Raw genomic sequence first — 72089 nt, 5'->3', positions numbered from 1 at the left:
GCTTAGAAGCAGAAACTACCACATATTATTTACCTAGCTGAGCCTTGTCCCAAAAAGCTTCTACTACTAAAATTACAATCCAGTAGCTTTTTACAGTTATATTGTCACTTGAATTAAATCGAACAGTGAGGAAAATACACTCAAATGTGGAAAACTTTTGTATTTTAATCAGCAGTGGAGTTATAAACATCGGTGCACACGTGAAGCTATTACGTGTGACATGCATTGTGTGAGCAGCTGTGCTCCTAATGCCGCAAATACCTGCAATACGACGCGACGGGCACGACGCATTCCTATTGAATGGTGCGCCATTTTGAAAATAGTATTACTGTAAATTATATATTTAAAACGATATTATAGGTACATACCTAAGAACATTATTAAAGTGAATTTATATGATTTAATGACAAGTTAACCCTTGACTGCGATCTCACCAGATGTTAAGTGACGATACAGTCTAAGATGGAAGTCTAAGGTATAAGTTTAAACTACCTATAAGTTGGCATTTTCTACGCAGCATCGTACCGGAACGCTAAATCGTTTGGCGGTACGTCTTTGCCGGTTGGGTGGTAACTAGCTACGGCCGATGCCTATCACCAGAACAGACCTGTGCCTATTGAGTAATGTAAAGTCCTAATCTGACCCGAGCTGGGAATCAAACCCAGGATCAAGACCGCTTAACAAGTTCTGCCCTAAATGTAAGTATGTAGACTATTCCTAAAATGTCCTAACACTGGCCAACTCTGCCGCACTCGATGTAATCTATGGGAATAAATAAAGTCAAATGAACGTCTGTACACTGACTAGGAACTTTAGATTACAACGAGCGGAAAACAATGCAAGGGTTCCGTATACAGAAATTATTACAAAATTACAAATCGTTTTAATAATAAAATTACTAGTTTACCCGAAAATCATGAGTTTAACTTAAATATAATATAATCTAATAAATAAACTTAAATATAAAATAAAAATAATTAAATATAATCTTATGTCAGAATTTTTTTTCATCATAATAGAAACCAATATGATGATGATGGATGGGCTTCTCGGATATCTATACTAATCATATAAAGCTGAAGAGTTTGTTTGTTTGTTTGGTTGAACGCGCTAATCTCAGGAACCATTGGTCCGATTTGAAAAATATGGGGGGGACCTGTGTCCACCCCAGGATTCTGGGCTACTGATATGGAATTCTATTATGATACTTATTATAATAGACTTGATGTCGGGCCCAGGCCCACCCTAGGAAATAATTCTAGATACGTCAGTGAGTTACATAGATCTTGGCATTCGTGGAACTTTGTTTTGTTCTAACAATGTTTTGTATAACTGGCAAGTACGAGTTTCGAATTCACCGCTATCTTTCTCATTCTATAACATCGATTCCTAAAGTGGTCCAGGTGGACCCCCAGGGGTCTACAGAAATCTCGACGGGGGTCTACGTTGACGTGACATAAAAACGGGGTTCACGATTCGTAAGCGGTGGTCCACGAAAATGTATCTGGGTTCATACCGAATGGGGAGTTTTCTAAATAGAATAATTTTTGAATTGGTTGCTTCCTTGTGCTGTGATTTTTTGCCTGAACAATTTTACTTTTTGTCATCCACAGAATAACCAATTAATTCATTAACTACGTAGTATTTTTTTTTGAAAACTCTTATTTCGTGGTGGCTGTTGATTCAGCTGCAACGAGAATTACCATAGGCGAAACTAATCACACTTTTTGTCTAGTTTTGGCTAGAAATTTAGCAAGGGGTCCACCGGAACCAGTTAAATTAGAAAGTGGTTTACAAGAAAAAACAGTTTGGGAACCTCTGTTCTATAGTATCGTGTTAAATAAAGAGAAATAGAGGTGAATTCGAAACTCGCACTTGCGAGTTATAAAGATATCGCTACAGAATAGTCTAGCAGTATCATATCGGGGTCCTACGTAACCCCAAGACGACGGCGGACGTAAAAGCTCCACGTTGCAATAACAGTTACATGTAGAACTCCAATTAGCAGTTAACAGTTAACCGTTAACGGCTGGCGGCCGCTACACCACCATTAGCTGTTTATGGTGTGAGAAACATCCTCCCACGGACATCTCCTGATAGTTATGGTAACTAGCTTTTTAGGAATCCGTATCCAAAAGTAAAACGGGACCGTATTACTAAGACTCAATTGTACGTACGTCCGTCCGTCTGTCATCAAGTTGTATCTAGTAAAACGTGACAGTTAAATCATTGAAATTGTTACAGATGACGTATTTTTTGCAAGAAATACAAAAAAAACGGTCTATACTGATATTATAAAGCTAAAGTTTCTTTGTTTGCTTGAACGCGCCAATCTCAGGAACTATTGGTCCGATTTGAAAAATTCTTTCAGTGTTAGATAGCCCATTTATCGAGGAAGGCTATAGTTTGCATATTATCCCCGTATTCCTACAGGAACGGGAACCACGCGGGTCAAACCGCGTGGCGTCAGCTTGTAAAATATATATTTAAGCGGGCTTCTATGTTGTGATTTTTTTGTTGTTCTAGATCAAGGTTTCTCAAAGTCGGGTACGCGAACCCCTAGGCGTTCGCCATTCAACGGTAGGGGATTCGTGACAAGATTTTCGTAATGGTGGCTTTATAACTGGAACCAAGTCAGAATTAAGGTTAAAATTGTCCAAAATTAATCCTAACATTGAATCCTTTTGCGACAAGAAACAAAAACTCTCAACACATTAATATTACAAAGACATTACTTTTGGTACTCAATGTGTTAACTTTTATTTAAAAACCTTATTTTCTTCAACAGTCAAATTATTTTTTTCTTTAGGGTGTTTCATTAGTTACTGCTGTCACTTGGAAATTTTAACAGGGGTTCGTGGCGAAGAAAGTTTGAGAAACCCTGTTCTAGATGATGGTACAAAACTTTCGTACGCGAGTCCAGCTCGCACTTGGCCGGCTAATCTTGATTTACTTTGATTACTTGGGTATTTCCTTACTTGGGTATTTCCTTGGTTTATTTGAATTAACCGAAGTACTTCTTGTTTTTAGATTGCGGTCCGGACAATGCATTGCGATTGCAACCACATTGCGAGAAAGCGGGTTGGTGGGTTTCTTTTGGGGTTCCTTTTTGTTGATTATCCTGCATACTACTACTACTATACAGTACAGTACTATTATTATTAACGCGAAAGTTCGTATGGATGTTTAGATGTTTGTTACTCTTTAACGCCGCTACTTCTGAAGCGATTTGGCTGAAATTTGGAATGAAAATACATTTTACTCTGGATTAACACATTGGCTACGTTTTATCCCGAAAAAAATCCATTGTTTCCCGAGATTTGCGAAAACTGATGATTTTGATGATATGAATGTTTGTTACTCTTTCACGCCTCGACTACTTAAACGAATTAGCTGAAATTTGGTAATGAGATATATTATATTGGATTATTATATTAGATATATTATATTATATTGGATATATGGCATGGATTATCACATAGGCTACTTTTTATCCCGGAAAAATCCATGGTTCCCGCGGGATTTGTGAAAAACTAAATACCACGCGGGCGAAGTTCGCTAGTTATCATATAAACAGCATTTAGAGACTTACAAGTATCATAAATTGTACGCAAGTCACAAATATGATAGGACAACCCCCAAATTCTGTATGACAGAGAATCTGGGGCCAGGAAATAATCGGTCCATTTAGGTTCATATTTTAGTTAGCGACGACTCGAGTCGGATATATTAGGGGCGGTTTCAACGAGATGGGTCTTCCTGATAGGACTCTGCAGTGTTCCGCAGACCATTAGACATAAGGGGAGGTTGATGACCTATCTATAAGTACTAATATTATAAAGAGGTAAAGTATTGTATGGCGTCATCGATATAAATCGTTAGATGGGCCGCTCGTGAACTATCGTGAGTGTTATTCATATTAATCGATTATGAAACACGGCTAAAACTCACGTGATATTAGGTCGGAGTATGCCCGACTAGTTTCGAACCTATACGGGGCCCTTAGACATGAGCTGGTTCTTGCATCGCGGCACGATCCAAACTGCGAAGCGGATGTGCGACGCGCCGCTGCTCGCATTGCGCGCTGGGAGAGTTGATGGGGAGTGAAGGTTCCGTTACACTCGAAATTAGTCGGGCATACTCCGACCTAATATCACGTGAGTTTTAGCCGTGTTTCATAATCGATTAATAAGAACGCACAATGTTATGTCATTACTCAAGGAGGTGCAGGCGCACATCTTGTCTTAGTAATCAACAAGCGCATGCTGTGAGTGGACGTGGACTTAAAAAATCATTTTACTGTATTCTTGTTTAATCCCTTATTCATCCGTCGTGTTCTATTTGGAATGTACACGAATAAAGCGAAAGGCGTCACTTTCCATGCGTAAGTATTTGTAAACAATTTAATTTGATTTTTTTTTTATTCTTTACAAGTTAGCCCTTGACTACAATCTCACCTGATGGTAAGTGATGATGCAATCTAAGATAGAAGCGGGCAAACTTGTTAGGAGGAGGATGAAAATTCACACCCCTTTTGGTTTCTACACGACATCGTACCGAAACGCTAAATCGCTTGGCGGTAAGTCTTTGTCGGTAGGGTGATAACTAGCCACGGCCAAAGCCTCCCGCCAGCCAGACCTGGACCAATTAAGAAAACCTCAATCGGCCCAGCTGGGGATCGAACCCAAGATTTATTTTAAACACTGTCAATGTCTAGGCTATAAACAGTGTTAAGGATTATAAGGCTTGAACTGGGTGTTGAACTGCACTACTCTCGGACCGACGCGTTTGGAACCCTCGTAAATTTAATTTTAACTTTTCGAGTTTAATCAGGTACCACCATTAAATCATGACATAACTTGACTTTTCAAAAGTGCTTGTAAAGTAAATACCTACATTTGAATTTGAATTTCAGTTTATATTTCATCCCCTTCTCTCACGGGAATGAGAACTACGCGGGTTTTTTTTTTTATTTTTTTTATTGATAAGATATAACAATTATTTTACATATCGATACTCTCCCCAAACTGTACAGGCAGTTTGTTGGCTAGTTGACGCTCATTATTACATTATATTATATATTACATTATATTATATTAGTTATTAGGGTGAAACCACATAGCCTCTTATATAATTACATAATAAATCACTATACTAGGAAGTCTTTACCGAAGATAATCTCAGTTTGTAGTGTTAATATTTCAAGTAAACGCTACCTGAAAATTGAGAAAATCCAGATTTATTCTCGTTCAAGTTTAAACATGTAATTAACCATCTGCTAACAGGCGAGCGTCGTAAATCTCGCGCGCTTCGCGACTGCAGATTAGCTAATCTTTAGTCTGCGACGTGACCTAGTACACTGGCGAAATTATAAATGATAGCATGCCTTACCTTACCTGGTGTTTAGGTTACTTGACTGGGTGAGATAAACTGAGAACCATAAAGGAAAAATGTTTTTTTTTTATTCATTATATACCCTTGACTACAATCTCACCTGATGGTAAGTGATGATGCAATCTAAGATGGAAGCGGGCTAACTTGTTAGGAGGAGGATGAATCCACACCCCATTCGGTTTCTACAAGACATCGTACCGGAAAATCGCTAAATCGCTTGGCGGTGCGTCTTTGTCGGTACGGTGGTAACTAGCCTCCCACCAGCCAGACCTGGACCAATTAAAGAAAACCTCAATTGGCTCAACTGGGGATCGAACCCAGGACCTCCGTCTTGTAAATCCACCACGCATACCACTGCGCCACGGAGGACGTCAAAAATACTGAAAATAAATTAGCTTTTTCACAAATAGTTTTTTGTCACTGTTATTTTGACGGCATCCGTGGTGTATTGTTTTTTATGCTTTGACAATTTTAGTCCAGTAATTTTAGGCATTTTAAACCCCAATCTGGGGGAAAAGGTTAAAAGGTTACGAAAATCAGTTTTTCGCAAATGTTTTACTCGTAGATCAATAGAGGTCATTATAAAAATTATTCCTTATAATATTGTCTACAAAAAATTTCTCTTGCAGTTTTCTGAAAAAATTAATTAATTTTTGTAAAAAATTAATTACACCGTAATAAAGGTCAGCCGTGATAGTCCAGTGTATATGACCTCTGCCTTCGATTCCGGAGGGTGTATTCGAATCCGGTCCGGGGCATGCACCTCCAATTTCCAGTAGTGTGCATTTTAAGAAATTAAATATCAAGTGTCTCAAACGATGAAGGGAAACATCGTGAGGAAACCTGCATACCAGAGAATTATGAAAATTCTCTGCGTGTGTGAAATCTGCTAATCCGCATTGGGCCAGCGTGGTGGACGATTGGTATGATGAAACCCCAATCTGAAGAAGAGAATCAAATGCGATGGAAGCGGGCTAACTTGTTAGGAGGAGGATGAAAATCTACACCCCTTTCGGTTTCTACACGACATTATACCGGAACGCTAAATCAATCGCTAAACTGGTCTTTGTCGACAGGGTGGTAACTAGCCACGGGCGAAGCCAAATGTATTTCAAATTAAATACATGTTGGTGCCAATAATAATAATCGATACACTTCATTCACATTAATATGTATATCTGGACACTTAATGGTTACAACGCTTTCAGTAAAGCATATGAAGTCAGGAAATAATTTGCTCGTTTCGTCCCATATTTCAGTTTGGGACGCCATCTGTCGGACATATTAGGCGCTGCCGAGATGGGTCCGCCGATAGGCTCTGCGGCGATTTGTGCCGATTTGTGGCCATTTATAGGCGTCAGCGGACCGAGGGACGAATGATGGGCCCTTTTTGGTTTACGTTGACTTATATCTAACGAAATATTCTCGGATGGATGGATGGATGACCGGGTTTAACGCCAGTCTAAAGAGACTTTTGATTTGAAACATATCTATTTGTATGTACAAGTTGGGAGGAGGTTCATCAGAATTGTTACTAACCAGCGGTTTTGTAGTTTACTCTTTAAGAATCGATTTTACGAAAAAAAATCATCATCATCATGTCAGCCGATGGACGTCCACTGCAGGACATAGGCCTTTTGTAGGGACTTCCAAACATCACGATCCTGCCTCTCTAGCCAAGTGGCACGTCGATTCTCTTTCTACGAACGCTAACGCTTCGAAAACTAGAATAATGTATGGGAATGACAAATCTTGATCACGTGACCTGTCGATAGCAAATTTCATTCCCATACATCTTTCTAGTTTTCGAAGCGTTAGCGATTGTAGAAAGAGAATCGACGTGCAACTTGGCTAGAGGGGCTGAGCCGCATGCAATCAGCGAATCCCTGGGACTCGCTTGATGTCGCCAGTCCAAGGAAAATATTTTTAAAAAGCATTCTCTTTACTCTGTTGACCTTATGGGGACCCTTCCAAAACCACCATAGTCCAAACACCATAATAGGCTAACGTACTTACCATAAGCTGACAAAGTAACAGCTAACATAAAATGGGGTTAGTCTAACTATCGCAGACTCAGTTTATTCAGTAAGCAGCATTCGGTTAGATCACAATTAGCACGTTATTCAGTATTAAATATCATAATAATGATTAATCGCTAAATAAAAATTAATTGAGCGTAAAATTGTGTGAACAATAGCAAGTTAACGATTGACAACAATCAATGATCCATTGTTACAAGGTGGGGTAATTGCGAAACAACCCCAGTCACAATCGCCATATAACTATAGCTTTTTTCTTCATTCTGTTTCTGGTTTCATCACGAATAATGGTTCCTGTGGACTGGACGTACGAAGAAGAATTGGGATGGCCAAGAGTGCCATGTCTCAGCTACATAAAACTTGGAAAGACCGTAACACCTCGTTGAAAACAAAGATATAACTCGTTCGTACACTCGTCTTTTCCATCTTTCTCTATGGGGCTGAGACGTGGACCCTAACATTGACGCTTTCGAGATGTGGTGTTGGAGGAAAATGCTCCGGATTCCATGGACAGCATTTCAGACTAACGCTTCTATACTTTCCTAACTCAAAGTTAAAATAAGACTCTCTACCATATGCCTCAAGCGTATTTTAGAGTACTTCAGACACATTGCCAAGAATGACGGAGATAATCTGGAAACATTATTTATTACTGGCAATGTGGAAAGAACCGACCGACCAGGTCCGCACTACACTCGAGTCCATAGTTTATGATGCTCTTCGCGTAGCCAGAGATAAAAAAAATGGCATAACATCCTAAGGACAAGGATCAGAGATGGAGGTGGTCGCGACCCTCACACATAAGGATTACGACTCACGGAGGAGGTTCCTGATTTTTGTTTGCATGCTATTTAACCCTGTATTTGCAGCAGCGGGAGATCTAGGCGAGCGCAGAAAGTTGTGACAGAGTCGAATTCGAAAGCTAGAGTGATGTACAGTACCGGCAAAGATGTACTGCCCAAGGATTTAGCGTACCGGTACGCGTATGATGGCGCATAGAACCCGTATGAATCAACAGGTAGACACGACTTCTATGTTACTCTGCATCGACTCTTTACATCAGGATATTGCAGTCAAACACTAACTTGTCATTGCTCCTTACATTTATGTATTGAGAATTTTTGGAAAAGAAACAACAATAATTTTTAACAGGACTTGAAACCTCCTGATCAAAAGCTTTACAGGCTTATAGGCAGGATATGCCAACGAGACTGTTAACACTAAAATGCATTAAACTAATAGTGATATCTAGAATCTTTAATTTAAAGTGTATCTGCAAGAGTTTCAAACGTGCTTTGTTTTTGTGCTTTGTCTTGTGAAAAGCAAGGAAATAAAAAATAAAAAGCGGAAAACAAATGTACTGAAGGGAAGTTTCGGTAGAGTTGATCTAGAATAATCAAGTAGAATACATTTACTAAACGAAACTTAGTAGGAACGTAAACACAGTCGGGATTTGGTGCCGTATGTATAGACTGATCCTTGTGCTCTTGTTTCTGTTCTGACCCTAATGTCTCGCACACCACTCTGTTATTCAGTTATACGTAGCAGACGCTCTTCTTAGCAAATATAGTATTAGTACAAATTATTTATTATTTAAATAATAAATAAAATGTACGTCATGTTTCATAAATTATAAATTAATTAAATTTATCACTTCAATTAAATAAAATATATTATTGAAAATAATAAGGTAAAATATATTACATTTGAGTATTTGGGTTTATGGTTCTCGTATATTCCAAATTCAATTCACGACATGCAAAAATAAATATGCATCACTATCAAAGACCTCCGTTTGCATCTAACTAGTCCCAAAAATTTTTCAAGTCTGATTGACCTTCTGTAAATCATCATCGATTTGCTTTGCTAGGTAGAAAATTGGTGAGGAATCAAATTAAGTAACGGACCCGGCAAACATTGTTCTGCCTTATAAATCTTTCACACAAAAATACTAAAACCGCATTGAAAAATGAGCCGTTTCTTAGCAACGCCGAGACACGAAATTTTTATCTATACTGAATATAATAAAACTGAAAAGTTTGTTCCGTTCACCAATAGAAGCGAAGCATCAAAGAAAAATTCTTTGGTAATTTATTTTGCGTACGCTGCGTAAATGGTTAGTTACGCAAAAATCCTTACTTTTCAAAACCTTTTGAGGCTTAAAAAAAAATTCACGAACAAAACCGCAAGCGTAGTATTAGATAAAAGTTTAGATACCGGTCGGACGAAGTTTCAGAATATACAGACAAACTCCTCCACGATAAACAACGACGCCGACTATGAATAGTGCACGGTAAAAGTTAGCTGGCGTCCGACAGATGGCGCGCGCGGCGTGATTGATGGAGGAACTTGATTATAATGCTTATTCTTTAAATTGCTTTCCCCACTTAGTGCACGCCACTCCGCCTCCGCACTTCAGGTGAGAACTTTGCCGAAGTTGCCGGGACTTACATAAAAAATATAATGGCTTCCGTACTTAGAGCTAAGTAGCAAAGCCTCGACAAGACCGTGTTAGACTCTAACGAGATATGCCCTTGCAACTTTTTTATCTGTTTGGTTTTTTTTTTCTCAAGAAGGTAACCCTTCACTGCGATCTCGCCTAATAATGGAGAAAGGTCGGAATATATTCCTAACTCGAGTCAAACTATTGCTATCATGCCGAAATAACCTACCTCACTAGCATGGAAAGCCTGTGGATTTCAAATTTACTTACCTCTTGTCACTTGTCATTTTTGCTCTACCCAGTAGGTACACTTCAGTCAGAATACATTAATTAAAATTATCCCTAAAATTTAAAATAAGTAGCCATAATTGTTTCGTATTTATTGATAGGGGTTTAGTTACGAGGACCAATTGCCATTAAAGTTGAGTGTGCTAGACGGGTTGACATCAGAAGCGGATTTAAAGACCAAAACACGATTATTGTATGGGCACCTACCAGGTGTAACAATTCCCACTAAAAATGTTACCAATAAACCCCACAAGTGGCAGAGAATAACCTTGAGTGAAGTACCGGACTTGTGACCGTTGAACGTAGGGCTAAAGGCGTCTTATAAAACTAATCTCTAACCTCACTCAAGTTATTCTCCCCGCCTGCTTTAAAATAAAGAATTATCCAACAAGAAGTGGACAGATCGAACGCCACAACAAGAATAAGTTGAGTCAGCTGCGAGCTCAAAGTGCATAAAAAAAATTTTTGCTTGGCCTAAATACATTATACAATTTTTACAAAATTTCAAATAAATTATCCCATAAATTCAAAATTAGTATAAGCTGTTTCGTATTTATCGATAGGACTTTAGAGGTATGAAGTGCAATTTAACTAATGAAGTTGAGTGCAACTCAAATGAACCGTGGGGTTCTGTTAATTTGCGGGCGAACTCGAGCGTCCGCAGCCGAGTCGAACGACAATCGCTTTGCCGTAATAAATACGTACTTGAGAGGAACGCTTTAAAAGCACTCTTGGGCAGAATTATGGAGGGCCATCATTATAGCCATCTCGTGCCTAATTAGCCGTTCAATGTACGAGTATTGCGAGCCTTGCTATTGTCTTTTTATATAAAATACCAGCTGACCCGGCAAACGTTGTTTAGCCATAATTATACATAACTAGCGGACGCCCGCGACTTCGTCCGCGTGGAATTTAGTTTTCCCGGGATAAAAAGTAGTATATGTGTTAATCCAGGCTATAATATATCTTAATACCAAATTTCAGCTAATTCGGTTCAGTAGTTGAGGCGTGAAAGAGTAACGAAAATTCATATCATCAAAATCGTCAGTTTTTTCGGGATAAAAAGTAGCCTGTGTGTTAATCCAGAGTAAAATCTATTTCCATTGCAAATTTCAGCTAAATCACCTCAATAGTAGCGGTGTTATAGAGTAACAAACATTCAAAGATCCAAACATACATCCAAACATCCATACAAACTGTCGTGGTTATAATATTAGTAGGATTTTTATCATTTAGCGATATGGAAAATATAATCTATTGGCCGATTCTCAGACCTACAGATCCGAGACTTAATCGCTAACTATGGGCCTTATTAGAAGGCTCAAAGTCAGCGGGCGATGGAACGAGGTAAGGAGTTTCGCTGCGTGATCAAATCAGAGATGAGGAGATCCGCAGACGAACCAAAGTCACTGACATAGCTCAGCGAGCGCGAACTTAAAAGAGAATATTGATGACTAGATGGAGAGTTGTAACTAATAATTTCATGACGTTCAGGGGTTTTTCAAATTTTTCAGTTTTATGTTATTTACATAATACTAAACCACAACAACTACGACTCGACTACGACAGAGCGTAGTCTATGTACTCGACTACGCTCCGTCGTAGTCGAGTACCTAGACTATGCTCAACAAGACACAAATCATCGACTAGTGAAACTGAAGTTGGTCGACAATCTCTTTGGCTGTAACAAATACATACTTGAGTGGAATCGACAGAAAGCGCGGACTGAGGAGGTTGAGGGAAATAATTAACCGTTTTAAGCACATTTAACCATTAGGATTTGAGTGTGCTCGCGAGACTCTAAATGGGATATATTTTAGGTACAGCGGGCAACGTAATATGGTGACAGTAATTAATTGTATGCGCAAAAACTATGTGTGTAAGTTTTATTTTATTTTTTATTTTTTAGTTGTACACCACAAAAATAAAAGAAAACAAGCAAAACAGAAACACAAGAAAAAGTAGAATACAACAGGCGGCCTTATCGCTTAGTAGCGATATCTTCTACGTTTGCGAAGTGTTACTTTATACGATGGTTTTTCAGTACAATAAGATGGATTGAAAATAAAAGTTATCAATCCTCTAGAGACGAATATCTTAGCATTAGATGAATTCCATAAAGTACGGAGCAAGGTTCATGGTGTGGCAGAGAGAGTTTATCAAGCAGAGCCCGGGACTTTTGATTTGTGAGTAAAAGTTATTTCCATTCCAAATTTCAGCCAAACCGCTTTAGTTGTAGCGGCGTTAAAGAGTAACAAACATCCAAACATCCATACAAACTTTCGCGTTTATAATATTAGTAAGATTTTAAGGTCAGAAGTTTAAATAATTTCGTCCTGTCGCCTGTACTGTGCGATATAAAAAGTTACAACGTACGAGCCCAGTGAGCGGCCGACCCAACTTGCTTAATTAAGAAATTGTGCAGTTATAAAAAACAGACGACAATACTCCTCATTTTAACATTTTTTTTGTTAATAAAGTGAAAGCATGAAACTTTATGTTAGACCTTTTTTCAACAACCCGACGCAAGACAAATACAAATTTCTTAAATTAAATAAATATACACGACTAAATTCACGTCATTTTTTGGAAAACACCTGACTAAGTTACTTCATTTTCAAATCTCGACGCAATACAATAAAACAAGCTGAAAATTACTAAATTTCTTTTTTATAATGGAAATATCTTTGCCTTGACTCCAATTTTTCCAAGTCCCGCGGGATTTGTGAAACTGAATGTTAGGTTCTCGACGGCCCCCGTGGTGCAGTGGTACGCGATATCTACAAAACGGAGGTCCAGGATCCCCGGCTGGGCAGATTGGGATTTTCCCAATTGGTCCAGGTCTGGCTGATGGGAGGCTTCGGCCTCGGCTAGTTACCACCCTACCGGCAAAGATGTACCGCCAGGTGATTTAGCGTTCCGGTACGATGACGTGTAGTAACCGAAAAGGTTGTGGATTTTCATCCTCCTCCTAACAAGTTAGCCCGCTTCCATCTTAGACTGCATCATCACTTCCATTCAGGTGAGATTGTAGTCAAGGGCTAATTTGTAACGAATAAAAAAAAGCGTACGAAGTCGCGTCCGCTAGTTCAATAATTAAATTGATGAAAATCACATCAAAATCGAATATCTTTTGACTGTAGCACGCCTATAGGCCCATTAAGAATTAAGATGATAATTTGAATATCGTTGGATACAGAAAATAATTAATGAGTAAAAATAGTAGATTGTTATACAAGGGGCTAAAAAGACCCATCATATACGAGGTATTTTTAGGGCCCGAGACGAAGGCGAGGGCCGCCTAAATAGAAACCGGGTTTATAATGGGTTTAGCCCCACGTGTTACACTCTGCTTTTCACTGTGATTATGAGAAAATAAAATAGTTTAGTACGATATTCAATGATTTATTTTAATTGAAAATTAAATGTACAAAGTCTACAATTTTGGATAGTAAGGGAGATGACCCAGTAACATAATTTCCGACTACTGTGAAGATGAATAATGACTATGAACGTAAACGTGGGAGATAATAGTTTAAAAAACTCCTGTCATAAGTGAATCCATTCGTTGTTGTTTTCTCCACATAATAATTTTTTCGTAGGTAAGTATTTAAGTAAATGCGTCTCGACTTTGATGGTAACAGATTGAAAATTTCATCCATTTTTTTTATTTTTATTTATGTATACTTTATTGCACAAAATAAAACAAAAACAATAACAAAGGAAAACATAGAAAACAAGTATGTGCAAAGGCGGTCTTATTGCTTATAGCAATATCTACCAGACAACCTTTGGATAAAGGAATTAATGTAATTAAATGCGGGATAGTGCAACAAAAAAAATATATATATAATAATAAAAATAGTATATTTATATATAATACATGTATAAATATAAAATATACATAATATATAATAAAATAAATATATAAATATAATAATAATAATAATAATAATAAAGCTTTATTTAATTCCATATAAACCTAAAAACTAACACATTCTTATACTACCTGAGTAATAATTATAAACTTGGATGGATATTATATAAATATCCATCTCCAAACTAGGATCACCATTCTCACTAGATGAAGACAACAATTACAATTATTGTTGAAAAATATGTAAGTTACGGTCACAAATTTACAATGAATTTCTGAAAAAAATCAAGTGTGTATTATTCACGCCAATTGGTTTTTAAATTCTCGTTTTTTAATTTTATTTTTTTCACGTGAGAAAAAGGCAAAGGTATTACACCGTAAAGGATTTCCCATGCCTTCAAATCATTGCATGTTTGCAACTCAATAAAAATTAAATAAAAAAATGAACGCATTCCACAGACAACAACGCTGCATTTCATTCCAATTTAAAGTTTTTTATTTATTTTTCAAAACAATCGGGGCCTTAGCTATAATGATTCTATTTTCGAATAAAACCTCCTCCGTTTTATAGTAGGCTAGTACTTGGCTAGTACTCGTAACAGACAAGAATTAAAAAACAAAATTGCTTTAGCCCCTAGAGGCCAAAATGCTTGTTTAGCCCCGCTGTGGAGTGGTAATATGACAGTGTTTTTGAGCAAGAGTAGTGAAAAAGAAATTGTTTATTGATTCACATGTAAATACATAACAATATTTAACAAAGATCTGTGATCCCCACACTAGGATTCCCTGTATTGTGGTAATCATTTTCTTCCACAGTTGTGAAACAAAATTTAGTAAAACAGTCTAAAAAGTTTGTGACTTACAAAGTTGAACTAAGTAACGAAGCTATTCTATTACGAAAATTCTTCAAACCATTGTCTGAAACTGAAGATAATAGTTAATCAATAACTTCAATTAATTATTTTTTCTTTATATATTTGATTTTTATTTTGTCACCCAAGAACGTATTCCATAGAATCCCATATAAAATATCATTCCATATTCACGGTTTCTCTATTTACACACATTTAGAGAACGTATCCCCCGCGAATAATGAGCTTTTACTGTATTCGTAATTCCCTAGTCTTATACTAAAAGTGATCTTAAGAAAGCGGATATCCTACACTTCATAATAAATAGGCTCATCAAATACGAATACTGAAACGTAAAATGAAACGTTAAACGTAGTTTATGGACCTTAATGGTTAGGCCGTTAAATTGATGGAGATCCGCGCATAAAAGCGTTTTATGTAACATACCTCTAACTGCCCGAGCCCATCCACCTAAGTCGTTAAGTTTTTTCTCTATAGACAGGTGAGTTTTTTTGATGTCTGTAAAATAGTGGTTTATATTTCACTATCGACGGTCCCGCCAGCCGATGTGGACGAGCGGCATGGAGATTTTTTTATTGATTGTGTAAGTGCCGTAGGCTCCTTATGGAAAGAAAGAAAGAAAAATGCGTTTATTTCGAAACTGCCACACTTCATTATATCTCCAGTAAACGATGACATCCAGGACAATACCCTGCGATGTGTGGCATAACCCAGAAAATGGCCCCAGCTCAGAACAATGCTACGTGACCATTTGAATTTGGACATGTAGCGCTGATTTTCAGTTAGAACCACAGATTGGGAAACGCCACGACCACAACCAACACAACCTTATAATCTAAACTAATACCTACAATGACATTAAACTGAAAAATAAACTCAATAACGTTAGATATCGGAGACCTCGTCAAAAAATACAAATAGTCACAATTACCAAATTAAATGAAATGAGATTAAGAAAAAGATAAATACAGTCACAATTACTTAATTAAATTAAATGAAATTACAAACAAAACAGAAAAAATAACACCAATAGTCATAATTACTAAATTAAATTAAAAATAAAAATAAAATAAAGTTACAATTGCAATACACAACATTTTTACAATTATTATTTTAATAGTTCTTTGACATTATAGTAGGTTATACTTATCAACCAGTCGTATAATTTTCTTTTAAATTGTGCCATAGGTAACGCTTTAATATCTTTCGGAATGCGGTTAAATATTTTGATACACATCCCAGGACAATTCTTTAAGTATAATTTAGTTCTAGGAGAATAATTCAGCATCAAGTTATGAGGGTTTCTTGTATCACTAGAGTGCAAATCAGATTTTTTACAAAAGAGGTACTCATACTTTTTTATAAAAACGCAGATAGTGAAAATATACATACTTGGGCATGAAGTGCGGCAGGACGAGTAACGTGGTCACACGACTTACCTACTTCTCTCGCTACTTCCTACGCCACTCGGGCGATCGGGTTACAAACAGAAAATAAATTGCCTCCTTAGTTAATTGTTCGATTTTAAATTTTCTTTTGATACACCGTGGATGATTTAATTTAATCCCTCGACGTTCCGATTTAATCCCTTCGAAACTTCCGTCCAAAATAATATTTTGAGATAAAAGAAATCGCGGAATTATTTGAGAAAATGGCCGCCTATTACCTTGCCGTCTGAACCTTTTCTCGCAAACTTATCCTTCGGTTATTAACAACTTTATGTTTAACATTTTAGAGTTTATTTTCGTTAGTTTTCCGAGTTTTCCGTGGTGGTTTTGCTCATAATTGACTCGTGTAATTAAGTTGGACGAGTTCGGGGGTAGGCAGGGGCGGACAGATGCGTAAAATTATCCAATTAAAAGTATTAACGAACATTTGCATTTAGCTTCTTTATTCTATTGTGAGGCGTCAGGTCGGAAACGTTTTTTCTTTATAAATCTTACGACCTCTTTGGCTGTGTTCTGAATACGTAACTTGAACTTCCAAAGTCAAATTTTTCATTATATTAGTTGAAGATGCTCATTAGCTCGATCGCTTTTACAACTCGTGCGGATTTTTTATAAAATGAATGAATGTTTTTATAATATAAATTATAAATGAATTTATCAATTTCATGAAATAATGACATTATGAAATTAGCAATATAATCTATTCATTTTCATCATCGATTTGTTTTTCATTTTCATATATTATTTTAAAGTTTTGTTCTGTAATACAAATGTTAAATTTAGGTTGAAAATTTTATTGTAAATTTTCACGTGAAATATATTATGTTATTTATTTATTTTTATTTATTATTCAACAAACAACACATTGAAATTAAGCCTAACCATAGTGCAACACAAACCACAGTTGGTTTTACTGTGCACTGGTTATTATTGCATAATACAATATTTAGGAACAAACAAAACATTATTAACAAACAGAAGAGGATAAATACTAAGAATAATTTTTTTAGGGTAGTTAAATAAAAGTGTGAGTGAACCGGTGCTGCGACGCTACACAGGCTGTCCCAAAAAATAATTCTTTAGTTATAGTGAGATAGATAGATAGATAGATAGAGTATATTGGTATCTTTTAGAAGATTCTTTACCGCATCCGGAATAAATTATTGGGATAAATTATTGAAATTAATATTTTAATTGTAAAAAAAATTGCATACTGTAATCAATTGAAGGTATAGGTAACTCAATAATTATAAGATCAAAACATGTACCACATTCTAGCAAATAAATTATTTTATTGATTGATTGATTGATTAACTTGACACCTGGATCGAATGATGTTTGTACTTTGAAAGCCAGGTATCAAAATAATGCGCACGAGTTATAGAAATTATATAGCACTGTACTTGTCGCCACAGTCCATAGAAACTTAAGGTGTAAATAATTAATATAAATTATATGTAAACCGAGGTAATATTAATGTATAGAATAATTTTATGTTTATCATTTTATGTTCCGCGTTAGGTACATGTCCTAGAAGATATTTGGAAGCACATTCCAATGTGACGCAAATCAATATGTTAATTTATATAAAGTTAAGTAGTTTATAAGATCTTAAGTATCGTAAATATTTATGCCATTAAGTATAATTAAAACTAAACTAATAAAGTAAACTCCGTGTCGTTTCATTTATACCAAAACACGCAAGGTTGGTCTGCCCCAAGAACAATAGTGATAGTACTCATATCTATAACTCGTGCACATTAACTTGACACCTGTCTACTAAGCACAACCAAACATCATTCGAGTCAGGTGTCAAGTTAATCACTTGCTACGATCCTTGCATATCTCCCTGGCCCCTTCTTAAATGCCATCTTAATCTCTACTCTATGATATCCACGAAGGGTTGTCAGTAGGCACTGAATGACATTTATAATTTTTGATCAGTTAGCATTAATACAGTGAACACGAAATCACGTTACATAAGAATTACTAAAATAGGTAGTTGGTAAACTTCCTACATGTCCACTCACATACGTCAAATTCATTCATCATCATCATAGCCGATGGACGACCACTGCAGGACATAGGCCTTTTGTAAGGACTTCCAAACATCACGATCCTTGATGTCGTCAGTCCACCTGGTGGGGGGTCGACCAATACTGCGCTTTGTAGTGCGGGCCCTGTGTCAAAATTAGTCGGGGGCCCAGATTAAGGGTAAAGATTTCTCACAAAAGAAACAAAAATCAGTCAGTGAATTAACCTATGAAGTAATGTTTCCAACCTTTGGGCGCACGCTTTACCAGGGAAAAAAGAGATTGTGGTATTCCTACATTTTACTAATTTTTGCTTTCACACTTAAGGGACCCCCGTCCGGGGCCCCATAACATTGATACGGCTTCATTCCAGCACCTTGAGACCCCAACGTCCTTCGACTCTTCATACTATATGCCCCGCCCTGCTGAGATTACCTCACTACAATCTCACTTCCTTTCTTTGTAATATTAGTATAGATAATGTTCTTCATAAACATTTGAGAATTGCTTATCCAATGTTTTTTTTTGTGCAATTTTGATCGCAACTAGGCCAAACACCGCTAAAGTTCCACAAAAATGTGTAATACATTGTAAATTAAAAAGCTTGCCGCGCGTTGTGTTTTTTCCTTTTCCCTTTTATTGCTACAATAAATAACATTAGGGGTTTATGAGGCGTATAAAGCGTAACGCACGCTCTTGAATTTTTAATTTCCGATACTCCGATACGATACCGTGAAATTCGGAAGCTTTTTACAACATAATATTTGGGTATTTGATCTTTTTTACACAGATTATATTATTATACCTATCTGAAGATAACTGAAATAGAAATTGTGTCGGATTATTAATTGCGCCCACAGATTAATTAATAATATACAGATGGAGCGTCTGGAACACGACGGTGTCGTAGCCGCTCCAAATACGAAATTCAAAAAGTAATACATTCTCGAGTCAGTACGAAACGAACCGTCGCATTAGAAATTTTCAATATTATTCAAGAAAAATGGTGTCTTATGTTTTAAATATTTTAAAAACTGTTTACAAAAACTAAAGAAATAAGATGGAGTATTTTTATTCTCTCATTTATTTATTACTTCTTTTTTTTTAAATTTTTAACAATATAAGTATAAAATACAAATGATTTTTCCACATGGGCATGATTTGTATAGTTATTAGGATAAGTTAGCTTAAGTTCCTTATTGTATTCTTTCTCAATAAAAAAAATACAAAACATTATTAAAAATTTATAAAAAAAAATTCACCTTCCCGCTGCGGGATATTTGAGTGTCCAAGCAACCGGTGGTCAGGGCTCCAGAGTGAGGAACCTCCTCACAATACGCGCCGTCGCAAGAATCACTGCCTTTTGTATCCGACTCTTGATCCAACAGTTAAGCGAAAGCTTCTTAAGGTGTTGGTCGAAGCTTTTCGCTATAAGACCATTGACTGAAACAACTATCGGAACAATAATAGTTGATTCAACATTCCACATGGCGGTAATCTCGTGAGCAAGGTCCAAGTATTTTGATACTTTTTCCTTTTCGGCTTTAACCAGATTATCGTCATGTGGAACAGTAATATCAACAATTATTGCACGACGCACTGACCGATCGACTAGCACTATATCAGGTCTATTGGCTACAATATACCTGTCAGTGATAATCGTTCGGTCCCAGTAGAGCAATGCACTGCTATTTTTATTAATTATTATATTTTACGTAATTGTTCATAGAGTTTTCAAATTTTGAAATGCTAATTATGAAAAAAGTTTGTTTTTTTTAATGGGTTTCACCGGCTTCAGTACGTTGCTTATAAATACTCACTCTGTTTACTCTATGGATGGTTGGTATAAAATTACGAAGGTTTATAGCATTTTAGAGTCACCAGTACTTGTTCGTTAGAAATATTATGAAGTTATACAGCTAAGAACTTAATTTGAGGGTGTCAAAACAATTTCCTTTCAAATTAAACGTCATAGAAATCGAATTAACAAGTTAAAACGGCAAAAGAAGACAAATCCGTTAACGTTGGGCTTTTAAGATGCTTTCATCAATTAGGTGCTTGTCGTTTGTACTTAACCGCTTTTAAATTTGACAGCGGCGCCATAATCAAGTTATCGGTGTTTGGCGCCTAATCGTAGGGCCGCCATCTTGTTTATACCACAGACAAAATAGTTTTCTTTTTATTGTTACAAGTTACATGTTCTGTAAAAGTACCATACACAAAAACTCACCAAAGATTTGCTTAAAAAGTTCGCCAGTAGGTGTAGTTTACTCGTACCATAGCCTAAAGTGATTATTGGTCATATTTAAATGACAAATATTCTTATTAAAAAGAAAAAGAAAACAAAAGAAAACCGTTATGAAAATAAAGCATAAATTATTTTTTTATTTAAAATAAAACTATTAAAATTATTATTATTATGGAAATTATTTTGTCTTCTAGCAATAGTAGTGAAAAATATGGCTTAGTTTCTATTTAGTACCTCGCCAATGTTCGAGCCTGAAACCTTCACTAAAACGAGCTTTGTAGCACCATAAAATACAGTCTATCTACCTATCATCGCACATTACATAGTAATATAAACTAATGGCGGTAAATATAATCGTAAACATAAAATTAAATCTGTGAAGGTTCAAAAGGTTTTGTTTTTTTTTTTCATTTTGAAAATAAATCCACAAAAACCTCAGCCAGGCCTCACAACAATCAACGTTTTCCCGTTCAAACACAGTACCCTAAAAACGAGTAAGTAAATGTATTTATTTGTTTATTATTCAAATATACAGCAAAGTGTTAGTAGCAAAATAGCAGGTAGCTCTCTGAAATAACGTGATAATTTTTTTGTTCGAGAATATCTCTGTGTATAAGGTTTACAAAAGCTTTTTCGTCGCGTCGAATTTCCTTTGAATTATATTTGCGCCATATATTTTAGTTAAATATTTGTGTGTAGGACACTATATGCCAAAACTTGAAGAAAATTACATAAAAGGAGATGGTCCATTTAAAGTCCACTCTTGTACCCCGTATCATTACATTGCAAGTTAAATAAAAGCTTTTAAAATACAATACAATATTAAAATTTATTAAAATGAATAAATCTAACTACATAAAAATAAATAAATAAAATAAAAACCCAAGTTATTGAGTTATATCAAGATGGCGCCCATAAAGCAACTATGTCATGACAATTGACAGTAAACGTCAAATCGATTACTGCATTGAAAACGTCATCTATCCGCCATTATTACCCTTATTAATTTTGCATTTCTTAGGAGATAATGAATATTATTTCGAAATAATTAAAGTAAATTCGTAGATTTGTATAATCAAAAACAGTTAAAAAAAAATATCTTCTTTTCTTTCCGCTAGGCTACAACTGATCCTGGGCTCCATACCATTCATGACCATCATTCAGGACCATCTTCTTTACTTGTGACACCTATGTTGATTTTTTGGTACTGTAGGTTCTTTAAATGGACCTCGAGTGACGTCACCGATGGTTTTGGGAGAGCGCAGTAGCATCCCCTAATGGGGCCCACCTCGAGTGACGTCACCGATGGTTTTGGGAGAGCGCAGTAGCATCCCCTAATGGGGCCCGAAGGCAAAAGCAGAGTGATAGGCGGAACGACTCTCTAAGGGCGACTCCTCTGAGATTCGGACCTCGGGTTAAAAAGACGTTCGGGAAAGGTATTTAGATATCGGAGACCTCTTCCTCTATTTTGAAATGTTCTCGGGTCTAATGTTCATTGTGATTTTGAATCAATTAAAACTTAACAACTGCTTTGAAGTACCTCTTTGGATCAGGGGTTGGCCTGTATGGTTTTAGATTATTTGGTCCGGGGTTCGTCTCCTATTTATATTTATATTAAGTATACAATATTGAGCTTTTTTTAATATGTATTAGCTTGTTCGGATCTGGGAAGTTTTTATGTTAGGTAGATATAAACCCCGTGCTTCAGAATCTCGCTGCTGGGCTGGTGGGTCAAAGTCTCAAATTCTATCTCCACAAACTCTGTAGTTTATAAGCTGATAATGGTGAATTATCGTTATAGAGGCAAACATTACCGTCCACCCGTATTGAGGCAGCCAGGTGGGCAAAAGCAAAAATCCCACCTCATCAATAGTCCCAGTGGAGGCTCATTAAAATCGGCTGATGATGATAAAGCCACTTCACAATACACAAAAGCGCTAAAGCGCTTCTTTTGTCGATACAGTGTCGCCATGACAACCAAATGTGGAAACATTTTTCCGAATGTGATTTCATATTTAAATGAAAATGTCGAAAAGCAAGAAAAACATCGTGTGGGAAGACCGGGAGGTGCTGTTCGATTTGCCTTTCAAGTAAGATTTTTGATAAATCAAAATCAAATTGCGTACATTCAATCAGAACCATAATTTTATTTTTATTTAGAAAAGTCAATACATTTGTTGTTGTATTTTTCCGCCGCGTATTTTGCGATCCCGTATGAATACCGTGATAAAATATAGCCTATGACAAAGAACGCGACTTTCTATGGTGTGTACCTACCATAGAAAGTCGCGTTCTTTGTCATAGGCTATATTAAGTAAAAGTATTAAGAGTAAGACTTTACAAGCAGTGTGGTGAAGCCAGTGAAACCCATAAAAACCCGTCCGCGTCTCCTTGACATCCGCATAAACAAACTTTTTTCTTTATTTGTATTTCAACATTTAACACTAACAACAATTACGTAAAATTAAAAATAATAATAATTTCTATAGATTTTGTGAACAGTATTGAAAGTTACTAATGCGTCGCTTTGTGTCGTACTTTACTCGAGAATGTATTAGCTTTTGAATTTTGTATTTTGAGCGGCTACGACACCGTCGTGTTTCGTGCGCTCCATCTGCCTATTATTGATTAATCTGTGGGTAGGTAGAAGATTGATTCAGTCAATCCAGAGATTACCCCCTACAGCGTCACAAATTTTACCTTTCTATAATATTAGTGTAGAACAAAAACTTCCTATTTTTTTTTATTAATTCTAATTAAAAAACACAAACATGACTTACCTAAATCACCCAACACAGGGAACCATTCCTTATTGCTAAAAAATTAGAATATGATATCGATCTACGTTTATTTACTTCTCTGTCTACGGTGATAAGCCTTGTGGCGATGCATTAATATTTAGGTTATATAATAATTGTAAGTTATTTATAACTCTTTAAGCTGCATTGTACAAAACCCATGCAACATTCCTTTGTGTTAGAATTACGTAACGCCGATGGAATGTCAACCCTTGTTAAGTGCTCACACTTATCCAATAACAATTCGACAGGAGTTTCGACGCATAGGCGCCAGTTCGATTCTACAATGACAGCCGTTATATTTCGGGATACAATAATCCTTTGTTTGTAAAGTATTATAAATACTTAATCTTGGCCCCACTAGGGCAGAGTACGTTAAACGGCTTAACCGGCTACCACGCTTACGGCTAAATCGCGGCTCTCATTTCAACGTCATAAATGCGTCGTATACGCATTCGATTTATCTTTGTTATTTAGTTTGTACATTCTACTTTTAGTTTCTATCCGTGTACAAATATTAAATATACCTTTTTATATTAATTATGGGAGTTTAATTCATACACCACACGCGCGCTCCCATAAAGTGGTGACCCCGAAAACAGACATAAAGTGGTGATCCCGACAACAAACATAGTCATAAAGTAGTGACCCCAAACATAGTCATAAAGTGCTTTCGAATAATCAGTAATTAATAAATAGACAATGTCCGAACGCGAAGAACAATCGGTTCAAGCTGTGCGCGTTAAAGTGCCACCCTTTTGGCCCGACGAACCGGCGTTATGGTTCGCACAACTCGAGGGTCAATTTGCGCTCGCGAACATAACCGTCGACGCGACCAAATATAATTACGTTATCGCGAACTTGGACATAAAATATATCACTGAAATAAAGGACATCATAAAAAACCCGCCGGCCGCTGACAAGTACGAAAAAGTGAAGGCGGAGTTAATTGCTCGGTTATCTGTGAGTCAAGAGCAAAGGGTCCGTCAACTTCTGACCCACGAAGACATCGGGGATCGTAAACCGTCTCAATTTTTGAGACATTTACAAAATCTCGCAGGCCCAAACGTTCCAGACGACTTTGTCCGTTCCCTGTGGTCAAGTCGCCTGCCGACTCACATTCAAGTGATCCTCGCTTCGCAACAAAGGAGCACGTTAGAGGAACTCGCAAAGCTAGCGGACACCGTAAGTGACGTCATCGGAACACAGCAAGTGCACGAGTTGGCCGCACCTACCACAAACAATGAGGTATGCGAACTCAAGCGAGCTGTCGACGAGTTGAAACGTCAAGTGGCTGCCCTGTCGTCACCTCCGCACGCGCAGCTATCGCGTGCCCGTTCTCGCCCGCACGAGCGACACGGCTGGCGCCACCGTTCCCGAAGCCCCGCCTACAACCCTGCAGCTGATACACTGTGTTGGTACCATAGAAAGTTTGGAGAAAAATCTACTAAGTGCCGCGAACCGTGTTTCTTCTCGCGTAATAGTGTTACGGGAAACGAATCGGGCAGTCAATGAATGCGACTGACAATGGCTGTCCCGTTTCACCCAGTCGCGTTATTGTTACAGATAAGAACACTAAGGCTCAATTTTTAATAGACACTGGTGCTGATTTGTGTGTTTATCCGCTAAGTAGAATAAGTTATAACAATAAGTCTTTAGTTAAGAAATGCGATTATAAACTGTTTGCCGCTAATGGTACCGAAATAAATACGTACGGTACGATTAGTTTAACACTTAATTTAGGGTTGCGTCGGGATTTTCACTGGCGTTTTGTGATAGCCGACGTAACCAAACCTATTATAGGAATCGATTTTTTGTGTTTTTATAATTTGCTTGTAGATGTAAGAAACCGCTGTGTAGTTGATAAGCATACATCTTTAATTGTAAATGCACAGCCCGTCAACCACCCCGTTTGCGAAATTAAAACGGTTACAGGTACCTCGCGCTACCACACGTTATTAAAACGGTATCCTGAGGTCACGCGACCTTCTGGCGAGCCTACGATACGAGAGGTTAAACATAAAACAGTACACTATATTCGTACTACGCCCGGTCCTCCCGTATACGGCCGACCACGCAGATTAGCGCCGGACCGCTTGCTTCGCGCTAAACGCGAGTTCGAAGTCATGGTTAGAGCCGGAATCGCACGTAGATCTGACAGTCCGTGGGCTGCTCCGCTGCATCTCGTACCGAAAAAAGACGGTACGGACCGTCCTTGCGGAGATTATAGAGGTTTGAATGCGCGTACAATACCGGACCGTTATCCAGTGCGTCATATCGCGGACTTCTCGCATAACCTGCATGGGTGTACTGTCTTCAGCAAAATCGATTTAGTGCGTGCTTATCATTTAATTCCTGTGAACCCCGCTGATATACCTAAAACAGCGATTACAAGTGTTTTTGGCTTATTTGAGTTCCCTTTTTTATCTTTCGGCCTCCGAAACGCCGCACAAACGTTTCAAAGGTTTATGGACGAAATGTTAAGAGACCTCGACTTTGCTTTTCCGTACATAGACGACATTTTAATCGCGTCACGGAACCACGACGAACACGAACGTCACCTCGCGCTTGTATTAGAACGCTTACGTGAACACGGCGCCGTTATAAATTCTGCAAAATGCGTATTCGGTGTTTCAGAAGTAGAATTTTTGGGTTACCAGGTTACAGCGAATGGCACGAGACCTACGCCTAACAAAGTCAGTGCTATTCAAAACTTTACGCAGCCGAAAACGCTAAAAGAACTTCGGAGATTTTTAGGTATGATTAACTTCTACAGAAGGTACCTACCTAACGCTGCAAAAACTCAAACACCATTGAATCGACTTCTTAGTGGTCAAAACGTTAAGGCAAACACACCCGTAATCTGGACCGATGAATTAGAGCAGGCGTTCAATATAAGTAAACAGAGTCTTGTAGACGCTACCATGCTAGCTCACCCCGATCCGACTGCAGAACTAATGTTAGTTTGTGATGCTTCCGACGTCGCGATAGGCAGCGTTTTACAACAGAAAGTTGAAGGTAATATTCAACCCCTTGCTTTCTTCTCCAAAAAACTCAATACTGCCCAACGCAAGTACAGCCCTTTCGACCGCGAGCTATTAGCAATTTACGAAGCTGTGAAATACTTTCGCTTCATGATTGAAATTAAAACGTTTTCGATTTGGACCGATCACAAACCAATTGTCGCCGCTTTTCGCAAGGCATCGGAAAACTGTTCTCCACGTCAATTCCGGTATTTCGATTTCGTTTCGCAATTTACGACCGACGTACGACACATATCCGGAGACGACAATATCGTAGCTGATGCACTGTCAAGAATAGAAACGATTTCTAACGACATTAATTTGCAACAACTCGCCATAGCCCAAGAGACAGACTCCGAACTTCGACATCTATTGCACAACCCTACTTCGTTGGACTTACAGAAAATTAAAATTTCTGATTCGAGCGAATGTAAAGTTTTTTGCGATATTTCAGGACCGAGACCACGCATTTATCTCACACCTGAATTCCGTAAACAGGCTTTCGATTTAGTCCATGGGTTAAGTCATCCTGGTGCTACGCCCACCATTCGACTGATGACAGAGAGATACGTCTGGCCTAATATACGTAAAAATTGCAGAGCCTGGACTAAAGCCCGTCTTGCTTGTCAAAGATCGAAAGTTTCACGACACACTAGAGCTCCAATTCATAGTTTTACTCCTCCATCTGCACGTTTCTCTTATATTCACGTTGATATAATCGGACCACTAGTGATATCACACGGTTATCGCTATTGCTTAACCGCAGTGGACCGTTTTTCGCGTTGGCCCGAAGTGATACCGCTCGAAGATATCACCGCCGAAAGAGTAGCGCGCGCTTTCATTAGTGGATGGATCGCACGTTTTGGATGCCCGCAACGGATTACGACCGATCGTGGTCGTCAATTCGAGTCGCATTTGTTTAAAGAGCTTGCTACGCTCACGGGAGCACAGCACCTTACTACCACCGCATATCATCCCGCTGCAAATGGTTTAGTCGAACGATTCCACCGACAATTAAAGGCCGCTATCATGTGCCAAAACAATGAAAATTGGTATGAAGTTTTGCCTCTTGTTTTACTCGGTATTCGTTGCGCCTGGAAGGAAGATATAGCATCAACCTCCGCTGAGTTATTGTATGGTGAAAGCTTACGTTTGCCTGGTGATCTGTTTCTACCTTCCACGTCGGAAGTCACGGATTACAACGATTTTTTATCTCGACTTCGCAAACATATACGCGCTTTAAAACCTACACCGGTCGTTCGACACGGAGATTCGAAAACATTCGTTAGTAAGGATCTATCGTCCGCCGTTGCTGTTTTTCTAAGGCAAGATGCAGTACGTAAACCGCTCCAACATCCATACTCTGGCCCATATAAAATCGTTGAAAGGTCAGAGAAAACTTTTAAAATCGATATCGCTGGTAAAATTGTTACGGTTTCAATCGATCGTTTAAAACCGGCATACGTCATTAACGAATCTCTCGTGCCCGCAGTTCCTACATCGCCTGTCACTAAGCCAACGGCAATAACTACTCGTTCAGGCAGACGCGTAAAATTTCCAGCGAAGCTTACGACCTAACGGTCTCCCGGGGGGCTGATGTGGCGATGCATTAATATTTAGGTTATATAATAATTGTAAGTTATTTATAACTCTTTAAGCTGCATTGTACAAAACCCATGCAACATTCCTTTGTGTTAGAATTACGTAACGCCGATGGAATGTCAACCCTTGTTAAGTGCTCACACTTATCCAATAACAATTCGACAGGAGTTTCGACGCATAGGCGCCAGTTCGATTCTCCAATGACAGCCGTTATATTTCGGGATACAATAATCCTTTGTTTGTAAAGTATTATAAATACTTAATCTTGGCCCCACTAGGGCAGAGTACGTTAAACGGCTTAACCGGCTACCACGCTTACGGCTAAATCGCGGCTCTCATTTCAACGTCATAAATGCGTCGTATACGCATTCGATTTATCTTTGTTATTTAGTTTGTACATTCTACTTTTAGTTTCTATCCGTGTACAAATATTAAATATACCTTTTTATATTAATTATGGGAGTTTAATTCATACACCACACGCGCGCTCCCATAGCCTCATAGTGTTGTGCATAAATATTTCCAGAAACCGATATTTCGAATTTGGTGCTCATGGAACAGACAAAATCACGGCCTGTGAAATTATATTAATCGAGGAAGGCTATCATTAAATATATTCAGTTTTTTTTAATAGAATATTTATGGCAAATATTCTATTTAAAAAAACTGAATATATTTAATACTAATATTATGTTCCTCCTTTACGCTGCGGCTACTAAAGCGATTTGGCTGAAATTTGGAATGGAAATATATTTTACTCTGGATTATGGATAACACATAGGCTACTTTTCACTTAAGCTGCTCATAAGCTAACCCTCCCAAAAGAAGTTATCATTACAAAAAAGATTTTTACAAAATTTCAATCCATTTATTTCAAGTACTTAGGCTTTGAAAGTTTAGTTGAGCTAGTACTTCAGACGTTTTAAATTATGCTTATAGGGTACTTACTTGTAACTTTTCCGAAAAATAATGTTTATTTCATGTTAATTTTACAGCTATTTACGCTTAAGGCTGGGCGAGAAGGTTTTCGATAGGATCGAGCCGATAGAAGATACGAAGGGCAACAGCGGCTCTAAGGGCAGGCTCGTGGTCACCAACCTGAGGATCATCTGGCACTCACTGTCCTCGCCCAGGATCAACCTGTGTACGTAAATAGAGAAATGCCTTTTATACCTACTCTTGTTGAGGGCTGGATTAAGAAGGTCTAAGGGAAGACGAAATCGTGGGCGTCTGGTAGTACTCGTATAAATTAGACTAGCGGACGCCCGCGACTTCGTCAAGTTATAGATTCCAGATGGCGCTAGTAGTACTCTATGCCACGGTAACGTTTGGTGTTACAAATGGTATAAGTAAAATCTCAAATTGCGAACAAATGTATAGAATTCGACTAGTTTTATTATAAGTATATATTATAGCAGCAAGTAAGGCAAATAAAGATTTCAATTTTAAGTTAAAAGACTTTTTGTATCTGGTAATCACTACACTACTACTACTGGTACTTAAACAACTTCTCATCGAAAAAAGACATAAAAGATAAAACTTTAAGGTTATCTAGGGAAATGTTGCCTTTCAGCTTTTAAAAATGAAGGGCCATCACAGATTTTTAGAATTCTAAACTTCGAATCACTTATACAGTTATCTTAGACTTAACTATTAAAGAATTATGTTTAGGAAATTGATTAGTATATTATTGTCACGTTTTTGACATTTCCAGCAATAGGGCTGAACTGTTTCATATCGACAAGCACAAAAGTTGTAAACTCGGGTCTACGGGGTGCCACGCAAGCGCTATACGTGCTCGCTGGATACGGCACCAACAGATATGAGTTTGTATTCACCAACTTATCTCCCAACTGCGTGAGACATTACACTTCTGTAGTAGGTGTTCATAAGTGAGTTAAGCAATTAATTTTATTTTACCAATTATATTTTCAAAACTGTGTGATTTCCTAATTATATTTATTTTTTCAAGAAGCTTATTATTATTACTTCTTTTGTTTCCAGAGCATACGCCGCATCTCGAATGTACCGTGATTTAAAACTAAGAGGACCTTTTATAAATAATAAGCAGTTACGTGTATTGCCACTTGAAAAGGTAATAAGAAAAAATATATCACGTTATGCTAGGTTTACTTTTAATAACACCTATTATTTTTTTCCACTCGAAAATATTTCACAGCTGGCATGTTTTATTATTTTACAGGTCCAAAATAATGTAATAAATTAATTAATCAGTCATAAATGTATTAATTTATAGCGATTTACCGATTATCATTTTCATCATAGAAATAGATATAAAATTCTTGTTTCACGTCACTAGTCACATAACGCAAAAGTTTCATCCAATCAACGTAAGGCCTAGTTCAGACTACTTTAGTATTTTAGTCGAGTACGAACAGTTTTTGGATTTACCGCCCAAAAATTGTTCGCACTCGTCTAAAATACTAAAGTAGTCTGTACGGCCTCGTATGGTCGTTTTTAATTTTTTTCGTTCGGATACGACGACTGTTTTTTAATATATAATTATTGTTTTCATTATTTTCTAGATTTGTCTCGTAGAACATGGTCTTTGGAACTTATCCAGCGAATCTGGCAATCTGGGTACCATGGTAGTGAGCAACGTAAGGATTGTCTGGTATGCGGACATCAACGATATGTTTAATGTTTCAATGCCCTATATTACTATTGAAAGTGTAAGTTGATATATTATCAGACTTAATAGTATTTTTATACTTAACTAGCGGACGCCCGCGACTTCGTTCGCCCTTAGACCTCTTTAGTCCAGCCCTTACAGTAGTATCGCCGTAAAAATGGAGTAACTTCTGCCGTTTTCCCAACATTTCCCTTCACTGCTCTGCTCCTATTGATCGTAGCGTGAAGAAAAGTTTAATATAACCTGCCCAAGAGTTTGAAGAATAATTGTAGCAAGTTTCGTTAAAATCCGTAGAGTAGTTTTTGTTTCTATAACGAACATACAGATAGACAAAAATTTTACTGATTGCATTTTTGGCATCAGTATTGATCACTCGTAGTAGACCATTTTGTAGTTCTATCATAAACGTTTTGAAGATAGTAACCTTAACATATTGAAACAATTAAATTAATTCTGAGTTAATGTTAAAATAGCCATTTCTTTGTTACTAGATTTCCATTCGCGATTCAAAGTTTGGTAACGCCCTGGTAATTGTAATACGACCGGCTTGCGGTGGCTATGTGCTGGGCTTCAGAGCTGATCCTCATGACAGACTCGGCCCTTTGTTGAAAGAACTGCAAACATTGCATCAGGCATATTCTGAAAAACCTGTCCTTGGAGTCGAGATGAATTGGGGGTGCGAGGTAACTTAATTTTATATTATTGAATTTTTAAATATTACAAAACTTTTTGAAGTAAACCTTCTATAAACGCTTGATTTGAGTACCTAGTTGGTAAAATACATGCTGCCATCTGCAGGCGAAGTGAAACAGCGTTTGCTATTATAACTACCAGTAGATGGCGTTCTTAGAGAACTTTAAAACAATCCCTTTTTGTACACTTCAAGAACCTGTTGCGATACAATTATGTATGAGGCTCATAGATGGCACTATTTTATTTTTGAAGGAAGTTTTACTTAATTGGTGTGGTTTGCAATCTTTTTTTGTTTTTTTTTTTTTACTTACATGTTAAAATACTTTGTAATATTTTATATTGTCTCAATTTCCAGATATCAAAACCAAAACAGGATGAATTAGAAGAGCTAGAAGAAATCGGAGAACCGAGAGGAGAGATGGGCCCGAGCCTTTATTTGGCGTCGCAACAATCCCATAACAAAGAAGACATGGACGTGCAGCCAGTTTATAGCTCTTACTTGGGATTAGCTATCGAACCGTTAAAACCAGGATTCACTCTTAAAAGTTTATTTGAAGTTCAAACTTCCACCTAATATTTTAACGTAATTTTCTTATTAGGAAAATAGGCTACTTGACACTTTTTTAAATGGTCTTAAATTGTTCAATATCGTTCGTCTCGTATTGTCATTAGATTAAAAATAATATGGTCATATTTTTCTGAGACGTGATTACATGAAAATTTAAATTTTTAAATATTTTTTTGACATTAAGAGCCTAAACGCCAGTCGGCCATGATTGTTTTTATTTCCATTTCCATTGTTTCATGACTTAACATTATCAATCCTTTAAAAAATGGAGCGCATCAAGTAACATTGTGATGTATTTTAGGGACGACAGCGTTTTTAACGTTTGGAAAATTTGAAAAAAAATACATGATTTTTAAATTAACTTTTATAAGAAATCCTTAACTTTTATAATGAACTAGTGGACGCCCGCGACCTTTATCCGCCCTTAGACCTCTTTGTACCTGCCCTTACAGTAGTATCGCTGTAAAAATGGAGTAACTTCTCCCGTTTTCCTAACATTTCCCTTTACTACTCTGTTCCTATTGATCGTAGTGTGATGAAAAGTATACTTTATCCCGCCCAGGAGTATGAAGAATAATTAATGTACGTTTCGTTAAAGTACGTCGAAATGTTTTTGTTTTTATAACGAACATACAGACAGACCGACAAAAATTTTACTGATTGCATTTTTGGCATCAGTGTCGATTAATAATCACCCTCTGATAGGTATTTTGGAAATATATTTCATGTAAAGAATTGACCTCTGTACTTGTGATTTTGATGTGATTTATCATAAGCATATAAGATATCGATATATTCCGAACCCATGTACTACACGAAATTAGTCGAGCACGAACGATTATTGAAAAATCCTCCCAAAAATTGTTTGTACTCGACTGAAATACTAAGGTAGTCCGAACTAGGCCTTACAGATAATAATATTTATTATCTGTAGTTTTTATAACGTTACAGAAGATTAGACTGTCACATGAAACATGTCAATGTCAATGTCATATATAAATATAAATATTTGACTTGACGTCCGTGTTCCGTGATGTTTGGTGATGATGATGATTCTCATTCTCAAAATCTTTTTTAAAATTCAATACAAAGTTATTTTTAACTTTAATTTTAGTTAAAAAGTAAATTAAAATATTTTAGTTTTATTTTCGTTTATGTCATTTGGTTTTTGTTTTTTTTTTTGTTTGTGTGTGAACTGATACTCTGATAGTGTTTTGTGATTATGGATAATTTTCCTCTTACTTGACTCAGAATAGAAAATGAGCCTTCATCTTAATGTTATTTGCCTTTTTTGTGCTGCTTGACTGTAAGTTTAGCCGTTTCCGTTAGAAGTTGCAGGTTGTAACTTGCAATGCAACTCTCTTGTAAGTTTTCTTGTTGAAAAATTGTTATTTTAAGTATTAAATTGAATATAAATATTTTTAGAGACTCATTTTGTTTGGAACAGATAAACAACGCGGTACTTCTTTGTATTTGTATTTAATAGCATACCATGGCTTAGTGGTAATAATTATTATTTTAGTGTTAGGTTGTAGTGTACAAACTAAAGATAGTGTAATTAAAAATTATATTTAGTATATTGCAATTACAAATTAGTGTTTCCCAGGGTTCCCAACTTAGGGGTTTTCCCCCTAGATTTAGGGGGAAAATAAGTGAAATGGGATTTTTTAGGGGTCTGAAATTTTTAGGGGTATTTTCAGGGATTCTTTTGACTCTTTAATATTTTTAAATTGATGATAATTTTAATATTTCTTTCTTGGCCTAGCGACTTATAACGACATATAATACGTTATTCTACAACCAATCTGAGGCAATTGGAGGCAATTTTCATCGAATAAAAAAAATTGGTAAATTTGTTCATTGTCAACATGTATGATTTCAAAAAATCTGAATCTTCAGATAAAGACGTAGTATTTTGTCTGTATTAAATATAGACTTTTGAAACATATGACAGCATATTATTTCTAAATTATTATGAATTTATATTTTTTAGGGGGACAACTCAATAAATTAAGGCGATTATAGGGGTTTTTGACACCAACTTTAGGGATAAATATTTTGGAGAGTTGGTAACACTAGTGTTTCCACAATGAATAGCGCTAGTCGTGGTGCCGCAGGACTGGTAAGTATTATTTGAATTATTTTAGTTTAAAAGTAATTGAATTATAGTTTGTTACATATTTAATAAAGAATATTCATTATTCACTAAATAATATTAGAGTCAATATTATGTTTAAACAATATTAATCCCTGCCCCTTTTTCAGCTTTTTAAAGTCTGTTTTATAAGTAGTTTTAACTATAAATCTGTGACCTCTAGATTTTGAATCTGGCCCCTTATGAGAAATTGGGCTATTGAAGCTCCTAATAATGACAAATTAAGGAAGATATTATCTCCATCTGGGTATGTCAAGAGAGGGCGATGTAGGCTTTGTTTTTGCTCTATTCATTTCATCAACTGGAAATCCAACTGTATATGAGGAAATCAAATACACCTGTAACAAGCAGAAGAAAGGCTAATTCAACATCCCAATTTGCTTGCTAGCTCACTGGTGGTAGTGCCACAAAGAAAACCAATGTGCTGAATGACTAGTTGACAGCAGTGCTATGGCTCTCCAGTCAGAAATTGCCCCGAAGTCACACAACTCACCTGCTTATAGTCTAACAACTGACCGCAGATCCCAAGAACCAAAAAAAATCATTTTGTAATCTCCTTTTCCTTATTCTACTTAAGTGGGGTTGGAAAAAGATTATCAATGTTTTTCATTTGTTTTTTGTTATATAAATAATAATATATTAGAATCAGAAGACCTAAAAAAGAAACACTTTTGGCTCCAATATTGATTATAAAGTGCCCAATTAGATTTCTTTTAAAAAATTGGACAGTTTTATTATAAGTATAGAAGCACAGCACAAAATAACAAAATTAATCGATCACAATTATCATCCCATTGTAATAAAAGAGAGAGTTAAATTATAGATAACATATTATCTAAAGTTAGACTTGCTCTTTTTAAATTTCAGAGACGCTCAGCAAATGCTGAAAGAATCTGCCTTCGAGAGGAGTGGTCAGCATTAAAAGGGGACCTAGGGACAAAGCAGAAACAGAGCTCAAAAGCCACAAAAAAACAGCATAAACCACAGAAAAGTGCCACAGCACATGAAATTATTACTAGATCTCACAAATCTAGTGTAAGTATCAAAGGACAGTTATAATACTTTTAATACATGATGTAACTGATGAATTTATCAAAGCTGCTTGGGGGTAATTGATAGAGACAAATATCTTAGCATTCCATGGATTCCCAGTGTGGGTGCCGGGTCCATTGTGTAGATCAGAGAAAATATCTGAGTAGAGCCTTGTATTTGTACCAATAGGTGTAGGGTTAAGGTAAGGGTTAACAGTAATACTTCTCCGCTTGTGTTGTTCTCCCTGCTTAGCCAAATTTAGTATGATCCTACTAGAACACTATTTGATACCCATTCTAATATAGAACTTGCTGCAGTTCTAGTGCGGCGAAGGGTTTCAGCAAGTTATAGTCATCTGAAAATATAATGACTATAGCGTAACTATAGTCGAATAATGTATTCAGCTATCTCTTTTGAAGTTTCCTGTGATACTATTTTTTATTGAATCAAAAATAGTGATGTGACAAAGTGAACATCATCATGATTCACTCAATATGTTCTGAACCAAATTAGTAAATAATTTTAATAAATGACAGTTACATCTGTTATTTATTAAGAAATTTCGCAGTCTAAATCTTAATAATAAACGTAAAACCTATTTTGAGTCACAGTAATAAAAATAAAATTATTCTAAGCCCTTATTTAATTTGACTTATAACTGAGACAAATAAAATTAAATGAATGCTTTTAATTAATAGATCAGATTTTTCATGTTATTGTATTAATTATTAATGACTAGCAACGCCTGTGACTTCGTCCGCGTAAGTAAGTTACCTACTTCAGTATTACTGTATTTCAGAATTATTAAAGAACGAATGAAAAATAAATACACATAATAGCAAAGATTTTTACTATCTCTATAAAATTTACTTTTTATTTACTTTCTCTATTAATAAAATATTGTTGCATAAATAGGGTCATAGACTCATTTTCTCATTTTTTTGTATTACATGAAATTAGGATTAATTTTAAATTATTATTTTTTTTAATCCTATTTAAAATTGTTAAAACCATTTAATATGACATAAGTTTAAACTAGATATTTTAAAATGGAAGATAAAATATAAAGAAATATTGAAGGAGTTCCGATACCAACACATTAGTCTCTGCTCAGTATAGAACCGTATGCACTCTCGTTGATCTTCGGAGTTCCGATAGTAGAGTCATAAATTTATTGTTGTTTTTTTCTGTCTCTACTTGTTCTTCATCTTTATTTTCATCATCAGACGATTCTAAACTTAGTTTTGCGTTGGCTTAGGCTCTAGATATTTGTTTTAAATTGTAGTTTTTTGACCATCACAGAGTCGAACATTTGAATAGTCATTGTTTATTCAATGCAAACAAACAAACAATCAAACAATCAAATCTTTCCCCTATATAATATTAGTATCTATATTAAGTCAGGTTTGTTACAATACTTACAACACAAGAACGGCTGGACCGATTTGGCTGACAATTGGTAGAGAGGTATCTTAGAACCAGGAGGACATAGAAAAGGGTACTTACTTAGGGTAGGGGTAGGCTTGAGTAGCTTGGCTTAAATTTTCAAATCGGAAGTAGTGGTACCCTTAGAGATCAGGGCAAATAGGTAAAAAATTGATCAATTACATAATTTACACAATTTTTCTTTCAACCGTCTGTCACTAAGCGCTATGATAGAAATTTTTGTTCAAAATTCCTCTTTGAGAGTGAATGATCTGAGGCACTATTTTTTATCACTATGACAATAAATATGGTATCATTATTTTACAAAGTGACATTAGCATCTGTCAGAAAATTCGCACGATTATTGATTATACTATAGACTAAAGCATAAAGAGACTATTTAAAAATATATATATATTATAGGATGTGAATGAAGCCCTCCGCGGGTTGGTGGTGCTAGTAGAAGTGGGCGTAGAGACGCGCGCGCTACCGCTCAGAGCTGCGCTGACGGCACTTGGAGCCTCTGTGGTGCCTGCCTGGAGTCCCCTAGTCACACACGTTGTTTGGTCTCAAGGTAAGTGGTGCTGGTAAAAATGGGCGCACTAAAACCTTACCAAAACTTTTGATACTGTATCAGGGAGAAAACTTTACTTGTACATCATTATAAAAATAGAATAAATAAAATAAAAATAGCTTTATTTCCTTACAATTACAGACATTTTTTTGAAAATTATTATTAAGATTTACAAGTTTTATAGATTGTTAGTGGGTTAGTTGATATTATCTAATTTTTTATATTATGTTAGTAATGTTAATTTTTCATTTTATTATTCTTTTTTGTAAGGATTCCATAAAGCAGTGAAAGCCTCCTCCAATTGTAGCCATTGTATTCTGTCTCTGGCTGTTTGTTGCCATGTTTTACCTGCAACCCTGACTATATCGTCACTCCACCTTCTTAATGGTCTACCCCGTTTGCGTTGAGTCTCGTGGGTACCAGTTTGTAACAATTTGGGACCATCTATTGTCTGATGTTCTTTGTATGTGGCCTGCCCATTTCCATTTAAAGCGGAGAACATGTCGAGCAGCATCTTTAGCTTGGGTTCTTTTCCTGATGACTTCGTTTTTAACTCTGTCCCTTAATTTTAGTTTCAAAAAAGTACGCTCAGACAATATTAAATATAATGCATTGTACTTTATGCAATAAAAGCAATGAATATAATACCGGAGCTACACACAATTCCTACAATTCTTAAGCCAAAACTCAGAACTGTGTACGTTCCAGGTGGTTGCAGAAGTACTCGCGCTAAGGCCAGAGCGTTGGCCTGTCGGCTGGTGTCCCCGCTGTGGGTGGAGGCCTGCGCCGCCGACGGCAGGCGCCTGCCGGAGAGACTCTTCCCCGCACCCACCAGACCATCCGACCTGCCGTCGCCGGGCGCTTTGAAGAGGTTCCTGGTGAGTTGTGTAGCAGCACTCGCGCTAGTCCTGTTGACGTTGACTTTAAAGGGTTTTTCGTCATTTACTTTTCTATGTAAAGTGATGGGCCCAAAATGATCAGTCCCCTTTTAAAGATAATGAAAAAAAAATTAACCGGGACAAACAGCTTCCAGTATAAATCATATTTTTTTTATATTTTGCTACAGGATATTATACCGAGATAAACGCAAATATCGACCTATAGCGGCGAATCGAAAATATATCTCTATTAGCTCTATAATGAGACAAAAAGAAAGCGATATTTTTTATCTGTATACTATTGGTCGTCACCTCTTATACTGCTCATTAGACACTTGACGATAATGAAAATTATAGAAGATCCATCATGTCCATGTTGTGGTGAGGTGACCAGCTATCACTTTATAGCTGAGTATCCTCACAGATAAATAAAGTAGACTTAACGGATCTCGCCATTATGTTCATGAAGGCTACAGGACGGTTTGAGCGGGCAACACTGTTGAGACACCAGTGGATCTGTGTCCTATACCTGGAGTATATAATTGGAGAGGTCCCTAGTTAGTACTGATCACACATCTGGCCTCGTCCCTTCTATAAATCTATCTAAACTTCGTTTTTTTAGAATTGCAAAATTTTGTAAATAAACATGGCCGTATTCATCACTGACATTAGTTGTGACGTCATCCTAGAGATGGGCCGTTGATGAACTATATCGAGAATTAACTACTACTAATCGAATTGAATTTCATAAAGGTCAACTTATGAAGTGAAACACGTATGGTACACCACATTAATTTTATAAATTCTGGAGTATATTTATTGGCATATCTATTATTAACCATCGAGCATAATATCATTATATTATTATTTCATCATGTTAAATGTATGGTAACTGGTAGACCAAATTGGGTTTAAGTTCGAGTACATAAACTTGTTCGATGTACTATGATGTTTGAACTGAAAGTGAAGGACTTTTTATTTTAAATAATAATGACGGTGATCCATGATACGGCAGTGTAATTTTTTTTTGCTCATCGCAAAATTGTTCATCCCTTCTCGAAATTACAAAGCAAACATATATATATACAAATCTTGTACTTGTATATTTATATTTACTATTTAATGAAAGTTTGATGCAAAGAATAATATTTTAGTTCTACGTACATTTTCATTCTACGTACCTACAAATATTTCATAAACTATTCAGTTATTTTAGTAATTAATAAAACTAATTTCTAAATTGTTTATTATACAGGATGATAAGTAAAAGTACAATGTGTTTATTGCAATATTATAATTTAAATCAAAATGATGTGGACGATGACCCAAATGGTATGTTTGTTTACATTTTATATCAATTGTAAAAAAATCACTTTACTTAAAAACTCACTTCTAAGTTGGCAACACTAATCACACAGTCAAAATACGCGCGATATTAACTATCTACCTCTTTCTGTTGCATATTAATGAATACCTATCAAATAACATTTTTTTCACTTGTATCTGAAACTGTTATAAATTAAAAGAGTACTAAAAAATTTAGGCAGTGTTTGTTAACGCATTATCTTTTTTTAACATATAAGTACGTAACTAACTAAACAGCGGTATGAAAAAATTACTTTATTCAAATTACTCAATTACGATATCGATACTGAACGGAATACATTCGATATTTACAATCGGTAAATCGTTTCAATTTTAATCTGTGGTGACAATTTTACTTCGCACAACCTTAAAGAGACGAAACGTCAAATTAACATTTAAATGTAATCTGTGTGCATAATTTCGTAATTTCGTTTATTTCTAAAAATTTTGATTATATGATGTGTAAATTAAAAAAATGTTACGTTTGTATGATTCTCCATAGGTGGATTGTAAAGAACAAAGTGTTTGTGCGTGTTTTAATAGTTTGATGGTTTTGAAAACTGTTATGAAAGTTTGGCATCGACAAAATGGTTTGTTTATTTACCAATTTATTTACCAACCAATTTACCAATAGCGCAATTCAATCTGGACGCGGTATATATCTATACTTCTGTTCTTCTATACTTATCTATCTTTACTTATTATCAAACTTGTCGAATTTTCTACATTTATTCACAATTTGAGATTTTACTTATACCATTATTTTGTAACACCAAACGTTACTGTGGCATAAAGTACTACTAGCGCCATCTAGAATCTTCACTTATAATACGAATTCTGTACATTCTCTACATTGAAGATATTTTGAAAATTTTTGTTGTATCGATTATATTATAAATATAATCGATACTGAAGCTTTTCTGTAGCTGAAGTCTGTGCTTTTTTGTTATTCGGGCATCACGATGAAACTACTGAATGAATTCAAATGAAACTTGGCACGTTTTAAGACCATAATACGGAAAAGGTTATGGGATACTTCATATTGCGAAAGTAAAATAAGAAGGGGGTGAGATATATCATAAAAAAATACGAATATATGAATATAATGGGATACAAAAATTTTCAAAATTCAAACTTTTAAGTGGTGAAATAAAGCTTCAAAGTTTACATTGATGTCCACGCGGACGAAGTCGCGGGCGTCCGCTAGTATATACATATATACGTCTACTGAAATGGACACCATTTTTCTTAATTTTCACGTGGTCACCAGAAAAAGGCCGAGGCAGAGAACATACCGCTGCACACGCTGCTGCCGGACAGCGCAGAGGGCGCGGAGGGACGGAGGGCGCGCCTGCGGCTGTCCAGCGAGACCGAGCGTGACACGTCACATGACACGTCGCGTGACACGTCACATGACACGTCGCGTGACACGTCGCATGACACTTCAAAAGAAAATTCCCATGACGCTACCGGTAAGCATAATTAGCATTTTTTAATTCAGGTCAACACGAAACATCTAACAGTGGAATTCATAGACGTTGTAGGGGCTCCCCCAGGGGATCCAGGTTCCCAGGGGATTCATTGAGTGTCGAATTTAACCTCTATTTGTTTGAGAATTTGACACTCGGAGGGTGAATGATTAATCTAACTTAATAAAAAGAAATAAATAAAATTAAAACCCCCCTTTTTGAATTTTAACAAGATGGCGCCCATAGAGCAACGAATGACAATTGACAGCAAACGTCAAAACGATTACTGCATTGAAAACGTCAGCAATCCGCCATTAATACCCATAATAATGTTGCATTTCTTAGGAGATAATGAATATTTTTTCGAAAGAATTAAAGTAAATTCGTACATTTGTATAATCAAAAATAGTTGAAAAAAATACCTTCTTTTATTTCCGCTAGGGTACAACTGGCACCATACATTTTTGGACCATCTCCTTTAGAATTCAGATTCATAATTGTTTCTGCCTCCGATTCCGGAGGGCGTAGGTTCGAATCCGGTCCGGGGCATGCACCTCCAACTTTTCAGTTGTGTGCATTTTAAGAAATTAAATATCACGTGTCTCAAACGGTGAAGGAAAACATCGTGAGGAAACCTGCATACCAGAGAATTTTCTTAATTCTCTGTGTGTGTGAATTCTGCCAATCCGCATTGGGCCAGCGTGGTGGACTATTGGCCTAACCCCTCTCATTCTGAGAGGATACTCGAGTACAGTACAGTGAGCCGAATATGGGTTGATAATGCTGAATTGTTTCAGACGTAGAAGCCCGGGTGAACACGGCTCCGCGGCGCAAGTCCGTCGGGGCGCTGAACAAGAGGCCCGGGAAGTCCAAGAGGAAGCTGTTCACGCAGAAGGAGCCGGAGCTGCAGACCACTGATGATGAGGAGAATGGTATGCACCAGAGGTTCCAAAACTATTTTCACTTTCGAAAGGACAATGGGCAAATGCGTAACTCGACACTTGCTGATTACCGCGAAATGCGATGAATTATCATTAGATGGTAAATTATATTTAAAAGTCTTCAAATCATACATTCAATTAAGCTTTATTTCATTGTGACATAATAAAGTTGATGCCGATACTAATCTGCATAGTCACTTGGGCAATGTCCTTTAGCTGGTTTCAGTGGACGATCCAAAATTCGACAAAATACGTAAAAATAGGCTAGATGACGCTTTTTTTTAATTGTTCATTATCGTTCTAGATTAAAAAATAAATTATCATATTTTTTTGAGACATGAATACTTATATATTTAATTTTTTAAATGTTGTCCACCCTAACATATTTAAAAGCCAATTTGATACTTTAATACAATACCATAAAGTTCAAGTGTTAGTGGAAAAGTTCCAGAAAGGCAAACGATTGATTGACATCAGTGTAGGGGTAGGGTAGGAGTAGATTAGGGCTAGAGTAGGTGTAGGGTGGGGTGGGAGCAGAATTGGATAGGGGTAGGTGTAATGAGTCAAAGCGAAACTTGACTTGGTCCGTTAATTATAATACAAGTAGGTATATCTCCTCTGAAACGGCTGGACCGATTTTTATGAGATTAATGTATATCAGGTTGATCTCAGAATCGGCCAACATTTTTATATTACATATTTTTGTATTATACTAAGTGAATATTTCTCAAGGTTTACCAGCTAATATTATCGTATATTTTCAGACGAGACCACGGCTGGACCGAAAGTGATGCAACCATCTAAAATGACGCAGCGCAACAGAAAAGACTTGGCTCACGCGGAGAAAATAGCGAGACTGCTCATCGGAGGAGACAAACGCGCACAGACACAAAAACGGACAATTGCAACACAAAATGATAAACGACTAAGAATTGTAAGTATTACAAATAATAGATTAAACTGTAGGAAATAGTAGTCTGAGAGTGAAACGACGTCGCTCGATCTCGAAGGCGCTAGGTGGCGCGACTTGTTTTCCGTAAAGAGTAGGGAGTTAGAGAGGGGTAGCGATCGCGCGGGATCGTATTTTCTTTTGCTTATATACTCTAAACAAACGAATCCGATGACGTACGCCTTCAAACATAGATCAGTTGGCTTTTTTATTTAGCATTATCAAAAATAAATTCCTTTAACTATATTATATTGAAGCCAAAAAAAGAATATTAGCGTCTTCAAAGGTTACGAGGTCGATAAACCTCGTTCCGCACCAGGGGAAAGTACAGAAAAATCAAGCTAACTAATAAAACAACATGTAATTTCACAGGTACTTACAGGAATGTCTAACGGAGAACGGCGTGAAGCGTTTGACGCTGTCACTAAATTGAACGGAATAGTGCAACAACGTGTTGATCGTAAAACGACACACGTCATTATGGGGTCATGCCTCGACATCCCTTCAACAACAATAACAACAAGACAGTCGCCAAAAACAACAAGAAAATCACCTAAAACAACAAGAAAATCGCCAAAAACGAACAATTTGTTACCCTTGTCCATATGTAACAAATGCAATAGTCCAGAGAAATTACTTTCCAATATGTTCTCAAGGAATGTCAGAGTTGAAGACTTATCGAAACATAATAAAAACAGAAAAGACATAATCTGCAAATGCAATTCCAACATATCTGGTGTTAAAAACATATCAGACATTACTGACAATAATTTGGTGTTTCCTGTTGAGTTAGGATGTAACAATAATCGAATAAATCTTGATACTGATGAAAATGAAGGTTTCATTGGTGAAATTAGAGACAGTATGGATATCTTAGATCCTTTTGCAGAATTTGAAAATATTAATATTGAAAATGAACAGAATTGTAATCGTTTGGATCCTGTTATAGAAGTTGAAGAGAACGATGAAAATTTAGGTTTGGAAAGAGAAACAGGAAATAACAATTTGTGTACAAATAATGTTGTAAAACCCAAGCCCAGAACGGTGAATGCTTTGCTCGGGGCAGCTCGAGGTTGCAGGGTTTTGCGATACGAGTGGGTGATGGACTCCTTGAGGGCGAATCGGTGGTTACACCACATTGGGTATGAGGTGCAGCATTTGAAAAAGATCTCTCAAGTAAGTTATATTCATTTATCTATACTAATATTATGAAGAGGTAAAGTTTGTGGTATTATAGGTGGTAATCTCTGGATGTACTAAACAGATTTTGAAAATTCACGTTATTTGTGAGTGTTGTAGGTTATATACTATTTCTGTATTCTCACAGGAACAAGAACTATGCGACACAACTGGCCCTGTAGTGAGCCGTAAAAAAAGTTTATTGTGATGACACAATGTATTCAATGTTGTTATCAACCCATATTCGGCTCACTGCTGAGCTTTAGTCTCCTCTCAGAATGAGAGGGGTTGGGCCAATAGTCCACCACGCTGGCCCAATGCGGATTGGCAGACTTCACACACGCAGAGAATTAAGAAAATTCTCTGGTATGCAGGTTTCCTCACGATGTTTTCCTTCACCGTTTGAGACACGTGATATTTAATTTCTTAAAATGCACACAAGTGAAAAGTTAGAGGAACATGCTCCGGACCGGATTCGAACCCACACAGAGGTCATATCCACTGGGATTTTATTTATTTCCTTGTTGTATGTAAATGTAAAACACTGTCACTATTACAGAAAGCGCGCGTAGAACGCTCGGCGCTGCACTTGATGCACAAGGACTACGCGTGCGATGTCTTCAGCGGCATGCGCGTGAGAGTATTTCCCGCCGCCGACCACAGAGACTCTATAGCCCAACTGTTGACACTCTGTGGCGCCGTCATTGTGACGGCGCCACAGAGTGTCACCGATGACATTGATTTGACAGTTGGAACTGGCGCGGGCGAAGTCAGTTCCAAATGGGTTTTTGACAGCGTCGCCGCTGCTAGAATGAGAACGACTCGACGATATATCAATAATAGTTGAAATATGTTTTTATAATTTACGGTTTTTTTTGTTATCGCCGCATTGCAACGACTTGCGGTACGGACGGCTTCAGTGCGCTCGTGGCGTTCGAGCCGTCCACATCTCTTGTTGCGTAATTCTTTATGGGTACTTGGGATAGGCGGGGAGAGTGACTTGAGTGGAAAGGGGGAGTGTTAGATATCAGTCAAAGGTACCTTTAACCCTACACACATCGTTCACAAGTACGTGACTCCACTCAAGGTCATTCTCTGCCATTCTAGGGTCTTATTTTACTTACAGTTTGATTTGTTAATTATTTGTCCTGACAAATGTTGTGAATAACCATAACCTTTGATCAACATTAGTTTTCTTATTTTTTGTAATCTTTTCTGAGTCTGCTAAAATTTTATTCAATGGCAAGTTAGCCCTTAACTGTGATCTCACCTGATAGTGACGATGCCGTTTGTACAAAAACACAAAAAGACGCTAAAATCACACTCAGCCATCTTGTATTGACACATAAACAACATGGCGGCCCGACGACCGATGACATTGATTTGACAGTTGGAAATGGCGCGGGCGAAGTCAGTTCCAAATGGGTTTTTGATAGCGTCGCCGCTGCTAGAATGAGAACGACTCGACGATATATCAATAATAGTTGAAAAATGTTTGTTTTTTATATTTTAAGTTAGCCTTAATTATATGTAATTCTCTGATAACAATAGCTTTCTATTGGTAAAGGGCCCAATCATAATATTTATTCAATGAAATTGCGACTTTTAATTAATTTATCTTATATTTGGACTTACAATAGGACTTTTTTTATTTACAAGACAAGTTTTCTTTATTTCTGCCCTCTGAAATCATTCGCTCTACTGAGCAAAAGCTATTTTTAATGAAAAAAACGTTACCAAAAACACGGGTAATTGTTATGTATTACCGTAGATTTAATAAATAATATGTACATAGGTACTAAGTAAATAATATTGTGTTGGGTATGTTTTTTTTTCAGGACAGCAATGTTTTAATTTTTTAATAATTTTTATTTATTTTGTACATAGACAAATATAATGTAAATATGAAGATTTATAATTATCTTTTATTTTTATTTACATACATACCTGATATGCACACCTTGAAATTAGATACTACAGAGGGCTTAGTGGCAGTTTGATACTGTGACGATCACGTTAAATTAAACGCGAATTTCTAAGGAATTGAAGCAGCGCCATCTAGTGGCACTACAGCACAACTGTTTCAATTGCATATAAATTCGCGTTTACGTTAAGGCGATAGTAACAGTATGAAAATTTTGAAAACGGCCACTAGACACACAGGGCCTGTGGCACCCTATGGCCCTAGCCACCTATACTTTGGAAAAATCATCATCATTATTGACACTCATTTCAAAGATGGCATCTACAGACTAATTCACTAACTTAGACGTCTGTTCGTTGACATAAATAGACAAAATTGAGATTCTATGTAACAAATGTCTTCGGTGCCTGTAGTGATCTGTCATACGTGCTATTGACCGGGACTCCAATTTAGGGCTTAAAGATCCGAAGTCACATAGGATAGACTGGACCAAAGAGGCATTACCTACCGGTTTTAGTAGTTTCTTATTTTATTAAATGACCTCAGTACAACGCTCAACCTTAGCTGAGGTTCTCAACATGTGGGCCTAAAAATGAACCGAATAAGACGAAGATCATGTCTAATGCTCATGTATCGCTCCACCCAGTTATTTTACAGGACTGCGCTTGAAATTGTAGACGAATCATTTTTTTTTTATTCTTTACAAGTTGGCCCTTGACTACAATCTCACCTGATGGTAAGTGATGATGCAGACTAAGCTAGAAGCGGGCTAACTTGTTAGGAGGAGGATGAAAATTCGCACCCCTTTCGGCTTCTACACATCGTACCGGAACGCTAAATCGCTTGGCAGTAGGTCTTTACCGGTAGGGTGGCAACTAGCTACGGCCGAAGCCTCCCACCAGCCAGACCTGGACCAATTAAGAAAATCTCAATCGGCCCAGCCGGGGATCGAACCCAGGACCTCCGTCTTGTAAATCCACCGCGCATACCACTGTGCCACAGAGGTCGTCAAAGTGTCGTGTATAGGTAAGTCCAATTTCGAGAAAGAGGTAAAACGCCGAATCCAGCTCGGCTGGGCAGCGTCCAGGAAACTCCGCGACATCTTTATGTCAAAAATTCCTCAGCGCCTGAAGACGAAAGTCTGTTGCCAGTGATGAGCTACGGATCCGAGACTTGGTCGCTAACTATGGACCTTATTAGAAAGCTCAAAGTCACTCAGCGGGCGATGGAGCGAGTTATGCTTGGAGATTCTCTGCGTGAACGAATCAGAAATGAGTAGATCCACAGACGACATAGCTCAGCGAGTCGCGAAGCTGAACTGGCAATTTGCAAGCCACATACATAATTCGAGGAGTCGATGGACGTTGGCGTCCCAAGGTGGATGAAGGTTGGATACTGGCGGCTCGAGAACTATGTCCAGCTGTGGACGTCTTTCGGCTAATTAGAATGATACCTACCTACCTACATATCTTAATTTAGTTTGCATAAAACTTTAATTATCGCGTGCCAATTCACAGATATTTTGCCACAATTTACGCCTACATTGAAAATCTCTCGTAATTACAGGCACCACCTAAATTAGCAGCAAAATGTTTATATGTACAATTAAGATTAATTGATACAATAAATGTTTCTTTAAAAGAAAACAATTTCGCACCTACCGTATAATATGACATTCTGTTTATTTATGTAGGTAGGTACTTTCATTGACTCGCAGAGCAATCTTAATTCTCACCTGATATTAAGTGACAACGGCCAACGCAGCAATGACAGTATTAACATCATTGTAACGCAGTCTTACCAATGATAATTTCATACTATAGATCGGTTGCGTCCCTTCAACATCATCGCAAAAGTGATCCGAATAATAGGATACAAAACTGAACGCACACATGCACAATTTTGTCTTTAATTCCAGTATTTATCTATTTTAAGTTTTTACACTTTCTGAACACACAACTCGACATTGTAGACGATATTTAGGTATTATTTGTTTAAATAACGTTCGTTGTTGACAAAAACTAACATTGAGATGTGGCCTATTTTGAGGGCCTTATTTTTCATGACCTAGTAACACATCTAACAGTATGTAACATCATTGAGTCTTACAATGTGTCACGCGGACTAAGTTGACCTATCCTGCGCAGATGATTACTTTTTTGCTCCAAGTTACTTTCCGAGATCTATACCTATTTTTTATTTAATGAAAAGGTTGTCCTTGAATGCTGTGTCACCTACTGGCCTCTTCACTAATTTGTTCTTTATTAATTAATAACCTACTGTATGATAACCAAGAAGGGATCCAGTTAAATAATATGGACGAAAATGAGCTAAGCCAGGAATCGAACAAAAAATTATTCTAAAAATACGTGCCTAAATCGGTTTATACCTTTGAAAACTACGATGTCATAGCAGTCCAAAAAAATAAAACATTTTTTTTTTTGGACTTCGCGTGTTTATTTAGTTAGAGAACTTGCTATGAAACACGGGTTACACTAACCCCGTTTTGACATCTGTAAATAGAGAGTCGAACTCGCACACTAAGGGTAAGAATTCCGTACCATTATATTATCTATAGTAGACACCGAAAGGGGTGTGGATTTTCATCCTACTCCTAACTCGCTTCCATCTTTGATTGCATCATCACTTACAATCAGGTGAGACTGTAATCAAGGGGTAACTTGTAGATAATAAATAAGGGTTCCGTTTTTGTACTGAGAACGTTCGGAACCCTAAAAATATATTCAAAATTCCTTTTCTATATCTCTCAGGGTAGGCGATGCATATTTGAATCTATGAAGTGCACAGCACTTACACACATCAATATATCCCTCCTTTTCCTTTTAATTTAAAAACTACTATCATCATCATCATCATATCAGCCGATGGACTTCCACTGCAGGACATAGGCCTTTTGTAGTCTTTTAAACATCACGATCCTGAGCCGTCTGCATCCAGCGAATCCCTGCGACTCGTTTGATATCGTCAGTCCACCTGGTAGGGGGTCGACCAACACTGCGGGGTCGCCATTCCAGCACCTTGGGTCCCCAACGTCCATCGGCTTTTCAAACTATGTAGTAGTAGGTAATATATCTAGGTAAAATAAATGAAAAACTGACTCAATTCTATAGTAAGATTTATTTATAGGCCAGTGACATTTACAATGTAAATAATATACGAATTTATACACAGAATCAACGTCACACAAACATAATTGTGTATTAATAACACTTTATTAATAAATATATAATTGACGTACATAAATTGCAATACAATTAATTAATTATCATACACATTTGTACGATGCTAAATACAACAACAATAAGACGTGTTGATGACGAAGTGGGTATGATGTGAATTTAAATCGACTCTATTTTTTTAGTATAAACTATATTTCTGACCTCCCCCCTTAGATAAGGTCAATACCTTATGTAAGGGGGAGCTCTTATGAGCTTGGACCATAACAATATTTGGGTCGAATAGTAAAAATATGATTAAACTAGTCGACGCTTTTTAATCTAGTTCAATCCCTTACAGTAGTATTGCTGTAAAAAGTTTTAATTAAAAAAAATAGAACCGACTTCAAAACCTAAAAACGTACCCACTAAACTAAAAAGCGAAAAATAACATCATAATATGTTCTACCTGCTGATCAGTATGAAGGCGGTGCTAAGCCGGTGATGTATTAATTCAAGCCATGTGAGAATATCTTATAGATTTAGATTTTGCAGAGTGTTGTTTCATGTAGTCCTGTTAGAAATGGCTTCATCACGAAATCTCAAAACCGGTGGACCTACAAAGATGCAATTTGGCGGGGAGGTAGTTTATTCGGAGATTGCGAGAGGGCTGGATTAAGGAGGTCTAAGGGCGGACGAAATCGTGGACGTCCGCTTGTACTACTAGTATATATTAAAAAATTGACTATACTAAGAATCAAACCCAGGACATCTATATTCTACAGTAAGGCACTTCCAACTAAGACACAGAGGTCGTCGAACTGCGTGTTCATTCACCACCAAGTGAGCTCGCAGTCAAACGTTGTACCTGTCACCGAATATAAAAAGAAATCAATCAGGTCTGTAAAAGGCCTGTTAACTTGACTGTCGATTAACTTGGGTGTCCATTATTTTTGTCTGTAAATATTCCCGACTTTACTCTGATTTTTCCAAATCCTAACCACAACAAAACATAAATTTCAAAATATTTTTTACGACAGCCAAGTACGTGTCGAACCACGTGCAGTGTAGGGTTCCGTAAAATAAATTAGCACTTTAAATACTCCGTGGCGCAGTGGTATGCGCGGTGGATTTACAAAACGGAGGTCCTGGATTCGATCCCCGGCTGGTGGAAGGTTTGGCCGTGGCTAGGTACCACCCTACCGGCAAAGACGTACCGTCAAGCGATTTAGCGTTCCGGTACGATGCCGTGTAGAAAACGAAAGGGGTGTGGATTTTTATCCTCCTCTTAACAAGTTAGCCCGCTTCCATCTTAGAGTACATCATCACTTACCATCAGGTGAGGTCAAGGGCTAACTTGTAAAGAATAAAAAAAACATTAAGGAATACACTGGTCGCTCCTACAGTTTTCGAAATTTCCCCTCCCATCCCATCATCAGGTCCTAAGATGATTATTATGAGACCAACTGAAAAGTAAGTACTTTCAAACAAAAAATATATTTTTCCAAATCGGTTCTGGCGTCTTCGAGTACTCGGTCAACATGTAAGTATGTTAAAAAAAAAATATTCCATATTATGTCACTAAAAATCACATTGTGTTACTATTATTTATTTAATGTCTAAAAATTAAAGACAAAATGCTTTTTCCAACAGTTACTTATGTATTAGGTACATTTTATTAATTAACATTTCATGCATGTTGAATTATGACTTGTACAAATAAATCATTGTATCCCCCCCGTTTTATCAAATCCTAGGGATCCACTCTGGCAAAGTTTCTACGCTTGCCTAAAAGTAGCCTATTTTTCCAAAAAAAAAAAATCCATCCGGAGCTTCCTGAATTTTCCCCCGAATATAAAGGATTTGGTCACCCTGTTAACCGATCACCAAATTAACTACAAATTAATGTTAACTATAAACCATTTAAAGCGGTGCGCCAGATCGTAATGACCGTTGTCGTAAAAATTTACTTAACTAGTTTTGGTTGAGCTTTTTTCAACGTATAGTCCGAGAGATGGTGGCCTGAAATAAATAAATTAACAATGATATTTGTAATACTTACTTACTATTTAATGATAAAAATATTATTTAATATAAGTAATAAATAAATAATATCTGATTTAAAAAAGGCGCCCTCAGAGGGCTCCTCCAACATTTCAGTTGTGTGCATTTTAAGAAATTAAATATCTCGTGTCTCAAACGGTGAAGGAATACATCGTGAGGAAACCTGCATGCCTGTGAATTTTCTTAATTCTCTGCGAGTGTGAAGCCTAAGCCTTACCCCTCATTCTGACAGGAGACTCTAATATTAAAAACAACATACTAATATACACTAATATTAAAAACAACATACTAATATTATAAAGAGGTAAAGTTTGTTGTATTATAAGGGGCTCTCTGGATGAGCTGAACCAATTTTGAAAAATTTTTTACCACTAGAAAACTAGTTAGTTAGGAGTGTCATAGACTATATTCTATCACAGTATTCCCACGGGAACGGGTACTACGCGGATAAAACCACGGGACGTCGATTCGTTATTATATAACAAGAATGACTAACTTCTCGAAATTTCCCACTAACTCTTACATTACAGTAGATTTCGTGGAAGAGGCTCATTTTATTTTCATTTATTGGCATTTTGAGGCCCGCTGCCGCCGCAAAGGTCCAAGAGCAAGACTCAAAAGAACCGCAAGAAAATTCTTCAGTGAATTTTCACCAAATCACACCTTTGAGTTTTTTCAAAATAGTCAAATTTGACGAGTCAAAAATACTTGTTAACTTATGAAATACGTTTTTATTGTAAGAAAAGTATTCATTTTGTAGGTAGAGAGCATGCATTACTAATTGTAGCACTATACCTCTATGGAAGGATTTCTCAAAATGGGGTACGCGAACCCCTAGGGGTTCGGCATTTGACGGTAGGGGGTTCGCGACGAGATTTACGTAATGGTGTCTTGATAACCGATACCGAGTCAGAATTAAGGTTAAAATTGTCCAAAATTAATACCATTTGCGACAAAAAACAAGGACACCCATCACTTTAATTTAGTACTTTATTTTTTCAATAGTCTTTTATCTTAGGGGGGGGGGGGTTCCCCATTAGTTAGTAAGGGGTTCGCTGTCATTTAGAAATTTTAACAGGGGTTCGTGGAGCCTAAAGTTTGAGAAACCCTGCTCTCTATGGTGATTGTTATTGCAAAGACTCGACTGAATGGTAAATGGAATTAGGACTTTACTAGCTTTGCATTAGGTTAATGTTTAGGGGGGAGATGGGATCCTTCCCTCCAGGTAGTTCACTGAAGTATACTTGTAGGTACTGCATTCTGAGATGGAATAGGAAGCCATGACAGTCCAGTGGATATGACCTCTGCCTTCTATTCGATGAGCGTAGATACGAATCCGGTCCAACTGATGACCCGTAGGAAAGCCTCGCGGATTTTTCTGTATCCTTGAAAATTCATCTTCTTTACTGAAATAATACAAAATAATCATTAAACAAATACAGATAGGTATTATTAACACATTTACGCAATCAGAGCTACATTTATGATTCCGCTGCTATTCATTGACAGTATTTCTTCTTTCTTTTCACGATATTCCGTTGACACTAGGATTACTGAGTAAGTGGAACCATCGTCTATACCAGAGCACACTGCACGGTAGAGCAGGCTAATTCACTAACTTTGACGTATGTTACTTGAAATATTAGACGAAATTGAGATCTTATTCAATAAATGTTATACGGTGCCGTTAAATCGTGGATATCATACAGTAGGTAGATGACATTTCTCAGTGGATTTGATGTTTATTTTAATAGGTAATAAAGACCAAATCAGTGAATAGACCAGCAAGCTAATTCACTATCTTTGACGTATGCTAGTTGACATATACGAAATTGATTCTATGTAACAATTAATGTCATCCTGTGCTTACTGGTAGATATCATCAGTAGGTTTGAATTTGGATGTTTATTTTATGAGGTTGATAATAAAAACCAAATTAGTGAATAGACCATCTGGGTATATATGTATACATCCTTTTAAGTGCCGCCCTGTTTTTTATTCATCGATTAATTGAACCTGTAAAGTTTAAATGTAAAAAATTAAAAGTGTTGACTATTTTCACGAGGAACCCTAAATAATACGATAAACGTAACGCGCGGGAAACAAAACTTTCACGTGTCGTTAAACTTGAACGTAATTTATAACTACACTTGATAATGTAGACTAACTCCACTTTCGTTTTAACTGCGCGTCAACTAAGACTTTTTGTTGTGAGACTAAAAGTCGAAAGTCGCTGTACTTTAAGATGATAGCGTGTTTACTTCTGACGATTTCTACGTCATCATAAGTTTGTGTTGCATCATGGTTAGGTTAGGTTAGGTTAGGTTACGTTAGTATTTACTCGTAGGCATTTTGTAGCATCTATACTAATATTATAAAGCTGAAGAGTTTGTTTGTTTGAATTTCAGGAACTACTGGTCCGATTTGATTTCAGGTTTAGATAGCCCATTTATCGAGGAAGGCTATATGCTATATATTATCCCCGTACTCCTACGGGAACGGGAACCACGCGGGTGAAATTTCGACTGACTAGACTATTTGCCGGGGCCTACTACAATTTTAACTTGTTTACGTTGGAAGTTAAAATGACTCGATATATGACATTAACGACATTTTGTCCCACGACATGTCGCAAACTTGAACCCACCCTATTTTATTGTACGCAATTGATAACGAACTCGACTTTCGTTTTAGTAGAAAACAAAAAACCTCACCTCTTCCGTTCGCCCAATGAAAGGCAATATGGCGGCTGTTCCCTCGCCGCTCTCGCTCTAACACGTGCGTGTTGTATCTCTTGTCCCGCTCTCGCTTGGTGCTGGCAATTGAACGCTTCCATAAAGGGTTGCCACACTGAAGATGACATCCTGGCAATTTACTTAAAGACATGGTAAGTTATCATCATCATTATCAAACCCATATTCGGCTCACTGCTGAGCTCGAGTCTCAGAATGAGAGGGTTTAGGCCAATAGTCCACCACGCTGGCCAATGCGAATTGACAGACACACGCAGAGAATTAAGAAATTTCTCAAGTATACAGGTTTCCTCACGATGTCTTTCCTTCACCGTTTGAGACACGTGATATTAAATTTCTTAAAATGAATTACACAACTGAAAAGTTGGAGGTGCATGCCCCGGACCGGATTCGATCCCACACCCTCCGTAAACGGAGGCAGAGGTCATATCCACTGGGATATCACGGCTATCACGGTAAAAAAATATGCTCAGATAGTTGGGTTATGTACAGATTTTAGTAAAGCTTTTTGTTACAGCATCGCTCTGTTGCCGTTGGCTTAGCTCAACGAGTCGCTAAGTTGAATGGACGGGACATTTAGTTCAATGAGCCAATGGACCAGTTGGGGTCCCAAGGTGCTGGAAATGCGACCCCGCACTAGAAAACGTAGTCGAACTTCCACCAGATGGACTGACGACATTAAGCGAGTCACAGGTATTCGCTGGATGCAGGCGGCTCAGTATCGTGATGTTTGGAAGTCCCTACAAAAGGCCTATGTCCTGCAGTGGACGTCCATCGGCTTATATGATGATGATGAATGCTCTGTTCTGGTCTGAAGTGTCTTGCTGGTGTAATTAAAGACAAATGAGGCTAAATATCTACAAATCAAGTTGACACAGGATATATGTATAAAAATAAAGTGTGACGGTTTTTTTTTTAAGAATATTTGTCATATCTTTTAAATATGATCAATATTACCGATACTCCAATGGGGATGATGACTACGTTTGAATATATCTACCAAAAGTAAAGTATTTTTCGCCCTCCTACCCCCGATTTTTAATCAAAATTTTATGATTTATGTAGTACTAGCGGACGCCCGAGATTTCATCCGCGTGGAATTCTGTTTTTTACAAATCCCGCGGGAACCATAGATTTTTCCGGTATGAAAAGTAGCCTATGTGTAATACAGAGTAAAATCTATTTCCATTTCAAATTTCAGTAAAGGAGGAACAAATATACACACTTACACAACATACACACTCACACACACTTACACACAATCTTTCGCCTCTATAATATTAGTGTGATAGTTGCAGGAACAGAGCTTATCGAGTAAGCTAGTGCATATTAGAAGCCGTGATAGCCCAGTGGATGACCTCTGCATCCGATTCCGAAGGGTGTGGTTTCGAATCCGGTCCGGGGCATGCACCTCCAACTTTTCAGTTGTGTGCATTTTAAGAAATTATATGTCACGTGTCTCAAACGGTGAAGGAAAACATCGTGAGCAAACCTGCACACCAGAGAATTTTCTTAATTTTCTGCGTGTGTGAAGTCTGCCAATCTGCATTGGGCCAGCGTGGTGGACTATTGGCCTAAGCACTCTCATTCTAAGAGGAGACCCGAGCTCCGAATATGGGTTGATAACGACAATATTAGAAGCTTTTAGTTTTCCCCTGAAATAAATTATATTTTTTCCTGCTGGCAACCCTGCTAACTGAACTGATCTGATTAATTCACGAATGCACGCAAGCATTATTAAAAAAAAGACAGTTATGCAGTAGTTACACGTACCTACGTAAGTGTGGGATGTGGACCTTGACATGAAACCACCAGAGCGTCCATGTTTCACTTTTAACTAACTTGCACGTGTTAACTGAGGACTTAACTTTAATCGGTTAACTTGTTTTGATACGTAATTTATTTAAAAACTAAGCAAGGTTAACCAAGCAAGCGTGTGGTTCCGTAGTTTCCTTTCACGTACATGTAGGATGGTGCGGGTGACAGTTCTTTTGACTCTTGAAAGTTTGCCGCGTTACACGATAATAGTATTATGAACGTCTGTCACCGTACCCATGCTATCTGAAATACAGTGTAATTGACTTTCATATTTAATAATATTTTTTACAGCAACATTTTAACCTGCTCAAACCCCTGGTTGATAAGTGGTGAGGTTGTAGATTAAACCCCCCCCCCCTCGTCTCCGTCTTCCTAATCAAAATCGAATCAATTTATGGAACCAAGTGTCTCGGAAATTTCCTGAATATTATAAATACAGGTCATGATCATCATCATTATCAACCCATATTCGGCTCACTCGAGTCTCCTCTCAGAATGAGAGGGTTAGGCCAATAGTCCACCACGCTGGCCCAATGCGGATTGGCAGACTTTACACACGCAGAGAATCAAGAAAATATGTGGTATGCAGGTTTCCTCACAATGTTATTCCTTCACCGTTTGAGACACGTGATATTTAATCTCTTAAAATGCACACAACTGAGAAGTTGGAGGAACATGCTCCGGACCGGATTCTACAATAAATTACATGACAAATAAATGAAATGAAGACAATAGGGATGATGACAGTTTTTTAAATTGTATATAAATTAATCATTACTTTAGGAGCTACAGGGATTTAAAGGGTCAGATTTGCGGCGCTGCCGCGGATCCCTTAAAAACGCTCCATACAAAATGGCACGATTTAGTGACGTCGTTGGCTCGCTGATCGTTAGGTTTGTATGGGCGTTCAAACAAAATTACTAATATCTTTGTTATTTGTGCGTTTATGTTTATAGTTCATTTATTGAAAAATGTCACATTTAATGTAAGGAAGCTAAAACTGTATGAATTTTCATCTAATTACGATAAAAAAAAATTAATAGATTTTGAAATTTTATAATCTTATTTATTTTGCAAATATCCAGACAATCTTTGCTTTTTATATATAAATTAGTTAACATTAATCTTATTTACCCGAATGTATCATAAAAATCAATTTATTCAAACATAGTCTAGTCTAGTCTAGTCGTCATCCCCATTAGCCACCTTTATGCGTCTCAGTTTCTACGTGTTAATGACATATCTAATAGTATTGAATCTTTGGTATAGATAGCATAGTTTTCGTCACAAAGGCTTCGTTTAATGTTCCGTGCGCAAACAGTGCGAGTCGATATACCGATGGATATCCTTTGTTGATCTAAGATAGCGACCCATCACTGGGCGGGCTGTGACATACTTACTACTAATGTTCATAAATACATGAGCATATTTTAAAGAAAATCAGGACCTAGTGGCAGTTTGTTACTGTGACTATCGCGTTAACGTAAACGCGAATTTCTAAGGAATTGAAACAACGCCATCTAGTGGCACTACTACACTACTGTTTGAAATCCACTTAAATTCGCGTTTACGTTAACGCGATAGTACCGTATGAAAACATTGAAAACTCCTACTAGGCACTGGTGTAAAGGTAATAATCTCATAAAGAATCTGATTTACATGACGGAGGTCTTGGATTCGATCCCCGACTGGGTCGACTGAGGTTTTCTTAATCGGTCTAGGTCTGGCTTCAGCCGTGGCTAGTTACCACCCTACCAGCAAAGACGGACCGTCAAGCTATTTAGCGTTCCTGTAAGACGTCGTGTAGCAACCGAAAAGGGTGTGGATTTTCATCCAACTCCTAACAAGTTTATCAGAAAGGTGGTAACTAGCCACGGCCGAAGCCACCAGATGCCACGGTAATATTGAGTCGGGTAAACGTCCCAGCGCCACATCTATGGGATATAAAACGAGTTGTATTTTACCGTTCAAGCGCCGTACACGATTGAAGATAAGTTTAGGTATGTATAACGTGACCACGCGTCACGCTCTGCGCGAGACTGTCTCGTTTTACCCGACTATAGCAACCCAAAATGAAGGCTAATTTAGTCAGAGCTCGTTTCGGGAAATGTTGCCGCCATACTACTATACTAAAGCCAAACTAGATGTGGAAAGTTTATCAACAAGCAAATGATGTTTTTTTTATTCTTTGACGAGTTTGCCTTTGATGATGTAGTCAATGCTCTGACGGTTTTTACACAACGTCGTACCAGAACGCTAAATCGCTTGGTGGTCTTTACCGGTAGGGCGGTAAGTGTCTGCTTACGTATCTTTACACATTATATTATGTATATAGCTGATGCCGTGCGATTTCACCCGCGTGGTTTCCATTCCCGTAGGAATACATAGTCTATAGCCTTCCTCGATAAATGGGCTATCTAACACTGAAAATTTTTCAGATTGGACTAGTAGTTCCTGAGATTAGCATGTTCAACCAAACAAACAAACTCTTCAGCTTTATAATATTAGTATAGATTATGAAAGTATTTACGGTACTTATTTATTAAATTCTTTATTTTTATTATTGTCTATCTGTCAACAATGTGCCAGATGGCTGGCAGATAGTTGATGTTATAAGTAGTAACTCAGGCTACTTTTTATTTCGATATTCCGCCATTTTTATTTTGTTATTCCGCAGGTAGTATGTTTGTGTTGCCTTTTCACTGCTAATTCCCTGTACGGATTTTGATAAATTTTGGTAAGTATGAGCATAATTTATAAGTAATTATCACGGTAAAATCCACGGTTCCCGCGAGATTTCTGCGGAGTTTTACGGGAACAGAATTTCGCACAGTCTCTCAGTCTGTACAATTATGATTATTTTTCCACACTTTTCGGATATACTAAAACGGGACAGTCCCGCGAAAACATGGCAGCATAGCCACCCTACTCATGTAGTACCGCAAGCGCAACTCGACAGCTGTTCAACTGTTGTAATTTGAATCATAACGGTTTGTTAGCTCTTAACTCTGAGCCCACGAGTGAATCATACCCCACGGCGACTCTTTGTACGAAGTACCGAGACATTCCGTAGCGTGCAGTCCAATTCCTTTACGGAAAACATTTAAATGTTATATGTACAATAGGCAAAAGAAACAGAGGAAGACCATTGACAAGGTGGGAAGACGAAATTAAAAAAACAGCTGGCCCATATTGGTATCAAATAGCGCAGGACAGGGGAAATTGGACATCTTTGGAGGAGGCCTTCACCCATTCTGGGGTTCTTGCGTAATAAAAATAAACTATTAATGTACTAACATAATTTAAGTTTTTAATAACCAAATTAATCTAGATTACTAACATAAATTCTGTAAAAAATTATGCAAGAAATAAAAGGCTTTTTTATTTTTTATTTTATTTTATATGTACCTACAATAAAAAATATTTAAAGCAATAGTTTAACCATAGCTTGGCAAATTCGTTGTTGACACGCCCATGATATGCGGGCGACGGGGAGAAAGACTGCGCGAGTGTGAAGTCGAGCACGCGAAGCATAGGTACCCCCCTCCCGAACCCCGCGAACCATCGGCAGTGTTACGCACGAATTGGTCAAGCTATAACCTGTATGCTTAGGATGCGACCAAACGCCATATCGTGACGAGAAATAGACAAAATGTCGATATCTTTCGTTACGTTAAGACGAGATAGCCATATTTCCGGTTGCCCCGCTACTTGTTGACATTTGTCTATTTCTCTGCAAGAGATAGGTCGTTTGGTCGCATGTGAAGCCTACTGGTATTCCAGGCAAATCAAAGTCAAATTTCATTTATTTCAATTAAGCTTAGTTTACAAGCACTTTCGAAACGTCAGTTAATATCATTAGATAATGGTTATAATAATTGGTCGAAAAATTAAAGTTACGAGGGTTCCACACTTTGGGAGGCGCATTGAGAGTTGAGTTTCATAGCGTGCAAGTCACTTGAACAAACTTATTTTAACCGAAGCCTTCTACTAAACTTGGACTTTTTACTTATTGTTTTCTGGAAGGGTCTCATTTACCTACACTACTCTAAAAACTAAAAACTTTTACAGGCACCGCGCCTGTAAAAGTTTTATCCTGAGTATGTAAGAACCGAATTTTGTGAGAACTCTATAGAACCAATAATTTATACAGAAACCCTTTCAAACAAAAGAAAATTCATCGATAGTAAAGTTCTGAGATAACAAATATTAAAAAAAACATAATCCATCGAATTGAGAACCTCCTACTTTTATGAAGTCGGTGAAAAATAACGTTCGTCATCTTCGTGACGCCATATTGGATTTTGAATGACGTCACAATGCTAACCATACAGAATACTAAACGTATGCAAAGTTGCAAATCAATCGGTTGAGGACTTTTCATACTAACTTTTACTTTTAAAAGTACAAGAGCTCCTTGAATTGAAGTTCATCAGGCAAAGTACTGTCTTAGTCTGCAGCTAAACAGCATTGCTGTCTTCGGTCTACACTTTAGACCGGACAACCATACTCTTTAGACTCTAGAGCAGAGGTTCCCAAACTTTGTTTTTTCAAAGACCACTTTCAAAATTTTGTTGGTTCCGGTGGACCCCCTGCAACATTTCTACCTAAAATCTTTCTTTCCGAACTGGTGGTCATTTAATAGTCACTACAAACCGACAGATAAGTGCTTGCAAACTGGCTTTAGTTGATAACTATGGGAATTGCGGATCATCACAGCCACCACAAATTAACAGTTTTCTAAAATAAGAGAATTAGTTAAATAATTTAAAATAGTTGAAAAAAAAGTGATTCCAGTTTACTATTTAATATATCTACTTCATAAATACTTATACATTATATCATTTATTTTACTTAGAAAACTCGTCAATCGGTATGAAACCATGAAAAATTATTTACACACTTATTTCAGAACTAAACTATTTTTTTATATAACTACCTATCGGTTTTTTGCTTATTCCATAAATAAAATACGATAATATATTTAAACGACCTACCTATATTCTTTTTATAACTAAATCTGAAAAATATATTTTTTTCTGAAAAAAAATTATCAACCCTAGTTGTCGATGACATTACAGGCACATTTAACACGTGTTTTAGATTCGCCGTCGTCGAAAAATACGTTTCCTGAACTAACTAACACAGAATCTCTCTACCACTAAATATTACTGTGAACTGCGCACTACTCGGCACCAAAGACCAGCGAAGCTATGCGATGCGAGCCGTGATACATTTTCGCGAACCGGTCTGCAGAGTTGCTCGATCGCTCCAGTCAGCGCTTACAAAAATGTTCCACCAAATACCTACCTACTACCAAAGATTTTATAATAACAGAGATGTCACTGGCGCGAAGCGGCTAATTGTCCTAATTTAATTGAGTCGCATAGTAAACAACGAAAGTTTATTTAAACAAATAACACCTAAATATTGTGTAGAATGTCGAGGTTGTGTATTCAGGAACTGTAAAAACTGTATATACATCAATATAGGTATTAAAGGAATTAAACCGGGTTTAAAAAAGGTTAGTTATTTCTGCATATCGTCTCCAAAGAGTAAAAAAATCTTTTGAAGGTTTAGGTGTACTCATAGACTATAACAAGATCCCAAGACTGTGATGGACCTGCCAATGCATAGCTTTAATGTATAAATAAAATAAAAAAAGCAATGTGTCAAAAAAAATTTGCTTAGTCGAGGTTACTACCATTGATGAGTTCCTCAATGATAAAGATGCTTGGAGGCCATTGGATCAGCTTCCACCTTCACACAGGAAGTAAAACTTTATTGAGTTTCTTGCCGGTTTCTTCTCAGCAGAACCAGCCTTCCGAACCGGTGGTAGAATCTTTACAAATAGTCAACTGACGTGTCAAAAGTGCTTGTAAACTGAGCCTACTTGAAATAAATGAATTTTGAAACCCATAATTGTGTATGTGTGCGCTTAGTGAAGTAACTATAATACGATTAATAATTCCAGTTTCCAGTTCCACTGGAATTAATAATCGTACATACGATTAATCTTAATTAAAATGAATTCCAGACAGTAAAATGACATTCCAGTGACAGTTGCACTTGTCATTTTACTGACTGGAATTAATAATTTATACTAATATTATAAAACTGAAGAGTTTGTTTGTTTGAACGCGCTAATCTCAGGAACTACTGGCCCTATTTGTAAAATTCTTTCATTGTTAGATAGCCCATTTATCGAGGAAGGCTATAGGCTATATTTTATCCCCGTATTCCTACAAGAACGGGGTCCACGCGGGTGAAATCGCGCGGTGTCAGCTAGTCGTACTGTAAATTCTGATCACTTTTTGTGATGATTTTGTAGGCACGTAACACATCTGTAGTAAAAAATATCGTTGCCTACTACAGAATATGAATCACCGATAAACAAAAACTTTCTCAAAAGTTTTAGTTACTTAACTACTAACTGACCCGATTGGCACAGTAAGTCTGTGCTAATTTAAATTTAATTTTAATAGCAGATTCTTTTGACAAAAAAAAACATTTATTTCATGTAAGCTCACACAGCCTCACAGCCGATAAAACTGATCGTGTGTCGGTCGTGATGTATATAACATCATGCCGATCGCGACCATCAGTTTTATCGGACGTCAAACCGTTGGCGCTGCAGGCATGAGGGCTTATCGGATGGTAAGTGGCTAGCGTTAGAAAAGCTGGCAATAAACTCAACAGTTGCTCTTTTAAGTGTGTTAATGTTTACATACATTAATTAATTCTTATGAAGATGAAAGCAGATTCAATTGGCTTCAAGCATCTTTTCTTTGTAATTAATTACTTGTATAATAAGCTTGGTTTATAAAATGTGTTTTGACACATTATTTAAACTTATGCTTTGGCAATTAAAATAAATTTAGTGATATTAATATAAAACTGATCGATATTACCAACAAAAACCGGTTTTGGTGTAGAATTAAAAACGGTATAACCGGTTTTGAAAATACCTTATACTTCCTTACTTGTAGGGGCTTGGTGACCCCTGGAGTCAAGAGTAAAACTAGGCCTGCAGAGTAGTTATGTCTATATTTTTTTACGTGTTTTCGTTTTTCGATTATCCAACATTGATTTTTCAACGGATTTACATAATAGGGATGATGACAGTTTTTTAAATTGTATATAAATTAAAAGTATACTAATAGCAAAGCAATTTTGTAAAAGTAACAGGGTATCTGCGATCGTTACTTTCGGAGCTACAGGGATTTAAAGAAGTTCTGAATAACGCTCCATACAAAATGGCACGATTTAGTGACGTCGGTGGCTCGCTGATCGTTAGGTTTGTATGGACGTTCAAACAAAATTACTAATATCTTTGTTATTTGTGCGTTTATGTTTATAGTTTATTTATTGAAAAATGTCACATCTAATGTAAGGAAGTTAAAACTGTATGAAAAAATCTAATTACGATAAAAAAAATTCAATAGATTTTGAAATTTTATAATCTTATTTATTTTGCAAATATCCAGACAATCTTTGCATTTTATGTATAAATTAGTTAACATTGACCTTATTTACCCGAAGGTATCATAAAAAATAATATATACAAACCTAGTCATCATCCCCATTATCATTTTACATTAAGTGGCATTTGTGTAGTAGTTGTAGCGTTATCTAAAAACTGTTAAATAGCGTAATTTCGTTCAAAACTAGTGTACTTTAGATCACACGAACTAAAACTTCTACGTCCGTTCGGCTCGCCCGATTACATTTTTTGTAACACACCAGCTTACTCCCCATGTCCGTTAAGCGCGCGTACCTCGTGTGTTTGTCAGGGTCATTTAGTTGAAATAACCATATTAGGTGATCGCAAGAACAAAACTATACTATATAGCTTGGCAACTTCGTTCGTAACACTCTCGATGTTAGCAGCCCTTGACCACAATCTCACCTGATGGTAAGTGATGATGTAAGCTAAGATGGTAGCGGGTTAACTTGTTAGGAGTAGGAAGACGATCCACACCCCTATCGGTTTCTACACGACGTCGTACCGGAACGCTAAATCGATTGGCGGTACGTCTTTACCGGTAGAGTAACCAGTCACGGCCGAAGCCTCCCACCAGCCAGACCTAGACCAATTAAGAAAACCTCAATCGGCCCAGCCGGGGATCGAACCCAGGACCTTCGTCTTGTAAATCCACCGCGCATACCACTGCGCCACGGAGGCCGTCAAAGTGGTAAGTGATTTATGAAAGGCTAACAAAATTATCATTGAGGGCTAACATGTTAGGCGTAGAATGAAAATCCACACCAATTTCGGTTTCTACACGACATCGTGCCGGAACGCTATAGGTATCATTTGGCGGTACGTCTTTGCCGGTAGGGTGGTAACTATGGGATGAAGCCAGACCTAGAACCCAGGACCTCCGTCTTGTAAATCCACCGCTTATACCACTGCGCCGTTTTCTCAAGCGCTTATGTTAGCCTACCTATTTACACTATAATAAAACAACTTAAAAAAATTCTGTCTTATTCAGGGGTAATTTTCGAAACAGCTGAGCCGATTTTAATGGGACTTTCACGAGAAGATAGAGCAACATACTTATACATATGTATATACTTTTTATCCCGGAATCCCTCCGGAATTGGAATAACTACGTGCGTTGGAAACCCCGCGTCTTAACTAATGAATACCGCCCAGTTAGTATAATTTTGTCCCGCCAATCCGCATTGGAAGTGGTGGGTAAAAGCTCCATATCCTCTCTTCTTTATGGAGAAAGGCCTGGGCCTGCTGTAAACTGTACTAATGGGCTGATAATAGTAATTTAAACAGTGTTGCGAATTTGTGGGAAATTCCCCAAATTGCGGGTAATATCAACTCTAATATGAACCATTCCCCAATTGAGGGGATTTGTTTTATGCGCATTTTAAAATTATGCATTTATTGCCCATATAATCAGCAAATGACACTGACACAACATTATATTATTAGTAAAAATACTACACACAAACGACACGTAATGACTACTATTATAGACCCCATAAAATCAGGGTGATTCAACAATATCAAATTGCAACCCTAATAAATTTAAATACAAACTGCAATCTGCATTAATTTAACTTTATTCTATTTTAAGGATAGTATCTGATATCTCTTTCCGTAATTTGGGAAATTAGGGTTCGATTTGTGGCGATTTTGCGAAATATATATTGGCAACCCTGGATGTAAATTGTAAAGTTTAATTTCATACTATTTATCATTATAATGTGTTGTGTTTAATCTTTTCTGCTGCACTACAAAGTTATTATTACAATTAGGATGTTACAAAAATTGGCATTTTTTAGAGTTGGCAATTTTGCGAAATATATATTGGCAACCCTGGATGTAAATTGTAAAGTTTAATTTCATACCTACTATTTAATTATTTATCATTATTCTGTGTTGTGTACAATCTTTTTCAAAAAGCTGCATTATAGAAAGTTATTACAATTAGGATGTTACTAAAATTGGCATTCTTTAGAGTTTATTATAGTTTAACTTCAATCTATCTCAATAAGTTGCACTACAAAGTTGTAGCAAGAAAACAAAGACAATGTCACAAGGCGCAAGTTATGTAGTGCTACGCGCTTTGTTGATAGCATGCATTTCGCTAATGTGGGTATCCTTACGAGTGAGCTTTGTGCTTTTAAAGTGTGTTTGCGACATTTAAAGGTGCTCATATTGTTGTGTTTTGTGTTCTAAGTGATGAGCCAAAGAGTTATCTGTAGTTTTACCTGGATTGTCACCGCCACGTGCACTGCCGGGCCAGTCGGCATCACACAAAGACAACACTCTCACCAGCATTGACCGCATGCAGGCCGGGATTGGTGCAATTTGATAGCTAACACAACAGTTACACCGAATCACGCCCTATGCGAGGCCTGCGCAGTGAACGACCGTCGAGACTGGCCGGGTAACGGGACCGCGCGCCGCGGATGCTGTCTTGTAGCCATGTAGCGGTCTCCGAAGGCCGGGCCCGTTTGGATAGGCCGGGACTGGTGCAATATCGCTCGCTAACCGAATATAGCGCCAATCACGACCCAGCCACCCGGGCCCCTGACGACGAGAGCTTCTCAACACGTCGACTCCATTGAATAAACTTTGTTGATTGTTCATGAACTCGCGAACGTTAACTCGAGGCGCTGCGTACGTGCTGCGCGCGCGACGATCGATGGCGGAGTGCGGCGGCGCGGGGAGAGCGACGCGCGCGCAGCTGTCGCTCCCCCTCCCCTCGCCATACACTCCCCCCGGCCCTTTATCGTTCTGGGAAATGGTTCCTTAACTTCCCGGCTGAGTTGTTCGAGCACAAACTCTCCCCATGACGTGGGAAAATTAACAATAAAGACCGCTAGACTAGCGCACGTAAAAGTTGTACTCCTTGACACGCTATCTCGAGTTTGCGACGTGTCGTGACGTTATGACGTATTTTAATACTTATAACTATAAGTTAATCGTTCATAAGAGCTTTTCGCGTTGATCACCTCGAGAGTGGTCATTTATGTACAAGGTTGCTCTACATCATGCATAGTATGTAAAAATAACCATTCATCGCAAAGGTGGTCGACCTTATAGCACTGCCTTCTAGCAATATTATAATCAAGTAAGGAATAAAAATAAAAGCTATATGCGACGACCCCATACGACTTTTAGGTCAGAGTCACTTGATTATAATTATCTTTGTATTTTTACCATGTTACAAATCTTGCAGTTTTAGCACACTAGCGTTTACACGTGAATTCACACTCAGTACTACTGTATTAATTATTTAAACCTTGATAAAAGTATTTCACTGTTGTAAAAATTTAATCCAAATTGTAAAAGTTTGGATTTTTAGTTTTAGCCTTACTTTTAAACTTTATTTTTTTTTTGTTTTGGATACATACGTCTTAATCAAATTCAAATTATTTATTTGCAATCCCTCTATTTGGTAATCAACAAATAATTAAGACATAATTTTTGTTTGAAACCAAATGTTCTAATATAATACAATAGGCTCTAAAAGGCTAGAACGCAGAACCATAAAGCCAGTTAAAATTATTGTTTTCAAAGGCAGTTACAGTTTTATGATGGCATGGGTCAAGTTAAAATTTTCAAAAAGAAATGGTTTTTGTTTGCCAAATTTTTTTGGAAAATGGTAAAAAATTGGCAAAATAAAATCCTGCGCTGGCAACCCGAAACGGTTCGTTGATCATCTCGTCCTACCTGCCTGCCGAAACCGAAACGCAAAACACTCAAGGACCAAGGTATAGACTACAGAGCGGGATCCAAGGATCTTTTCCAAAATTAAAACAACAAACACCACGTGGGGACAATCCTTTGAATGAATTCTAATTTCTAATGTTTATTTGTTTTTTCCGTTAAGTTTGGTGTTATGTTATTTCTAATTAGGTACCTATTGTAATTTGTTTTATAATCAATGATAATATCCTTATTTTGTAGGTCATAAAAATAAATACCTAATATTATGATTAGGTATAATTATTATTAATTATTACAGGTTAACGGTTGGTACTTTGTAATTAGGGTTGTCACTAATCACCTGTATTAGTTTTAACATCGTTTAGTTGTTTTTTTTATGTTTCGTTTATTTTTACTATATTTAAGCATTTCAGATGCGTGTCTCTCGAAACTTAAATAATAGTATTTTTATATTGTTTACAATCCCTTAGCGCTTGCCTAGGGCCCGTAGGGTGGTAACTAGCCATGGCCTAAGCCTTCCACCAGCCAAACCTGGACCGAGTAAGAAAACCTCAGTCGGCCCAGTCAGGGATCGAACCCAGGACCTCCGTCTTGTAAGCCCACCGCGCATATCACTGTGCATTGGAGGTCATAAAAACTTAAAATTCTGTGCTAAAATCTACGTGTCTCAAGAGTTATTTTATTGAGTGTAGAAAAAAATAATTGTTCGTGGCTTCATATAAAAAGAAACTTACCCAACTCTAAAATTACGACATAATAGCAATGTAATAGTATAAATGCGAGTGTCAGGAGCTTTAGTGTTTGGTATAATGAACTTAACCTTAAGTTAAATTAATAAAGCATAACTTTAAGCTCGCTAGAAAGTCATGGTGCCGCCAGTAAAAGTTATTAAAGTTATGCCCTTGTTAGAAGCAAAGGTTTTCTCTTGCACGTTTGAAATTCCTATCTACAAAAATATCTAAAGTGGCCGTCTGTTAAGTTATTGCTAATGGCATTGTGTTATTTGACATATCTAACTGTTTATTTGTTTACAAGTTACTTTGCTATATCCATGAGCATTGTAGGTCAGCGTTTGTTGGTTATTAAGTGACTCCAATAAATAGATTTTGTGTTGGAACCTCCGGTATTCATAAAGACTGTAAATGCTATTTCTATGAATTGTCATTTTTTATTTTCACGCGATTTTCAGCAATATACGAATAGGTACAGATAGAGTGTATTTTGAGAAAGGTTTTTATATATTATAATTTGTCTAGATTTTGTGCTAATTCATATTATTAACAAAATCCTACTAATATTATAAACGCGAAAATTTGTTTAGATGTTTGTTACTCTTTAACGCCGCTACTACTGAAGCAATTTGACTGAAATTTGGAATGGAAATAGGTTTTACTCTAGATTAACACACAGGCTTATTTAGGGCTTTAAGTCGCGGAATTGTCGATAAAGTCAAACCTTCTGGAAGCTTTTATCCAAAACGCTGCTCTTATTCCTGTTATATAGACCTATCTATCTCATATCAATCTTTTAAGAATAATTTTTAATACTTACTTATTTTATGGGCACGTACAAAAAGAATTCTGTCGATTTTCTCGCGGATGAAGTCACGGGCGTCCACTAGTAATTTAAAGTAGGCCACCTCTTAGAATAGGCAGATAACAAATAAGCTACCTGCCTAAGTTTGATAATATTTAGGAGATTAAAAAAATGCCCTCTTTGCACCTCATTACCAGATACAGTTCTAGGTACCAACACCTTTTATGAGGCCAGGTAAGTTTTACAACTTGGGATTCTAAATACCTGTTCATTCACTGAGAGTATGCTTAGAAACTGCTAGGGTTGCCAAAATTTTTTTTTTGCCAAAAAATCTTTTATCTTCCTATATAAAAGTCTATCCATATACAGCCTAACCAGAAAAATAAAAAACTTCTGGGTTGCGGTACATATTATATTGGTACAAATTTCTCCTATTTTATTTGTGGCGCCCTCAATTCTTGTTTTTTTTTATATTTTGTGCACCAATATCGGTGCAGTGGTTAAGCCGGAATTTTTTTTTTTTTTTAATTTTTATTTATTTATTGATTTCAATATAAATATACATTTTTTAACATTTCTCATTGAAACTAAACGGTGTGACATAAAATCGATTGAATTATTTCGGTTCCAGTAATCGAAGATAGGCATACGTACTAGATTATTTTATTATTAATAACCAAAATTACAAACGAATAATGGAGACGTCTGTAATCCATTTCTGGGGAGAGACAAAAAAAACATAGATTAATATCGTATTTTTCCATTAAGATATAAAGCATTCTTATAAAAATCAATCAAGTCAAGTCAATTTAGTTACATTTCTGAATGTCAGAGAATTCTACTTAACTACTCACTGCTTGTAAATTATTACGATAATATAAAAAATATTTAATAGTGCAATTTCAATAAAAAAATATCTATATAGACTAAAGTGACAAAGTAATGTTGATACGAACGATTATGCAACCTGCTTAAATCGAAAAACTGGTCAAACTTAGTAAAAAAACAAATAACTATAAAGTGACAGCCCTAGGCCATAGATCTATACATAATAGATGTAATATTGATACCTACGACTTTTTGCAAACTAAATCGAGCGGTGAATTTCGGCCAACTTAGAACAAAAGAAGGGCTTAGGATGGTTTTGCAAAATGGGATTTAAATCTGCAAGCTGAATTACACCTTAATACTATAACTAGTAAGTCGAAAATAAGTTTGTTATCGGCAGCTCAGAGACCTCGTCTTGGCATCGGTTCCGAGAAAGCATAAAGTGGTCATTCCGATGAAATTTTTGCACACAAGTTTTCGTCGACGCAAAATCTAAATAACTATAAAAGATTTACTAGTAGTAGGACTCTTTGTTACTGTGTTAGTCTGGGGAAGTACTACCGCCCTACTTATTTCAGCCGAAAACTAGATTTCGGTCTGTAAGGTACAACAGGTATGCATGAGTATTCGTTTTTCGGTCTTTATGAAAATAGCGGGACGTTCTGAAACAGCGCATCTACACCAAGATTTTTACAAGACGGAGGTCTGGGTTCGATTCCCGGCTGGGTCGATTGAGGTTTTTTATTGGTCCAAGTCTGGCTGATGGCAGGCTTCCATCAGGTGAGATTTTAGTCAGGGCTAACTTTTACTTATATAAAAAAACAAAATAAAAAATCAACATCAGATCCACAATTATTGTCAACCTTAGACCATTTAAATAACTTGTCAACGTATAATTTTTTTTTCATGTTTTCCTGGACATAATACCGAAATACAAAGAATAGTTACATCACACCACAGATTTATTTAAATCTGTGCCGAAATATGAAAAAACATGTCTGATACAGAGTACATTAGCTGACTTATCTCGTTTTAACTGACACAGCGTTCACACCATAGAAATCGGAATAACAAGGCAATAGAAATGGCGTGTACCACGTGTGACCGACGGATACCTTGGCTCTAGACTTCTAGAGCATTGATTTCCAAAGTGGTCCAGGGGGTCCCCAAGAGTCCACAGGAGACTCAACAGGGCTCTACGTTGGCGTATGTTTTTAGAATCCTCTCACCGATGCCTCTGATTCGATGTGTCACATGATGTAGTTAAAAAAACTTTTTCTTGTGTATTCCATCTTACCCCCCAGAAGTGGCCTTCATATTATAAAATTGTATATTTTTGAGGTTTTCCGGTTCTTCGCGCGTAAAAAAATGACAAAAACATTCTGTATTTCAACGTTCAAATCTTCACGTAGAAAGCTAACTTCTGTGTTGTTTTTTTTTAATTGAATTAAAATTATAATTTTAAGTTTAGTAGTTTCGGAGAAAAGACCCCCCCCCCCCCTTTCTCCTGGTATATTTTCTTGAATAACTTGGAAACTATTTATAACAAAAACAATATTTTTAAAATCCTTACATCAAGACCTTTAATTTGATGTGTCGCATGATGCAGTTTGAAAACTTTTTTTTGTGTTTTCCATCTTGCCCCCAAAAAGTGACTTTCATAGTTAAAAATTTCTGAATTTTATAATTTTCCGGAAATTTTTGAGTTAAAAGCTAATTTCTGTATTTTGTTCAAAATTTTATATGCAGTAGTTTCAGAGAAAAAGGGTAGTCATGGTCAATTTTTGGATTTTTATACTACGTACGTTCTGAACCCTGAAAAGAAAAAAAAATGGGTAAGTACTTATTGGTAAACGTGATTAAAATAAACATATAAACCATTCAGACTTACATCACACAAACATCCATGTTCCAAGTTTACCACACAAACATTTACCAATTGTTGGAAACAAGCCCACCTCAGATGCTTAAAGTTTCTCTGAGTCATTCGCCCATCAGCCGGGCTAGCATGGGCAAGGGATAAAATTTTTATCCACCCATTATATCCACTGACTAACGACTAGGGGGGGAGGCGGGGGGTAGGGGTGGGGTAGGGTAGGGGTAGGGTAGAGGTAGGGTAGGGGTGGGGTAGGGGTAGGGTAGGGGTGGGGTAGTGGTGAGGTAGTGTAGGGGTAGGGTAGGGGTAGGGTAGGGCAGGGGTAGGGCAGGGGTAGGGCAGGGGTAGGGTAGGGGTAGAGGTAAAGAAGGGTAGAGTAGGGATAGAGAATAAGTGCACTTATGTCACAACGAAGCTTGACCGGGTCCGCTAGTATGATAGATACTATAGATACCTACTACAAACCACCGCAAAAAACAATCACCAAACAAAACAATGCCAACAGAAAACAGATAAATAATATGCACAAAATAACCAAATATTATCAAATTTACGTTTATTTCGGACTATTAATATACCTAATGCCAATTTATAAGATATATACAAATGGGTTGACAAGTCTTTCCCTCCGTTTATCCACCGGGGATATTATATCCACCGGCGTGCCCATGCGCGGTGAGTGGATAAAACGAGTGTGGGGGATAAACGTTTTATCCTCTCCCCGTGGATAAATTTCTCCCTTGCCCGTGCTAGCCCTGCAGTACGTGTTAGTATTACCTAGGTATGTTCTTCGTGGTCACAAATTCAACCGTACACGCCGTTTCTATTACCTTCTTATTAATGTGTCTATGGTTCCCCATGTAGAGGTATCAAATTGTGCAAGCCAGCATTACCAGAAGCAGCCGATTGGACCAAAACATCCCGTGCCCACGCATGCTCGCTAACTTGATAACGAAATGCTTCTACTGGGA

At 37.1% G+C, this 72089-nt stretch overlaps 2 protein-coding genes and 2 long non-coding RNA genes across 5 annotated transcripts; 2 read left to right on the top strand and 2 right to left on the bottom strand.

Annotated features, from left to right (window-relative positions):
- The first annotated feature begins 22469 nt into the window (after positions 1–22469).
- Positions 22470–33397, top strand: LOC112057747 (Bardet-Biedl syndrome 5 protein homolog). 2 transcript variants are annotated; one of them, XM_052888520.1, is made up of 7 exons: positions 22470–22732; positions 29061–29209; positions 29780–29891; positions 30070–30160; positions 30612–30758; positions 31210–31401; positions 31767–33397. In XM_052888520.1, exons 1-7 carry the CDS (start codon positions 22662–22664, stop codon positions 31983–31985), a joined length of 981 nt encoding a protein of 326 aa, XP_052744480.1. In that variant the 5' UTR covers positions 22470–22661; the 3' UTR covers positions 31986–33397. The 2 variants fall into 2 exon arrangements, with proteins under 2 accessions (XP_052744480.1, XP_023954054.1); XM_024098286.2 differs by having other exon boundaries at positions 29780–29957.
- Positions 33016–44812, top strand: LOC112057683 (uncharacterized). Its single transcript, XM_052888519.1, has 10 exons — positions 33016–33343; positions 33973–34101; positions 35002–35169; positions 37015–37165; positions 37874–38043; positions 40679–40880; positions 41675–41809; positions 42583–42752; positions 43140–43943; positions 44506–44812. Exons 2-10 carry the CDS (start codon positions 34069–34071, stop codon positions 44791–44793), a joined length of 2121 nt encoding a protein of 706 aa, XP_052744479.1. The 5' UTR covers positions 33016–33343; positions 33973–34068; the 3' UTR covers positions 44794–44812.
- A 4177-nt stretch (positions 44813–48989) lies between these two features.
- Positions 48990–65918, bottom strand: LOC112057685 (uncharacterized). Its single transcript, XR_008251998.1, has 3 exons — positions 65414–65918; positions 53825–53985; positions 48990–52516 (listed from the first exon to the last, which is right to left on the bottom strand). It is a non-coding gene; the product is annotated as an uncharacterized LOC112057685 (long non-coding RNA).
- Positions 65919–70082: 4164 nt separating this feature from the next.
- On the bottom strand, positions 70083–71247 carry LOC128199351 (uncharacterized). The gene is made up of 2 exons (XR_008252001.1): positions 71134–71247; positions 70083–71057 (listed from the first exon to the last, which is right to left on the bottom strand). It is a non-coding gene; the product is annotated as an uncharacterized LOC128199351 (long non-coding RNA).
- Between the last annotated feature and the right edge of the window lie 842 nt (positions 71248–72089).

The sequence above is a fragment of the Bicyclus anynana genome, chromosome 22 (assembly GCF_947172395.1).
Source record: "Bicyclus anynana chromosome 22, ilBicAnyn1.1, whole genome shotgun sequence".
Lineage (NCBI taxonomy): Eukaryota > Metazoa > Arthropoda > Insecta > Lepidoptera > Nymphalidae > Bicyclus > Bicyclus anynana.
The sequence above is the reverse complement of the archived record's forward strand: the minus strand, read 5'-3'. Positions and strand labels throughout refer to the sequence as shown.

Excerpts from the sequence above, each read along its gene's own strand:
- LOC112057683 (XM_052888519.1), top strand. The coding sequence starts at position 34,069 with ATGAATAGCGCTAGTCGTGGTGCCGCAGGACTG. Across the intron at positions 34,102-35,001 it reads GTCGTGGTGCCGCAGGACTG|AGACGCTCAGCAAATGCTGA; the intron begins GTAAGTATTATT and ends TTTAAATTTCAG. Across the intron at positions 41,810-42,582 it reads CACTGATGATGAGGAGAATG|ACGAGACCACGGCTGGACCG; the intron begins GTATGCACCAGA and ends GTATATTTTCAG.
- LOC112057747 (XM_024098286.2), top strand. The coding sequence starts at position 22,662 with ATGAAAATGTCGAAAAGCAAGAAAAACATCGTGTGGGAAGACCGGGAG. Across the intron at positions 29,210-29,779 it reads CTCGCCCAGGATCAACCTGT|CAATAGGGCTGAACTGTTTC; the intron begins GTACGTAAATAG and ends TGACATTTCCAG. Across the intron at positions 31,402-31,766 it reads AGATGAATTGGGGGTGCGAG|ATATCAAAACCAAAACAGGA; the intron begins GTAACTTAATTT and ends CTCAATTTCCAG.